The sequence below is a fragment of the Oryzias latipes genome, chromosome 21 (assembly GCF_053564925.1).
Source record: "Oryzias latipes strain Hd-rR chromosome 21, Olatipes_Hd-rR_3.1".
In the NCBI taxonomy this organism is placed as follows: domain Eukaryota; kingdom Metazoa; phylum Chordata; class Actinopteri; order Beloniformes; family Adrianichthyidae; genus Oryzias; species Oryzias latipes.
The window spans coordinates 33471163-33543251 of NC_136257.1; the positions used below are offsets into that span (position 1 = coordinate 33471163).

Consider the following 72089-nt stretch of genomic DNA (forward strand, 5'->3'; position numbering starts at 1 on the left):
TCAGGCGGGCTTGTTTTATCTGCGATCTTCCCGCGCGCCCATCATGGCAGCGACATGACGCCGTCTGCAGGGACTCTGATATGTAGGAAAGGTTATCTGAGCTGCATTCATGTTTTTGTATAACTTGCACTGGCAAGCAAAAAACAGGAAAGCCACCCTCCTCCAGCAAGAAAGAAAAGAAGAAAACTCATTTCAGCTTTCCTTTATAACCAATGCAAACATACCACACTTATATGCCTATAATTCCCTTTTCACCGAGCAAAACAAACCTCTGACACATTCTGGTCTCAAAGAAAAGAAAATCTCCCGGTGATTTAAAAAAAAATCGAAATCCTTAGGGGTACCCTTTCAGATATTCTCATGTTCAAAGTGCTGCACAGAGGAATATAAACTGAAAAATTACAATAATTGGAAGCCTGCACAAACTGTCAGATTAATGCTTCCTCACGATGGAATGCTTTCACTGCAGCCAGAGTGGAACAAGATAAATGCATGTTTAAATAGGATATTATTTCCCTCCAAAATCTGCTCTTAGCTTTTTGCAAGAGTTCAGGGTACTTTTCCATATAAATGTTATTTTTGGAAATTATTTTCTGCAATTTTTCAAGCCTCCGCTTCCAACAACGAGCCTTATCTGACAATTTATTGTTAAAAAAAGAAGAGCGAGGTTGGTGCCCGAGGCTGAGTAGAACAGACGAGCAACAGCTTCACATCACTCACCTTGATTCAAAAAGGACAAAAATAGCACTAAAAGCACCCACTCTCACTTTGTAACGGTTTCTTTTGTTTCCGAGCTCTTGTGCGGGGCTTCATGGTTGCCCTCGTCTCCTTTTTTTTTCTTTTGAACCGATTATACCAAGTGAACTAAAGCTGTTTTTCTAGGTTAAAAGTTTAACTAAATTCATCACATTGTTTGCATAATTTAAAAGTACTTTGTGGAAAGAAAAACATAAGGAAAAAAACAGCATCTGTGTTTCTAGTTCAGATTTTGTGAATTTCCTTCCTGATTGGGAAGGAAATTCACAAAATTGTTTAGCTTTTATTAGATATCTGAGCAGGTTTCCTGAGGTCCTGTTCTGTTTCACTCTGTTGTCTTATCATTTTCTAGTAATTACTCTCACCTGGGTTCAGTTACCAGATATGCATCTTGTTAATTACTTCCTCATGCATTTTTTTTAAGAAATTGTAGCTTTATTGAGAGGAACACAGCTTTCAGGTTTTTTATTTTATGTTTTTTTCTCAAATTGCTTTTACTCTGCTGACGATAATTCCATACAATATTGCCTTTAGATCCATGATGGTTCTAGCTTAACTACTATCTGTCCAATGGTCACATTTAGCATGCTATATAGGCCACTATATCGCCATTTTGTGGGTGTAGTGGCTGCGGGATTATGAGCCAGAGAGGCTCATAAGGCACCGGCCTTTATGTTTTCTATTGCACTTAATCAATGACACAGATGATATAACATGCAATCAAACAAAAGCAAAGAGTTGATAAAAAGCAAATATGAAAAGCGGTCACCAAAAAAATACCTGGACCTGTGCACCCTCTCTGTACCAAACCAAAAAACACTAACTACAATGGCTGACAGGTGCACCTAATGACGTCCCAACTTTAGAAGAGAATTTTAAATAAACATGATCATGGCGGCTACAGTAGGGGTGTCTGAATCTAGAATTCTAAAGGCTAATGTCCACTGGTCCGTCTGCGGTTCGTCTGCGATGCATCGCAGATGTTATCCATGTTATCTGCGATGCGTCTGCAGTCTGACTGCGGTCTGTCCGTGATCCGTCCGCGGTCCGTCTGCGGTACGTCTGTGGTCCATCTGAGGTGCATTTGCAGTGCGTCTGCGGTTCATCTGCGATTCGTCTGCAATGCATCTGCGATGCATCTGCGATGCATCTGCGGTCCGTCTGCGGTCTGTCTGTGGTCCGTCTGCGATGCGTCTGCGGTCCGTCTGCGATGCGTCCGCAGTCCGTCTGCGGTCTGTCCGTGGTCTGTCTGCGGTCCGTCTGCGGTGCGTTTGTGGTGCGTCTGTGGTCGATCTGCGGTGCGTTTGCAGTGCGTCTGCGGTTCATCTGCGATGCATCTGCGGACCGTCTGCGGTCTGTCCGTGGTCCATCTGCGGTCTGTCTGTGATCCCTCTGTGGTACGTCTGCGATGCGTCCGCGGTCTGTCTGCGGTACGTCTGCGATCCGTTTGTGGTCCGTCTGCGATGCGTCCGGGGTCGTCTGCGGTCTGTCCGTGGTCTGTATGCGTTCCGTCCGTGGTCCGTCTGCGGTCCGTCTGCGCTGCGTCAGTCGTCCATCTGCGTCGACACAAAAAGATATCACGTTCATTAATCAATCAGAGTGTTTACGTTTCCTCCCTCATGTTTGCATCTGACATTCTTACCTCCACACCGCAACACAAGCTTTACGCAGTTCTATTTCCAGTCCATTGACACATTCATTTTGCAGCAAAAAGCCAGAGAAACAGGAAACAGGTCATGGTTTCAAAATAAAAACTTCCTTTGTACTTTCAAAATAAAACAATGAAATTGTATTTTATATTTAAGGGGACGTACCCACGCGATAACGCACGTTAACACCGGCCTCCATTCCACCATGGACAATGAAAGTTTAATTTTGCCAGTACAAAAACCCAAAATATGAATTTTACAAGAAGATTTACAAGATTAATGTGTTTTTTACTTTGAAGACTGATTATGTCATATTTGCTGTTTAAAAAAATAAAATGTGAATATGTCTCTGAATTAGGTTAAAATGCAGGACACTGGAAGGTCCCGCACTAAATATTCTTTTAGAAGTTAGTGAGGGAATCCGGACACAACGATTGTCTTAAACAATCCAGACCTATGCTCGAATGCAGCTGTTTTAAGATTGTATACTGTTTGTGTGGATGGTGCACTATTTTCACCATCCACCAATGACAGAAGAAGCTTGCTAAATTCACAGATTACACCATAAATCCTTCTGTAATCTGTTGCCCGTTTGGTCTGTAATTAAAGCAGTCTGGCCTGATTGAACGAGCTGGAATGAACTGGATGATAACATTTGGAATAAATGAATGAAGTTTATTTAGATGTTGTTTTTCCTCTAGAGTACCACCATGAGCCAATCATGCTCTAATCGATTTGTAATTGATAAGACAGCTGAAATGGTCCCTTGCAATAATCTTTCGAATTTTTTCCTTGCAATTTTATGTTGTTTTTTTTTAACCGCTGATTGTGTTCTGTGTCTTGATTGGATATGGAAATGTTTTACCCAACCTTGGGTTCCTAGAAAGGCGCCTAACAAATACAATTTATTATTATTATTCTTATTTCAAGCAATCAAAATAAAAATACAACTAAAGAAGACAAAGAATAGAAATATTTATGAATTAACTTAGAATAATTAGCCATGAATTATTAAGAAAACATAAATAATTCATTTATAATTACTTTTAATCATAAATAGATATAATAGCTCATTTAATAGACCATACGACACACTGAAACCCTAAAAGTCCCACTTCGATCATCTTTTTTTAATGTGTGTTCCCGGTGGTCTTTTAATTATGATGACGCCGTTTTTAGCCAAAATCTAAAAACCTGTGTCGTTTTCTAGGACATAGAGCGGCAGGAGTTCATTAGAAATTCCCCTCTGAGTTGTGGGTGGGACTGTTGTTGTGGAAATAAGCCTCATCTGGGGGGGGTATTCCAGAAAGCATGTTTAAACTACCCTGACTTTAACCCTGAACTCTGGCGGAAATCCGCCTGAACTTGCTTACTCTGGGTGTGTCGGTTCCAAAAGACCGGATATGAGTTAGCGACTTGGTAACCCTGGGTTAATGCAAGTGCATAGCAAGTACATAAGGACATTCTCAATGGATCACCGGAGTCACCATGGAAACGCGTGGAGAACAAAAGAGAGCGCTATACTTCAGTGAGACGGAGTCGAAGATTTTAGACAGCGTATGAAGATTATACGTCCATCAATAAAGTAACACGGCTGCATCATCAGCAAAAGAAAGAGCTTCTTCTGCTTGGAGAAAAAGAACGGACAAAGTAAACGCACGAGTCTCTGATCTTATTTCTATTTTCATTGTGACGCATATATATATATATATATATATATATATATATATATATATATATATATATATATATATCAATTATCCTACTTAAATGAATTACTTCAATTGGTAAAAAGTAATTGAGTTAAATTTATTCAAATAAATTTCTTACATCTATCCAACTCAATAATTGTTTTTACAACTCAAATTTACATATTTATCTATTTAAATGTCATATTACTCCAATTCGATTAAAGTTTTTCCATCTTGATTTATTTTACTTCTTGAACTCTCATATGTCTAAGTTTGAGCCTGCAGATATTCTCATTTTTATAACAATAAAATTAATGATGCAGCGGGAATTGAGAAAACTTAAACATTTTTTAATGACTCTAGGGTAATTTGAAGCTCCACTAGGGCTGCCAAATATCGTCATCATCCTGTCCCTCCCTCTCACTCATGGTGCTGAAAGAATTAAACATAATAGGACTAAATAACTTGACAAAACACAAACTAAATAACACAAAACAGCTAAACAACTAAACACATTTGGTCAAAAAGCCACACTTAAACCCAAATCCATCCAGACAGGCAAAGGGAATGGTATCCCACAATCCCTTGCGGTGTCGATCTAACAGCAGCACCAAAGTGACACCTACTTAATTGAATTAATTTGAATGAAAATAAAACAAATGTCTGATAACTACGTGTTTTTTTTAAGCTGACTTAACTAAAAAATGGTTTATCTTAACTGAATCAAATAATTAAGTTAGATCAATGTAAAAAAGTTTATCTTTCCAACATCCATACGTGGTCTTATCACCCTCTCACGGTGGAAAAAGTATTATCTGAGCTTCTTCAGAGCATGAGTTGCTATGGCAACTTGACAAACCCTGAAACATACCTCCATTTCTGGAACCGAAAGCTGAGGTTATCAACTTCCTTAGCCTCAAACTCACCGTGGTAACTAGCACCAATGAGTTATATCACTAGAGGAGACACGCCCGTTTTAGAAGCCTGGCCGATGGTGGCGGAGTGCGACGCCATCTTGGTGAGGTCGACGACGCCCACATGACACTGATTTCTATTGCTTTTAGATGTGTCTAAGTAGCTTTTATATACTATATATATTTTTAAATTTATACATATATTTATACATATATGTAAATACATTATATTCATATATATAATATATATATAGATACATCATTTGTTGTTGTTAAAGAAGAGAAACAGTCAGCCTTAAAAGCTCAAACTTTAAAAAAAAAGGCATTGTTGCAGGGTTCTTACAAATAAAAAAATTATTACAAAGAATTTTTAAAAATAATTTCTAAACATTTAGAAGTTCTAGACCTCTTTGACATGTAATTTAAATTATTTAGAAAAACCCAACAATAAGTCAATAATATACAAATAATAATAAATCAATAGTGAATCAATACAAAAAATAAATAATAACAATAAATAAATAATAAGTCAATAAATAATAATAAAAACAAGTCTAATAATAATATTAATAATAATAGTAATAATAATAATAAATCAATAGTAAGTCAATGCAAACAATAAATAATAACAAACATAAATAATAAGTAAATAAACAATAAAAATTAAGTATAATAATAATAATAATAATAATAATAAAATAAATATTCAAAAGAAGTACAAAAGTAAAAAATAAATGTATCCTAAAAAAAACAACAACAAAAAAAACAATAGATTTATACTGATTCATGATAGTGATCAATTTGTGCAACACAGATGTTATGGTGTCAGGTTTCAAGCAAACAGTCTGGCCTCTTATCAAAATGTGTTTCCACAAAATGTTCTGAACATATTCAGACTGTATTGCTAGTTGGTACCACAGTGATCCATCTGGATTAGCTCTTTTTATTGCTAAGATCCACTTTTTCCTTAAGTCTGAATCCTTTGGAAACCTGCAAGAAAAGTTCAGTCACTGAGTCAGAAATGTATAAATCTATATTACTATAATAGCCTATTATGCTGTATACAGGTTCAGCAAAATAAAATGTACATTTATGTCGACAGCAAATTATCCGTACATCATGCAGCATGTTGATAACAGCCCTGCAGCATCATGTATGTCAACATGTGTACGATTAATGAAGCCCCTGCAGCATAAAAAGAAAAAAATTATAGTACTTACCTGTGAAACGATATACCTTCCTCCTTCATGGACTCATTTCTCTGATTTTGGCAGTTGAAACCCAAACAATGAACTGGTATTATGCAAAAAATGTGTTCATATGCATTCACTGCAGTAGTAAGTTGACCTCACCAAGATGGCGGCGCTCTCCTCCCATGAGGAATCACGTGATGTCTCCTCTAGTGATATAACTCATTGACTAGCACAACCTGCTTTCTGGAATACCCCCCTGATGTCCCATCATCCCTTTGTTTTACAGGCTCTCTCACTTACAGCCCCTCATAACTCCAACCTAACGTTAGCAGTGCAACAAAAATGGCAGCAACATCAGATCTATCCATCCGAACAGTTTAGATCCAGATTCCAGCTCAGACCAGGAAAACAAAGACGTTCATGGATCCATTTGTCTGCAGGTGGATGATCAGAAAAGAGTGAGGCAGGAAGAATTTGGCCCCCCCAGTTCAGTTGCTACATAACAACCCAGAGCTTTTTCAAACAGCATTTTTTTAAGCTGCTCCTGTTCCAAATGATTAAAGTAAAGAAACACTCAAACGCAATTTTAATCCTAAATTCTTTTATATATGCTACAAGATCATGTGAAAGACACAAAAAACACGATTTTTAATCTTAAGGCCCGTACACACCGGGACGAATATTCGCCAGGCGTTATTCGCCAGCGTTTCTCGCCACGTCTTTTGTGTTCACACCCAGGCGATTTTCGCTGACGATGAGCCGAGCAAACATGCAATTTCATTCCCTGACATTAGATGGCGCTTAATGTAAAACAGAAATACCCCTGTACACAAGGAGGCGCTGCGCAACTTTACGCTTCTTAAAGTCGCTTTTCCCTCAGAAGAAGAGAGCAAGTATTTACGCGCTTGTCAGAATAATACAAAGAAAACATGAATATTTCAAGCACCAGTAGCTCCAACTGGTACTTGGTTCAGGGATATTTTAGAATGTCCGTCATTATTTCTTCGCGGCAGTGTAGACGCTACTTGGCGTCTATCTTCTTCGCTGGTATGTGTGCTCAGCAAGGCAGTTTTGTGTTTGAGCGCCCCCAAGTTGTGTTTTACTGTAACTTCAGAAGTTCCAGAAACGTGTGCAAAAGCGCCATTCTCATTGGTCGAATAGATTTCGACGCGACGCGTCGGAAAAAAAAACGAACCCGAGGCGTTTTTTTTTTTTGACACTTTGACGCGTGGCGTTTTTTCGCGTCGGTGTGCACACTCTCATTGGTGCCCTTTGTTTAGCCACGAGGCGTTAAACGTCGGCGAAAATCGCCGGCGAAATTCGTCCCGGTGTGAACAGGCCTTTAGTGGGTCTGTTTTCACCCCTTGTAATGTTTACATTTTTGATCAATTGCTTGAAAGGCAGCAGAAGGAAGTGAATTGTTATAATCCCACCTCTATTATGTTTACCTGATTTATTATATTTGTATTAAATTATCATAATCCGGTTCTTACCTTCTGATTAGTCATCATATTCAGATGAAGTTTCATACACTTTAACCAAACTTCCTGGAGCAACAGGAACTTAAATGCAAACCTTTTGGCAAAGTAAACTGAAAATGTTTTATAAGAGAAACAATTAACTTAGCCATCTTTTAAACATGCAGAACAGATTCTTTGTTTTTCTTTACATGTTGCTTGTTCAGCACCACATTTTTTTCCAAATTCCAAAGTAATTTTTCAATTTAAATTTTCAGTAAAATGTTTCTCTTCTGGTTTTTTTCTAACTATCTTTGACTTTCAAACGTGACTCCCTCAGTAGGAAGTAACACATGACTCTTTTTTGCATTTTATCGAATATTATTTGCTCCCATCTCTCATGTCCTCTCCTGAGGGGTTGGGCAGCTACTTTGAATTCTTTCCTCCTTAAATCCACCTGAAGTTGATGGAAAGTCGCGTTGGCCTGCATTCGGATTCTGGCCTCAGAAATGGGTCACAGTAGGAATATTGAAAAGGGATTTGGATGAATTTAGAAAAAGAAAAAAAGTTGGTTGCAAATGTCTTAATTTCTGAGACATTTAGGAGATTCTGAAAATATGTATCATGAGGCAAGAGGCAAAAGCAAAGGCATAAAAAGGGAAGAATCTGCAAACCATTCCAGACTTGGTTCCATAAAACAGGTTTTGTCTTCAATGTGCCAAATGAAAATATGAAAAACCTCCATCCTTGGAAACATCTGCTTCATTCGGCTCCGCTGAGACGGTCTTTGTCAGGTAAGGACGATTATGAGCTGCTGAGAGCTCGACTCTCTGCAAGTGCAGGCGACAGGCGACGCAATCACTTGTTGTGACAGGGACAAGGAAGCTCCCTCTCCATGCAGGAAGCTGATTGATTGGGCAGTCAGGAAGAGGGAAGCGTCCTTCACAGCGAGCGCTGAAGGACACCGGGCCCAGGATTTTCCCACCCTCTGCTAAAAACTTTGTTTTGCTGAACTAATCTTCACTGTAGACACCAAAGAGCTGGAGTGGGAATACGTTCTGCTGGAAACGCTTCTGTCAAATGAGATGGATGTAAGTGGTCCAGATTTATAAAGTAGGGCCTCCTGCTTTGATGACACTTTTCTTATCCAGAGCTTTGGAGCTTTGAAGGGAGCTGCATAGTAAAAGCAATGCATAATTCACCACGAGGTGCATCAGCAAAATCATTTTGGATTTTCATCGCTTGTACAAAATCCAATTCTCTCTGCAAAACAGCTTTTATTTAATTTAAAGATATGAAACTAGCAACCATACTCTAAGAAACTTAATGGGTCATATTATAGGTCAACTCATGACCTAAAATATGACCAGGTTTTGTGTGTTGAGCTAAAGTTCTTGAAATAAAGTTCTACATTTTTAACAAGAACTACATTTGGATTTTGCTGTTTGGTGGTGTCTTTGTAGAAGTTTCTCTTTCTCTACCTCAGTACAATATTTTCTGAACACTCAGACTGTAACAGGTCAACCAGGCCACAGGGGGGCGCCACATCCTGGCATTCCCTTTGTAAAATGTATGTCTGCAGATTTTCTTAGAAGAAGTAGCACTTCTTGGTCTACAGTATGTCTGAATTCCCCCCGTAGCCCCTAACTACCAAAGAACTATACAGTGCAACACTAAGCAGTGCCCTGAATGGAATTCAGACACCACGCTCACTACTTTCTTCTTTTTTTTTGAAACAGCAGATATGACGTCATCGAATTCACAAAGTTAAAATGTAATTGATGTCAACGTTTTGAGGTGATTATTTATGAGACCATAATCTTCGGAAGATAAAAACGTTGATGGTTTAAAAAAAAATATTTAAATGAATTTTTTGGGCAAAAATTCTTTCGACGCAATGCATTGTGGTCCATATTCGCTGATCTAGTGACTTCTGGGAAATTTCTAGGGCTCTGGCAGAACTAGAAAATTTTGAGTGGACTACATAGTGAGTAGGGAAGGAATTTGGACACAACTTTGGACTTGTCATGATGCTAATGAGCGACATTTTTTGGCGGTGAAAGAATCCTCTCAATCACAAAAGGATATTCATCTCAGGTAGCAGTGGATGCAGTTTGTTTTAAACTGAGAGAAGAGCTACTGGGAAGGTTTTTATTTGTTTTCATGGAGGGAAGTTACTGTGGTTCTGAATTAGTGTTTTAACAAACCAGAATTCAACACATTCAAAACTGTCTGTCTTGTAAAAAAGAAACAGTGTAAACAAGGATCCGTCTTTGTGTGCGTGTGTGTGTGTATGTGGGTGTGTGTGATCATTTGTGTGTGTTTTTTTTTGTTTTCTTTAGGTGGAAAAAAGCTGCAAAGAAGCAGAAGGAATCAAAGTCAATGTTTTTATTTTGTTAACATAGACAGGACTGTTTTATGTTCACAAAACACTTTGAAACCTCACCTTCATCCATCCAACCATTGCTGGGATAGGCCCCAGCAAGCCAATGACCCGATGGATGGTTGGATGGATAGATGGATGGTTGGATGGATGAGTATTATAAGTTCTTTAACAGTACATTGTTAAATCTCAGTAATGTAGATATAATTTGATGAAAGTTAAAAAAATCAAACTGTGATGTTTTTGGTTCAAAAAAGTTCAATTGAAATTTTTTCCTGCCATTTCTTGTTCTAAAAGCCAGTTAGTTCTCAGTTTCTTTGCAGTCATTTGCTGAATGGTCTGACATCTATTCTTTTTTTTTAATCCAAACACAATTCAGTTGGAGCAAAAATTTCAATTTACAAAGACAAATGAGATGTTCAATAAGGAGAACATGTCTCACCTCAGTTCTCTGGGGATGAATATAGTGAGTAGATCCCAAACACAACCGTTCTGTACTACAGCCACAAAAGGAAATGCAATTATTCCTCAAGAGCAGGAAGGTTTTATGTCTGTAGACGTTTGCTTTCTTCTAGAATTTGTTTAACATTTGTTTACCAAAACAAAATAAAAATGCATCAACAAACGCTGACAGCTCCTCTAGATGTGACAAAGCAAAAATCAGGACACCCGCCGCCGAATGCAAATTAAGAGCAAGTTCTCTGTGATCTGAAGGGTTCATAAAATCCTACCACTTTTCTTTACTAATAGTTGCTGAAAGCTAAAAAAAGAAACATTAATGTGGCTCCAGAAAATGTTTGGAAATGGAAAGAGGAGGAAAAGAATCACGGTTTTGAGATGTAATCAGCAGTAAACCAGCAGATCTTCAGAATTTAGCATCAAAGCAAAATATTGAAAAAAGTTTTATCATCTGAGCTCCGGAAATAAGAAGTGGTTAATACCAGGAGCAGGAATGTGCTGCCTTAGCCTGTGAAGGCTATTTGGATCAGGAGCTTAAGCTTGACACCAGAGTGCCTCCACAATGCGTGGATCTGAAGTCTCTGGGATCTGCAGGGCCAAGCGCCGCCATAACAGAAATCCCTGCTACAAAGAGAGGAGGTGAAAAGGCAGTTCTCTAACCAGATGCCCCACTCAGCGCAGAGAGGATTAAAATGAACTACTGCTTATCAGGCAAGACTTGACTTTAAAGCTGCAGGTTCCCTCAAAAACACGGCGTGAAGGTCAGCCTCTCATTGGAGGCCTTTTGTATGCTAATGAGGATGCAGGGGGGTTTATGTGTCACTCCTCTGTTCTTCTGCTGGCTTTAATGTCAGAAAACAAAGAGTTACCCGGCTATCAATGCCTGCTTCTCCCAACCTTCTTGTAAAGTCAGTCTTGATTTCAAAGCAAACATTTCGGTGAAGACATGTTAGAATGAGGAGCGGTGTTACATATTTATGTGACACTGAGTTGTTAAGCGTTTGTTTCTCTTTTTAATGAGATTATACAACAAAAAAGTCTGAAAAACAAGAGCGTGCAGTGATTTTCAGTTTGGGAACTACACAAAATACAACCTACAGCCGAAAAAATGCCTCTGAAATATTCACCAAAAATTAGTGTGAATTCTGTTTTTAGAGTCTGCCTAGACTGTATGACACGTGAATACGAATCTTTTCTAGCTGCGCTTTCATCACACATATATGCAAAACTACCCAAATTCTGGAAATGTTGGAAAAAACACAATATTAATAATTACATATTTTCCATTAAATCATAACTATGGGAAGAAACACAAAACAAATCACGCTTTAATAAATCCTTCAAAAACTCTGCAACAGATTGGAACAATCCTTTGATTGACAGCAGATACATTCAGATTCCTGCCACGGCACTAGCGCTTATCATCATCTTCCCAGTTGCTGCAGAATGTGACACCGGCTGGTGACATCACGTCAGTTCAACTGAATTTATTTCCGGGCGGCTAGATCATGCGATCACTGAGCAACTCTGTCCAGAAAAAGGTCTTTTTAACACTGAAGATGATGAAAACTTAACTGAAGAAGTTAAAGGAAATACCGAACTTTACGCACAGAGACAGAGGAGCAGAGAGAGTGGACGGGACAAAAAAAAATGTAGATCTCATGTAGATTAACAGTATCTCATATTTTGCTGTCTGTATTGCCTGTTTCTGCTTCGTGGATGAACACACCACCCTCCTCTGCCTCAGTGAATAAGCAGGTCGTCAATCATGTAATAAATAAATGCTGGAGACCATCACGTCGCTTGAAAAGTATGAACACCATTTAGAAGGTCAACGCAGTTCTGGCAGTCACACGTAAATCCAGGCAACACAGGTGTGAACTAGACCGCGTGATTGTGGATGCCAAGACTGATCGCTTTGAAGTACAAACCGGCCTTAGCGTCGGAGGGGCTACGCATGAAGCCATTTAGGGAAATGGTGGTTGGTGATTTTACAGAGGAGCTGTGGATCCGACAATTCCACATGAAATGCTCAACTTTTGATGTTGGCGCCCGCTGTGCAGCGCCCCAGGCAGCCGGTTTCTACCAAGAAGTGAATTGCCATCGCCATCCGACTCATTTAATATGAAGAAAGTGCAAAGTTTGCAAAATGTGTCAATTAAAAAGGCACCTCCTCCAAGCGCAAACACGTTTTTCAGATAAATGCAAGTCTTTCCGAAATTTTCGTGTTTTCATTTGACAAATTTATTTTCAGAAATCCAATTTGCACAATTTCATAGTCAATGGAAACACAGACATGTTTTTTTAATTTGTTAAGGAAAATTAAAGACACAATATGTAACACCTTGAAAGATAACAATCACACATTGGAAGACTGCTACAAAAATGTTATCCACATTCTGATCCTTTGGTCAAAGTTGTTGCTGCAGCAAACCTAACTGGATGAGGATGGAAGATGTTTGAACCTTGCTACCAATCCCAAATCTCCGACTCTGTCCATGGCAGCTCTCACCCACAGAAGGAGTTTCATCAGACCGGTGTAGAGAGAATGGACTGACCTGAGAGCCGTCCAGTAGAACCAGGGTGGGCGTAATCCCGCCCACCTGTTAGAAGGCGGCTGAACTCCTGACAGTCTCTTCGTGTTGAGATCCAAAAAGAACAAATCTGATCCGAAACATAAGAACTTTTCATGTTTGACAATCAGAAGAGAGTTTCCTCTTCCTATTTATTATCACCTGTTTTATTTAAATGAGAACTTTTGTGGAAACATTCAAACCCTAAACTGACTTAATGAATTAAAACAACAAAATGGAACCAACAAAAACTTGATAAATGAAGAGAACACAAACATGGTTTGACTTTTTCTATCAAACCTACATGTGTTTGCACAGTTGCTGCATGGATCCAAGCAAATTATTGTTACTAAGCCAAAAGCAAATGAAGCCCCACTTAGTCATTTATGTAAAATGAGTTAATATCTAACAGGCAGCACCTCCTCTTCTGGCAGCATGCGGCTCACCTGAGAGTCTAACATTTGCAGAGGGAGGAGCAGGTAGAGGCTGATGCCACAGACTGTTAGGACTGACGAAAACCACAGAGAGAGCAGACGGAGAAGCAGGCCGGCTCCAAAACTCTTTTGTCGTGAAACAAGTGGATATCCTTTCCACAGAATTCACTAATGCTTCTCAGCTTTAATGTCAGATTTCTGAAAATCACCCTCTCAGCAGTCAGTCAGCTTTAGGTCTCCAATATTAGTTTTTCCATAAGCTCCAAACAGTTTCGTCTCTTCCTGTGACTGATGCAGAAAAATCATTTTACCCGTAACTGCCTCTGTTATGTCACAGCTGGGAACCAAAGCCATCATTATTCCAACAACAACCAGAAGCCCCACCGTACACGGGCACCTTAACCGCGAACAGCTTTTAAGGTGGAATCTTTTTCTTCCCTGGTCTATAGGTTTGATTGCCACCTGTAAGGATGTTCCAGGTGAACGCAGCCTTGAGGACTCATGGGAAGCTAAATATCTGCCGTCTTCAACCTGACCTGGAAAAGAACTTGATCTGAATGAGAAAATAAAGGAGTTCAAATTTGTGGACAGACGCACGTGATTGAATTAGTGTTGCAATATTCTCAGTGACAGAGTTTCTTGAAGGGAAATTGAAAAGCTCAGCGTTCATCCCCCATGTGTGACGTTCTTTAATGATCAACTAAAACTTAAAAGTTCCCATAAAAAAAGGCTCCTTGAAGCAAAGGTCTGTTGCAGCCTTTGAAACCAAAGTTATGATCTAAATAAAATGTTTCAAACGCTTCTTTTAAAGTCTTAACCAGTTTTATAAATATTTTCTCCATGTCTAAACATTTTAATTGGTTTAGAGACTTTTTTTTCCAATATTCAAAATATCCCTTTTTTGACTTAATGACAGATTTGAACTAAAGCCTTTGGTTGAAGATGAGCCAAATATGTTTCTTTATTGTTGACAAAGCTGCCTCAAATGTATATGTGAAGCCAAATGCATATGCAGAGGAGTCCACCCTCCCAGAAGGTGGAAGAAGGTTTATGTAAATCACTGAGCTCCTAAAGTCCCATCAGTTGTCAGGAACGTCAGTGTGTGAAATTATATCTCTGCATTTGAACCATCCTCTGGGGGACCGGAGAGTCATGGTAAAGCTACGGTCACATATTCTAAATGCCACAAGGTTTGCAAGGTTTTCAGCAAATGTATAGTTCCAGTTCCATTTTTACACAACGTGCAATGGCCGGGGAGGTTTTAAGAAAAAGGTCGCATTTTATGGCGACCGTAAGACTTTTTCTAAAAGTTGCCATTAGTCAGTGGCCGCGCAGGCACCTTTTGAGGTTGTCAGTGGCGGTCCAGTGACAGGCAGGCAGAATGAGTTGCTTTTTCTGGTAATGGGCAGCTGTTGGCCGGTGGAACTTTACATGGACGGCCGCCGCCCGGAGACATTCAACCCAGTCTCATCCTAAAATGTGTAGTAGCTACATTTGTCCACATGGAAATGCGTGAGAGTTTTACAAAAACGCCCCCTAAACTGTGAGGGGGATACGTTTCATTTTTCTATTCATTTTCTACGAGCCTTCTCAGGATCACGTGACTTTGGAGGTTTGGCCTGCCGTGAGCAAAAAACATGGCGGATGCACGTTCATTTTTTCGGTGGAATATCCCATAAAACAAGATATTTTGAGGACTAATTTTTATTTTGACAACATTTCTAGTGAGAAATATACCATTTTCTTTTAAAATATGCTTTCATTTAGGACATACAGTTTGTAGTTTGCTTGTTTCGTTCAACTTTTTCTCCCAAAAGCTCTCTGTTACGTTGGAGAAACACGTTAACTTTCATTCATATCTGCAGACGTGCGCGTGGGTCACGTGACTAATATGTTTCTCTTTTTTTCCGCAGAAAATTGTAAAATATGAGTGAATATGGACTGATTTTTTTTTGAAAACATTTCTAGCAGTATATATCCCCTTTATTTTCGTAATATTGCAGACATGAAGTTGTTAGTTTGTTACGTTCAACTTTTCCTCAAAGGATCTGAAAGCGTCTGATCTTTTCCATTCATATATGCGGGCTGACGTGGGTCACGTGACGTGCCTTTCTCTTTTTTTTCCTGTGGAAAATCTCGTAAAAAGGTACGTTGCGATTTATTAATTTCATTTATTTACATATCTAGGGACCCGTGTATAGGTTTTCTCTTTCCGTGTTGCTGTTGCGGCGATCAGGCTTTGATTGACATGTGACAACAAACCGGAAAAATGTTGAGTTCAGGGACGGACCAAAGAGTTCTTTAAATTGATTTTTCTGCATTTTAATTTATTTACACTACGAGTCTAATGGTGTGTGATTAAAAAAAACTATAAATATTATGATAAATGAGATGAAACAATTATTTTGATGGAGTTTATAAAATATTAGGATCTATTATATTCTTTTTTCTTTAACTGTCAATTTTTTTGACGTATCTCATATATTATAGTATTACAATGAAGTGCTCTAATTTATCTGTTAAAAAAGGTTTCATCACTGTTTCCTGTAGTAATTCTCAATAAAGTTTTAAATAGGATATATTAAATAGGATATATTATCTAAAGTAAACAGGCTTTTAAGCCTTCAATTTGCCCCAATTGACATGAAGTGCGCATTTCGAAAAGCCAGTGAACGCAGCGTCATACGGGCACCCCCACCCCAATCCACCGGAAACCCCCCCGGATGAACCCGCAGGAAGGCGCGCGGCTGAAGAACTCTTGGACAGCTGGAAGGTGGGCGATGCTTTGAACTTTTCTCTGTAGAAATGTAATGTTTAGATTTGGGAAACCAGAGATGGTTTTTAGTAAAAACGTGTTGGCTGTTTAGGATAAACGTTGAATGACGAGGCGTTTTTCCATCTTAAATTGAAAAGGCCGCAGGATCACGGTGAAGGCCTCTTCTGTATAGAGGACGGGGGCGGAAACGTCACGTGGTCTCCGCAGAGGTAAGTTTCCTTTTGGGTCATTTAGCCAGAAACGGGGGTCTGCAGCCCTTTAAACAGCTAAGAGCATTTAAATGTCTCACTGTCCAGAACTCAGTAGGACACACAAGGTGTCTCTTCAGCTTTTAGAAAATCAAACACTCATTTGCATTTATGTTATTTTGGAAACTTGATAACTACTGGGGTTTACAAAGGCTTTTTTTTACACATTGTAGATTTTATGTTGTTAGTACATCTCAGCCAGTATTTCTTTAAGGGCCTATATCATGCAATATCAACGTTTTAAAATTTTAAGTGTATTGTAATGTTAATTCCTCACAAAAACTTAATCCACAGCGGTATTTTGATCCATTCACGCATCTCTCAGCATTCCTCTGAAACCCTCTGAGCACCAGCCCCTCCCAAATCACAATAAGAGGGTCCTCACATTGTGACGTCATCATAAGTGAGGAGCAGCCTCTTCTAGGAAGAGCCTGTGCAGCTAAACCGCCTCCAGGCTAACAGACACGCCCACTTTCTCAATGGAGCTAGCGGTGATCAGCAAAATGCTTTCATTGCACAATATTCACATCCATCTTTGCAAAAGTTTGGATGGAAGAAACGCAGAAACGCTGCCGACGCCGACTCTAGGTTGATGTCATGAAATAGGCGACACCCACAAGAAACGAAAGGCGGAGCCTCAGAGATCAAGGAAATAGTTTATTCTAAATGGCTAGCATGGTATAGGCCCTCTAAATTGTGCGTATTGACCTCAAATTTATTTTTTGTGGTACGTTGTCAGGTTTAAAAAAATTCGTCATAAATGCTGGAATTTCTTAAAATATTGTGCATCACCGCTTGATAGATTATTGAAGCATTATGGGTACTGTAGTCAGGAGCCTGGCATAGTAATACTTTGCTTCAACTGTTGAGTAGATCACCAAGTTGAGTAAAGTTTGACTTATCTGACTGTTTTGTTTTGCGTGATGCGCTGTGTCGTCTGAAAAATAGGATATTTGTTTGAATTAAAAACATTTTTATTTTTTGTCAGAGAACCGCAAAGGAGGGGTCAAGGAGCCACTTGTGGCTGTGGAGCCTCAGGCTGTAGACCCCTGGTCTAAACAATTATGGCTGATTTGGCTGACCACATGTATTTATCCTAGCGTTGTCAACAAAGTTAAAGAGCCGCTCCAATGGAAGTCATGTTTTTAAGATCAAACATTTTTCTCATTATTGAGAACATTAACAAAAATATAAACAGATACACAATGATATAAGATTAAAACTGTTTCTGAGTATTTATTCAAATCTCGATGGATCAGGAGAAGATGAAACTCATTGTCTCAAAAAGCTCTTATTTGTGACGCTCTAACTGCCATGAATGGGCCAAAGTCTCTACTCCGCTCCAATTCTGATGCATCCACTTGCAGACAAAAACCAGTAGATCCATTAATGTCCTGAGTTCCCTTGTCTGAGCTGGTATCTGGCTCAAAAGTGTACACATGGATAGCTCCAATGTTGCTCATTGATTTTTTTTTTTGCTATGCTAATGTCGGCTAGGGCTTGTGAGGTGCTATAAGCTAGCGGGAGAGAGAATCAACAAACGGTTTATGGGAAATTAGCAGAGGCAAACATCTGCACCACAGCTCTGAGGTGAAATTCTTATGAGCTGCTGTGCTGCAGAAAAATGTCTTTAAAAACAAAATGATCGTAATTAAAAAAAACACTGGGAACGATTTTATAATAGCTAAAAATTCTGTTAGAATGTCTGATTCCTGATTCTTTTGTGTGTATGTATATACATAAAAGAACCTCATGTTTTTTTCCCTTTCCTCTCTCAGACTGGTCAGTTATTTGGAGACAACATGCACAAATAGTTCCTGGACTGATCTTCTGCTAACTTTTGAGGTGGAGAGGCTGTCAGGTTCATCTGTTTCAGGGTCCTGCATGCTCTCCCTCCATGTTTGCCGTAGCAGTGGATGGAACTTGCAAAATGTACTGTTTTGAGAGCCAACTGGGGTGTGTAAATTTTTTTTCCACCTACATTTTTGATGGTATAAATGTTTTTCTTATGTAAACTTTTCTGTTCTTTTAGGCTCAGTGGTTATTTTGAAGATGCGTTTCTGACCAAAAACACTGTGGAGACCTCCTTTGTGAACTGCATTCATGGGGAAATAGAAAATGTAAAGCTATTTTCATGTCTTCTTCCTCAAGAAAAGGAACACGCCTGCATATATGTTTTATTGTATTTTGTGTCATATCATCATGTTAATATACGACATTCATTTGTTTTGATAGAATCCTGGAGATGGGAGATGTGGAGCAGGAAAGTTTGTGGCAGCACCAGAGTCCTCCAAAAAGTCTTCTGGCAAAGTAAATGAGGAAGGATCGCAGTCTACCGTCGTGGAGTTTTGCTGAAAGGACTGAACATGTTCCATCCATCCATCCATCTTCTTCCATTCATTCAGAACCAGGTTGTGAGGGCAGCAGTCTAAGCAAAGATGCCCACACTTCCCTCTCCTCCAGCTCCTCTTGGGGGACCCCGGGGCCAGCTGAGAGACGTAGTCTCCCCAGCGTGTCCTGGGTCTCCCTTAGGGCCTCTGCCCAGTGAGACATGCATGGAAACCCCCCCCCCCCCCCCCCCCCCCCCCCCGGGAGGCGTCCTCCTCTGGATGTAGAGAGGAAGTGGCTCCACTCAGAGCTCTCCAGGTGAGCGAGCTTCCTGAACCTGTTCCGTTGAGATATTTTCATGAACCCCTTCTATTTGCAGAAACGGCTTTCTCCACAGACCGTGCAGTTCTTCTGCTCTGATGTAGTCTACGAGTTCTGATCGCATTTGGAGAAGGTTGTGGTTCTGTGTCCTGAGATGCAGGACCTGTTGAACATGTGTCCTTTTCAAGTTCACTCTTGGATGTGTGAGGTAATAATTATCAACGGCTTATTTCTCATTATTCCTGTTGGAGTTTTTTTTCTAATCCCTTATGTTTCAAAAGTTTGCAAACATACATTTTGGTTGAAATGATGAGGATCCGAGGATGAAATCAAGAAGGGACAACATCAGGGAAAGGGACTGAACCGACTGAACAGCTTCCTCTCTTCAGCAGACACATGTTCCGAGTACATATGTGTCAAATATTGGTAAATACTCATTGAAGATGCATCCTTTTTGTGTAATTTGTTTTCTCAGTTTACTACATTTTGATTCTTTCATTCTGCACAGACATCCTCGCCGTTCAGGCCGGTGGCTGGAACAAGCGGAAATCAGAAAAGCTGGAGCAGACGTGACCAGAATGATACCTCCAGGTAAAGACTGTGGTAATGTTGTAGATAAATGTTGGCTTGTTTCTTTCATGTTACTCTCATGCTGTTGATGTGGAATATCTCATGATTTTTTCAGTATTATTAATACATTAATCTCTTCCCACAAGGACCAATCAAAATGACCCAGAGAAAAACACTGAAGGGCTTTGTCTGAGCATCAGGAAAACAAGAATCAGCATATGGTAAAAATCATTTGTTACACTTTCTAAAGTTGTTGCATAACTGATCAAGCACGATGTGATGGATTGCAGGTTATGGTGCCATGGTGAAGAACTAAAGGCTCTATGATGTCATGCTGCTGACCAGACTGTGGTTGGTGAAGTCCAGCAGCACTGCGGGTCCTTGAAGTGTGGTTGAAGAGCTCTCCTCCAGCTTTTGGAAGGTTCTGCCCCGCAAAGCCAGGAGGTTTCTCTTTGTGATCTGCATGGATGTCCAGGGCTTGTGGCATTTATGTGTTTTCCTCTTCATTTCATTCTCAGGCAGCACAGAGGCCTTGATGGAGAGAGAACATGAGGGACTAATTGTCTGCTGAGGAGGAGACTTTCTGCAGTTCAAGCCCCAGCTCCACCCCTAAAAAAAGGCTTATATGAAGGAAAACCTCATTTCATTTTTGTACCAATAAATGACTTTTAATTGAAATGAGAGATTTTTTTCTGAACTGCACCAATGAAGGGTTTTTCAACCTAAATTTCAACAATTACATTGTTTTTTACCTCCGTTCAAGTTTCTACAACACTAGCTAAACATTTCAGTGCTCACACCTGTGCTGAAGACACTTCTCATTTTAACTCAAACGTTTGGCCTTTGATTTGTATGTCCAACACCTTAGAATGAAACACTGACCTATTAAACTCATATAATAAATGTGCTATGCATATCCAAATCCTTTGTCAGGGTACAGACTACATTTTAATTGTAGCAAGACTGAAGTAAAATGTAGCAAAATGACAATGAGTTATCTTAAATTAGGGGTAAATGACATGAGAAATTAAGAATATTAGAAGTGTGGAGTGATACGTGTATTTATCAGTATGTTAGCTGCAGGAAGGGTGCTGTCCTTGACACGTTCCTTTACTCAGACAGGATGACAGGTAGGGAAGGGGGTAGCCGATGATCTGCTCCAGTATCTTCAGCACAGAAGCTTCTGTTGCTCTTCTTCAGTTTGATCTGAGAGCCAGACCATGATGCAGTTGGACTGGCTGAGCGGTAGGTTGCCAGCAGCTTCAGACGTGCTGATGTGCCTTGTTGATAACGTCCTGGATGTTAGGAAACCAAGTTAGATCAGCTGAGATGGGGATGCCCAGGAAAGGGAAGCTGTGAACCCTCCTCTATGCCTACTAAAGTCCAAGATGACTTTCATGGTCTTTTATTTGCCGATCAGCCTTACACTATACAGTTTCCGCACTTGTCTACAAAGTTCACCTCAGTGACCTTTAATAAGTCTTTGTTATTGGCAAGTTAATTACTTATATCCAAGACATGGAGATGTGGGTCCAGTATGAGCAGGATTTGGGAAATGGCAGTTGCCAAGAACTCACATGAAGTTTCAAGGTTTTTGCCTTTATTTGGAGGAAAAAAAGTTTTTGTCCTTTGTTTGTTGTGCAGAATTGCAAACCTAGAAAGAAATCAAGTTGAAAGAATTTATATAAATGTATTTGCCCTTCTTTTGACCCTTCTACATCATGAATATTTGGTGGCTGTTGCTTGGCGACTGTGAGATCTCTCCATAGGATTGACATGGGCTGGGCCTCTCCATGACCTTGATATGATTGTTCTTCAGCCATTCCTTGGTTGCCTTGGCTGTAGGTTCTAGGTCACTAACCTGTTGGAAGACCCATTCATGACTGATTTGAAGGGTCCTGGCTTAAGGAGGGTAGGAAGTTCTCACTCAGGATTTTCCATTAATGGCTCCATCAACGTGGTGACGTAGCTCTGTGCAGAAAAATAGCCACAAAGCATAATGCTTCCACCTCCATGTTTGACAGTGGGGAAGCTGTTCTTGGGGTCATAGGTAGCAATTCTCTTCCTCCAAACCCAATGGTTGAGTTGATGCCAAAGAGCTCAGTTTTGAGCCAAACATTCCATTATGCAGAATAAACTCATAAAGCAAACCCTATTTTTCAGTGTGTGATTTTCATTTTTTCATAAATCTTAGGACAATTTAGATGATAAAAGTAACAAATAAATGAAAACAGTATAATACAGTAAATATGTAAATATTTGATGTGATGAACAATGCTTATCTGATTTAGACCCAACATGAAATATTTTTTGACACACACACATCAAGTTGTGTTATTTAATGCTCGTAATTTAGACACAAATGATAGAAATGTTAGGTTTATATGCCAAAGATATGCCATGTGAAAATTTTAGTGCAAATACGCATGCGTGCGCGCCGTGCACATAAAGCCACCCCACCCCCAAGTATCCGCGCGCCGGTCGGTGGGTGTTGGGCGTCAATAAAGGTAATCTGGTTGTCGCGCGTTCTGCATCTCTGCACGAGCTAAAGAAGTCTCAAAGGTAAGAAATGTGAACACACGAGGCATTAATGAAAATACTTTATGATCATCTAAAAGTATTTTCATCTGACAGATGAATGCCGCTGTTGTTATCACTGTAGAGCGGGGCTGAAAAATACGGCCTCCATCGAGAGACTGAACGTAACACGACTGCAGGTTACTATGATCATCATAGAAAAATGTATTAATTATTTGTTTCGACTGTATAGTTATTGTGGTGGAGCAGAGGAAGGGAGGTTTGTGAGAATCGGGGTTACATTAGCTAATGATTATGGCAGCGCTCGCGCCACCGCCGGTTTCCCGGCAAAAAAAAGGAACAGTAATTTACTGATATATTAAAGTGTTATGATTGACCTATTTAGGGTTTTTCTCCAAATTTACACAAAAAACGTTGTAACAACGATCATCTGGACTTGGTTTTGTAAATATTTTAAAACAGTCTCTGTCTCAGAGACCTGGACTGACTGACTCCTCCCCCTCACGTTCCAAACAGGAAGTACCCGCTGGCTCCAAGGAGCCAAAATCCTATAGACTTCTAAAGAGAAACAAACAGCTGTTAGTCAGTCATTCTATGGGTCAGATTAACCATTCTTGTTGTGATACCCTTTTAAACATGTTTTTGCTAATTCCAGTTATTTGTTTTACAAAACTGTTTCTTTATCACAAGTTATTCAAATTATAGACTGACCAACAGATGCCTCAGTAATAGCATGTGCCACCTTGAATGTTTGTTTGACAAATTCCACCAAGCTCACTTTCAGTGGAAGCAGTGTGGACTTTCAACAAGCTTACTCCTGATTGGCGACAGTAGTTGCCATAGAAATGTTGACTCAGATCAATCACTGTCAACTGGCTCCAACGTGGTGACGTCTTTATCACAGAGAAACGACGACAGAATTGAATTTGTTATGATGGATCTGGAAGTAAATGGGTGACGTCACACTCGCTCAGACCTTTTCTCTGATCCAGTCAAACTGCTTTTTTACCAGTTTTATTCCAGAAATCATTTTGGATAAGAGGAAAGACATCTTCAGCTCAAAACCAAATCTTCATGACCTTTTTTTTTTATAACTTTTCTTTTTAAAATTCAGAACTAATAACCTGCACATTCTTACAAAACTGTTAGACTTCAATTGCTACCTTAATTTAATTGTAAAACTAACAACCATTGTCATTGATATGGCAATATTTTCCCCAAATCTTATCAGAATGTGGAACTGGAGACATAAAAATTCTGCTTTTCCTATTTTCAGCTGAATCTGCCACGAGGCTCGACAACGTCTTCCATCAACTGCAAAGCGGTGATCGCTGTGGCCGCCAAAACATCCAAATGTCAGGCGGGCTACAAAGATTTCAGGCCAAAAGAGAAAGCCTCACATGTGATGAAGTGTCTGTATTGGTATGTATTTACCATCTGTGACTCAGAGTCATTAACCAATTGTCGATCTGTTCACAGTGTTGTATGATAATTTAAATTTTGACGATGACGATACAAAAATTGCTGCCAAACCTGCCAAAAAGTCCCGCCTCTTACCACACACATGTTGTGCCCCCTAAGGTGCCCTAAGTTCCCTGATCAAGCAGAAACGTGCTTTGACTGGATGAAGGCCTTGTATCAGGTATACTGGTAATAATAATTTTACATTCACCTCAGTCTGTTGTTGTTCCTCATTATTCATGGAAGCTTGATGACACCACATCTTCAATCTGCATGAACTCTAGTTTGATTAGAAACTTTCATTTGTGAACCGTCAGCAGATCTGGTCATGTCTCACCAAAACAACCACACTAATCATTTTATCATTTTCATCCATTAAGGTTGGAAAAACCAGCAGCCCTCCAGTGCTTCAGCCGTCCAACCATCAACCGTTTCAGACATCCATCCTCCCACCACTTCAGCCCCACAGCCGTCCACCAGTGTGCCAACTTCGGACATTTTACTATCCTGGTACAATCTTATTTTTCTGCACAGTTAGCAAAAATGATATGTTTTTTAGATATTCCTGTGTTTTTTATCCTCAACAAATGTTTCTCCAAAGAAATATGAAAATACAGAATAATTCATCTGGTGGTTATTTTTACTCTTTTCCTCAAATCTTTAATAAGAAAAAAATAATTCAGTTCAAGTTTACTTGTGCTTCTCTTTTTAATGGGCATTACAGTTGATATAAAACATATAACATGCAATTAAAATGTTTTGTAGTTAAAAACATTTTACACACTATTAAAAGATTCTATAAAATATTATTTAAATAAAAAAGGATTCCTTTCCAAGAAAATGTTGACTACCGTATATCTTACAATAGTAGCCCTGGCGTTTATTCCATCACAGACAGAACAGTGATGGTTAATGGGTTTATTTTGCAGCAAAATTTCATCAAGAAATGCAGACAAACACCAGCAGATGAACATTTCAGGATTTATTCAAATGATGAGAATATTGGATTGTGTTCTGATCAGCACTGGCTGTTGACGTTTCTTTTCTCCTTGAAGCATCAGCCTCCGTATCAAAAATCATGTTGGTTGTCATGAGGATCTCTTTCCTGGAGACACGCCCACCTTTCCGTCTTTGTGCAATAATTCATGTTCAAACCAGTTCTTCTAATTTGTCGCTTTTCTTTGCATTTCCACCAGTAAAAAGTAATACGACAAAATACTTGCAGAATTTGTAAAGATTTGGATTTTGTATTATTAATTTGCCTTTTTTAGTCTTTTATTATAAAATAACTATGCATTATTACTTTATTTTAACTAACACATTTATCTTAGTTTACAGTAGTTCTCCTAAACGTCTCTTAAACAAGTTTACACTTTTCATCTTTCAGAATGCAGCCGTGTGATTGGAGGAAAAGATTAATATGCAATGAGGACATTTAAAGAAAAAAGGAGCAGTTTTTATTTTACATTATTACTATTTTAAAGTAGAACTCTAATGTATATAAATGCTTTTTTATTAATTTGTTTGGCATATTTACTGTGTTAGAGTTCTGATGATTGTTTTGAGTGGTAAACGTTTTTATTTTATTTATGAAACCCAGATGGAGTTAATGGAGTGCTAGTCATGTTTTATGCTGTATATATTATTAATGAATTTATTTATTTATTTTGAAGTGCCTAATTGCAAGTAAAGAAGGCGGGGTTATGGTTAAAATACGTACGGACAATCCAGCAACGTGCCTCTTCAACATGAATTTCCATCAGTTTTTTTGCTTGGTCGCAAATAAATAAGTCCAAATAATAATCAGCCTAATTTGTTTTTTTGTTTATTTAAAATTATATTAATATTTTCTAATTTTCTTTGTCAATAAAAGGACAAAAGGGGTAGATGATGGATGCATGTCCAAGTTTTATTATTCATGTTCTACAAGTTGTTAGATATTGATTATTTGATGCTTTTGTGCTATGCGTTAAAAATCAATGTAATATTGTAATTATTCATAAATATTTGAATAATACTAATATTTCCTACAAAGGATAACTGACACTAATCAAATTAAAAACAGTCGTCCTGTAAGCACTGAGTGAACAAACTGTAGCCCATTGTCTATCACTGTTTGATTGAACCTTCTCTACTTTTCTTGCAGGGGGGGGTCATGGCCTCTACGCTGGATTCCAAAAAAGAGACAAAAAAAACCCCGCCCTCAACCCCCACTCTTAGTCAGACGTGTTTATTTTTTTATTTACAATAATAAATAATATACTATGTACATTTATTTTGTTTTACTTTTTTATACTTAGTTTCCTTATTTCCTATAATATTTATTAGTAGTTGTTGTTTGTTGATGTTAGTTCTTTTTAGACCCTTTTATGTTAAAATAGACGTAAATGATCCAGATGCTGATATTCTAATATATAGACAGATTTATGAATGAATTATTCTCAACAGAAGTTCAACACTATTGTGGTAGCAGTCTGACTGTTTTACTGTTTAGTTTTACTGCAATCTGTCGTGCCTCACCCACTGTCCATCCCATAAAAAGAACAATTCTACATCATTAACCTTTTATTATTTTTATTCATATGGCACATTCATAAATACAAAGTTAGAAATTATACCCCCCATTTTTCTATCTTTATCAATGAGTTCAAACAAAACATGAACACAATAAGAAACTCTGACCATAAGAAAGCATTTAAAACATTCAATCTGTGCGTCACTTTCAATGTTTTTGTGAAAAATTTCATAATAATCCTCTGGTTTGTTTCTTTCTTGTTGCTGTTGGGAATTGTTGTTTTGAATTGTTACAGTCAATAAAGTTTGTATAAAAAACAACTGCAATCTGTCATGCGACATGATACCTGCAAAACAAAAAGTTTGCATTAGTAATGGAAACATTAATTTCTGTAAAAAAAATAAAAATAAACACCTGTTTGTCGCTGGGCTTATTTTTAGAACTTAACCTTCCCGATAAACGTGGGACCAATCACAAAACCAGTTTAGAGCCAAACGTCTTTTTTTATTATTTACAGTGTATTTCTAAACTCAACTAGTTGATGTTGAAAAAATACGCTTGCATGGACGTTACGACAGAGTACATCGGTCCCTAGAAATGTTATTAAACCTAAATATTAAACCTCAGACGATCTTATTTTACGAGATTTTTCCACAGGAAAAAAAAGAAACTCGCGTCACATGACCCCGCGTCAGCCCACAGATATGATGGAAAAGATCAGACATTGTACACAGTATTTAGACTTGTAGTGTGAATACTTTAACATGTAAAAGAATATTGAATAAAAAAATCGCTAAGTAAATTTAGAGAACTTTCCAGTCTGTTCCTGAACAACATTCTTCCGGTTTGTTTAAATGTCCTTCAAAGTCGCAACAACACAGCATGAAACCTATACACGGGTCCGTAGAAATGTAAATAAAAATAATTAATAAATAGCAACGTACCTTTTCACGAGATCTTCTATATGAAAAAAGAGAAACTCACGTCACGTCACGTGACCCACGTCAGGCTGCATATATTTATGGACAAGATCAAACGCATTCAGATCCTTTGAGGAAAAGTTGAACGAAACAAACAAACTACGAACTGCATGTCTGCAATGAATGGATATTATGAAAATAAAGGGGATATATACTGCTAGAAATGTTTTCAAAAATAAATTAGTCCACAATCACTCCTATTTTATGGCATTTTCTGCGGAAAAAAAGAGAAACATATTAGTCACGTGACCCACGCGCACGTCTGCAGATATGAATGAAAGTTAACGTGTTTCTCCAACGTAACAGAGAGCCTTTGGGAGAAAAAGTTGAACGAAACAAGCAAACTACAAACTGTATGTCCTAAATGAAAGCATATTTTAAAAGAAAATGGTATATTTCTCACTAGAAATGTTGTCAAAATAAAAATTAGTCCTCAAAATATCTTGTTTTATGGGATATTCCACCGAAAAAATGAACGTGCATCCGCCATGTTTTTTGCTCACGGCAGGCCAAACCTCCAAAGTCACGTGATCCTGAGAAGGCTCGTAGAAAATGAATAGAAAAATGAAACGTATCCCCCTCACAGTTTAGGGGGCGTTTTTGTAAAACTCTCACGCATTTCCATGTGGACAAATGTAGCTACTACACATTTTAGGATGAGACTGGGTTGAGACATTTACACATCATCCAATCAGAGCTGCTGCCAGCCGGCGATCCGTCTCTCTCTGCTATGTGGCCACCCATCTGTCATCTGATTTCCTAATGACGTCATCCTTGCCTGACTGATGCTTGACGGCTGCCGTCTACATTCATGACCACGCCAATGACTGTCAAAAAATGTGGCGGCGGCAGCTAATCCTGAAGATTCTGCCAATGCCTCACCATCGCTCGTTGGCAGTTGTCAGGCAGGAATGCTTTGAGTCGTAGTTTTAGTCTTAGGTATGACTTGACCGTGGATTTGAACTCCCAACCCTCCAGTCTCAGGGCGGACACTCTACCACAAGACCAATGAGTTTCCACTTTGGCCTCTTTTGTTTTTAATTAATAACTGAATCCTGTAAAGGATAAGGTTGTCATTACTGTGTTGAAAAGTTCACAAACGTCTTATTGAAGCTTTTATGTTTGACTTATTTACTCCAGCTTGACGTGCTGATCATAAGACAAAGCAATGACTGAGGGGCCTGAATCCAGGGCGAAGTGTCAGAGTGGGAGAGGTCAGAATGACCTGTAGAGGAAAAAAACAGCTGATAAGCCTGGCGTCGCCATGGCGTCCGGTAACAGCGGCAGAAGAAGATGGATGAGAATTTGGGGCAGAGGTGGAAGTTAAGCTACAGGAGTAAGTATCAAACCAGAGGAGGCTGTCTTTCATGATGGATGTAATCTTATAACTGATTTTTTTAAAATACGAGCCAGAAGGAAATGCAGGCATTTTTTGAAACTTGTAAGTTTTTAAGTTTTGCTGCTTCTAAAGGTTTTAGTAGCACAAGTTGTAGTTTACTGAACAGATTCGGCATGTTTGCTTCATCCAGGTCAGCCCTGCTGCTTCCTGTCTCATCTGGGAATCTTGTGCAAACAAATAACTATCCCTTTTCTCCTTTACAAACTTTCTATTCAGAGATGTGCCCTCCAGCCTGAAAGGCAAAAGCTCACATAAGAACCTCCAGGTGAACAAGAACAGAAGAAACAAACAGCAGCCTTCAGCCATCATAGCCACCGGGCTCCAGAGTGCTGCAGCTCCTCGTCCTGTTCTTCTGCAAATTATCAAAGTCAATCTTTGACTTGTGATTTTAACGACAAATCATCTAATACCTGTAAGTGTTACCAGTTTTTAATGAATGTTAAACGGGGTGAGCGTGCCTGTTTTCTTTGGCGGCCCCAGAATTTGATGCTCAGTTCCTCTGAGGAGCTTTAGTATTCTGCTCACAAACACAACAGCCTGTAAGCGATGGACATTGGATTAAAGGATAGGATTGTGTTGCAGTTATAGCCACAGAACAAAATAAAACTTTTAGTTTCTATCAATAACAGGGTCCAGCTAATGATGTGGGAGTAATAAAGTACCAGTAAACACAGCGACAGTACAGTACGAAACATCTAAAGCAGAAAATGACCTGGAAAACAGCTTACCCCAGGTCACTTACCTGGCAGAGTTCTGTGTAAATAAATGTCTGCAGTCATTTTGTTAAAAAAAACAACAACAGCATAAGCGTTTAAAGAATGACGGCTCTTGATGAAGCTCCAGGTAGGGCAGCTCTCTGAAAGACGTCGTCCTGACAGAAAGTTGCTTTTTGTTCAGGCATTCTGTCAGGCCTTCAGCACCATCAGGGTCCTGCAGAACATTTCTTGCAGTAACATGTGGAGAGGAAATCCACTTACTGTTTTCTGTTTGTGACTAAATAGCAGATTAACCCTCGGGGATTAAATGACCCTGCAGTTGCTGCAGACTGTTTGAACGCGACGTCTGCAGAGACCCTCCTTCCCATACCTGCCGTGTTCCTTTAGCTTACATCTGACGTGCCAAATAGGGATTTTCTATGCAGGTTTTTTATTCCTTCATATTTTTATTGACAACTACAGTTAGATGATCCAAATACCATGTCAATTTTTCTGTTTTTTAATTTTTTTTACGAATGGATTTGTCTAGAAATGCATTTTTAAGAATAGACACAGATATTTTGGTATTTACATTATTATATTAGCTCAAACTGAGGAGAGTCACCTTCAGTTTGAGCCAAATTCACCAACCATCATTTCCCAAAATGGCTTCATCCGTAGCCCCTCCCTCGCTAAGGCCGGTCTTTCTCAAGCCCGTCTTTCTCAAGCCCGTGTCCCTAAGCCACTACATACATTTTGTGCATATTGCACGGATGAAAACTGGTCATAAGTGAACGTGGACAAAGTGAAAAAAGTTGTGGTCTTAATGTGAAATTTTCACAGATGGATCCCAAATGAACCACGTTAAAACCATGGAAGAAATATGAATAAACCACGCAAAGAACACGTAAACCTACTTGGAACACGAACCGTACACGATTATTTTACTGTTTATATGCAATTCATTAGTGATTTGTGCGTCAATTACATCATTAATACGTGATATGTGCAACGTATACACAATATAAAAGTTCTACATCGGTGGTACATGCAGGGAACAGGGTACAGTCATGGAAAGCCAGAAATAATTGTGTATAAACTACTTAAAACATGCATAAACTACATAATTCTGTAAGCTTAAAATGGAATTTACGTGAAGAACCATCGGGCGAAACCATCAACGCATCGATGAAAGCAAGAAACACTTCTGGAGTACGTATGTCACGCACCAAAATGCCATATGTGGAAAATGTGCAAAATGTACATAGTGGCTGTGTGACACCGCCCTGACTTAGAGCTGGTGCGAATCAGGGGAGTCCGGCTGTTTAATCAAAACAAAACACTGCGAGGGCGCGCTGCGGGCGCTGACCATGGTGCTGATGCGATGTGATATCTGTCCAGTACTTCCTCTGTGGTTTTAACGTGGTTCATTCATGATACATCTGTGAAAATTTCACGTAAACACAAGTTTTTTCACTTTTTCCATGTATGTTCACGTATGACCACCTTTCATCTGTGGACAATGCGCAAAATGTACGTAGCGGCTGTGTGACACGACCTTTAGAAATAGACAGATGCTTTTGAGAGTGTCCCTCAATTTGATAGTTCCATTATTATTTTTATTGCTTTATTGCTGCTCTAACTGAGTAGAAATATAATTATTTTGTACCTTAAGTTAAATATGCTGTACAGGCACATCCGAGTCACATTCACACTCATCACAAAACAGTCAGCAAGCTAAAGTATAAACAAATTAGTACAGTAACTATCAAAGATCACCATCAAAGCATAAAAATGATGATCTAGTTTAGTTTGTTCTTAGGTCTTAATAAAAGAGATTAAACCTGAATTAAAGTAGAAATCTTGTTCGAATTTACTCTGTTTTACTTCATTATATGATTTACCAACAGGGCTTTTACTATAAAGGCCAGTCAGAGAGGTGCAGCTTCACCAAGGCCAACGCCATATTTTCTGCTATAAAAGCAAGCGAGCTGGAACGAAACCAAAATTCATGGAGTTGCTCTTTTGGCCAAATTCCATCTTCCCACCAGGTTTCATGAAATTCATCTCAGCACTTTTTGCTTTCTTCTGCAGTGAACACATATTGGAGACATGGTCGTTTTAAGGTTTTTAAAGAGTAATAGTTTCATACATTTGATCAAGTATTCCTGCAGAATGGACTTGTTTCTATTCCCTCTTTTATCTGCATCTACTAAAAAAACATCAGTGTCGTTCTCTCTCAAAAATAAAGCTCCTGACTTCCATTTTTCACGGTGAAAAATCGTTAAAACTGTTGTTTTTTGGGGCAGTGGAGTGTTGTTTTTGCACATCCTTGCTCTTCTGTGAACCTCCTGCTCAGTTGGGTTTCAATGTAAAGCTTTGATTGTTGCATATGCATGCAAGTTCCTGCTTTTCCTCCTGATAACAGACGGACACAGTCTGACTTCAAATGAGTTCATTTCTAAATAAATAAGCAGATGAAGCCTCAATGGTACCTTGTTGCCATGAGGAGGGGAACCCAGTTTTTGATCCGTCACTCCATAAACGTCTCTAAACGATACAACACTTAAAAAAAAGAGACAAACAACATTCGTGACTTTTAGGAATCTGTTCAAAAACCCACTTTAGGAAACCTTTTCATAGTTATGGTCTTTCCATTTCACTCCAAAAGCATCTTTTCATGACTCTTTAACCTCCAATACAAACATTCACACCAATAGGTGAATGAAGCTCATATTTTGCTGGCTAATTGCTGTTTATTTGCTAATTGAATTTTTAAAACAAATTTTAAAAATCCCAGAGGCAGCAATGTCCCATTTTTGAAATGACAAGTGTTGCCTTGAGGCAACAATAATGGAGTCTTAATGACTTTGTCACAAGTTAATATCTTGTTTAGAGGCGTTCGAGCCCTCCTAGTTTTGTTTGATCCCCACAGGAAGAAAAAACACACATGCTACATTCCAATAGTCAAATTGGCTTTTCGTGGACGAAGAGTTGCGTGACACATTTCAGAATGACTTTAAACCTCATTTGGGACCAAGGTCTTTCTAAAATGAGGGACCAAATTAGTCGTCCTCTAGAGCCCTGCCATAAAGTCGGATTTTGGAATGTGGGAGGAAACAGGTGTTGCAGGAAAAACCCCACACACACATGAACGAGGAAATGAGGTGTCCACACGAAGGGGCGTGAAACCCCGGAGGTTTCTTCTTTTTTTCCGGGGACCGGTGTTTTTAGGGGTTTTTCCTCACCTCAAAGGAGGGTCTAAGGGCTGGGATGCCCAGTTTAGTTTGGTCTCTTTAGTTAATTCAGTTTAGAATTTTCCTTTTGAATTCTATGTATTTATGATGCTTTTGATTTTATGTTTACCTTTAAATTACCGGTACGAAGCCCTTTCAGACGACTGTTGTTGTGAATTTGGGGCTATATAAATAAAATGGAATTGAATTGAACATGCAAACTCCACACAGAAACATCCCAGCTGGGATTAGAACCAGGACCTTCTTGTTGGGGAGATAGTGCTGACCACTACTCCCCCCAATTTTCTTATTAGGAAGTGGACTACAATGCTACAAGAGGTCAATGAAGAAACTTCAAAAATACTCCATATCATTGCCCTTCTACCACCATGCCTGGCAGTTTAGCAGATATTCCCTTCTTGAGCTAACCCCATCCATTATTTTGATGACTGGAAATTTGAATGCTGCATGGCACTTCAACACAATGCTGTCAGGATTCAGCCCACCTGGGGATAAAGGTGGAAAGATTTCATGTAATCCATCGACACCAGTGAGGTTCACAAATCATTGAAGAAAAAAGGTTCAGTGCACTGTCTAGTGGGTCTAGATGACCCAACTCCCAATGGTAACCCTTGTGCTATCCTAGGCACTTCAACATTGGGAGTTGGGTCGTAGAAGTAGGATAGCACAACACGTGTGGTCTACTCTTGTTACCAGATAGTGGTCCGTTACCTTCTGTTCTCCAGAGAACCTGTTTTGCCTGTTTTCTGCCTTGTCTTGACCCACGCTTATGACTTTCAGACCTCTGCCTCGGACCTGTCTGACCACTCTGCCTCGGACCTGTCTGACCACTCTGCCTCAGACCCACACCTTCGTCTTTGGTATTTGATCTCTGCCTGCCACTCCTGGACTTCTGTGTCTTTGCCGGTGATACCGTTTCTGCTCCGTCTGTCTGATCCTGAACTTTTGTTTTGGATTACAAGGATAAGCGTTGAGTTTCTCTCCACTATTTTGTTTTGGATTTAATCTGTCCTCTGACTGTGTCTAACCAGAAGACTCTCTGACGCCTCTACCGTGTGGATGACTTTGTGACTATTCAGGTAAACTGCTCCACACTCTCCGTCCTGAGGATTACCATTGCAACAACACATCATCAGTGGGGTAAAACTAACCTGTCTCATGACGTTGCTTTTCGCGATCCCCTTTTTCTTAGCCAAATCTGACACATTCCTCACATTACCTGGCAACATCTTTGCCATATCTTGACTGTGTTTTGCATTTATCCAAACAGTCTCTGACCAGTACTTTTTCAATTGCTGACAAAATTTGTGGTTGGCGATACGATTCATAGTCAATAAGGAATCTATTTGAACAATTCGACTCACCCATCTAAAATGGTTCCAAGACATCTTAAGCCAAAACTTCAACCAGTGCGACTCAGAGATAAATGTGTGTTGTCCGCTGGGTTGTACTTGGTTGTTTTTACATTATAGTAAAGTAAACTTGCTGTGCTTCAATCCAAATGGTATTTTCCAAAATCAATAAAATTGCTTTACTTCATTTTGAAACTATTTTATAATGTGTGGATCGATTCGATTAACAACGTCCCTCGTAGAGATTGATCTGGTTGGATCGTACGAATAGAAATTGATTCATTAACTAAGTCAATTAATCGTTACACCCTTAGTACTCAGTTAATGTCCAGTCAGCATTCAGCTTCTTTCCAGTAAGATTAGTTTCACCTCAATCAGACCTGACGGGACATATAAGAGCTTGCTGAGAATCTTTTTTCTTCTTCTAGTTCATCCATGAAACAGCTGGTAATTTAAACTGGCTCCATCTGTTTAATTCTTGTTCCTATGTTCTTTTAAGTTTGAAAGAATTATTTGTTTTTCAGATAAAAGTTCAGCCAGAGCGGCTTTTCATTCCTTCATTCTTGAAGCCACAAAAGACTTAAATTCTTAATGTCGGTTTTTTTTTCACTCTAGTGACTTTCTATCCCCTGAGATTATAAGTCACTGACAAATTCAAAACCCCAGAACTGGTTGCACAGAGAACAGTTTCTATTCCCTTTCAAGTCTCCTCCGCAGAAGAGGAGATCATGAGGAAAGGATTTGCCCTATCCTTGGATTGTACCTGCTCTAAATGATGGATTTAGAGGGAAAAAAATGCAAGAAAAATTCTAATCTCTTTGACGGAGGGCGTGACGAGCGAACAGACAAAAAAGAAACCATGCACATAGAAAATTGGATTTTCTGGAGAGCCTTGTCTTACAAAAAAATGACCAGTCAGAGGATGTTAGTGAGGCAGACTGGCTTTCATTAGCCTTCTCATTTGGCATCACTGAACCATGAAGATGGTTAAGTGATATTATGTTAACCTCCTGTTTTACATCTACAGTCGAGATTAAATGTAATTAGGTGGCTTTTGTAGTTCCCACACAGTCTTCCGGATAATTAATGACTGGCTGAAGCCTTTTAAAGACTGGCTGCTCCATTGTTCTGACCAGTCCTGCCGTCTGCCATTTCCACAATAAATGACCCTCACACACAAGCTAGTTTTCCGGGGCATTGACTGCCACCCTGGCCACTTCACAAGGGAAAGCGCGGCTTCTGTTTTACCAGTTTATGTGATCCTTTCTCTATTTTTAGCATTCGTTGTTTGAAAGGACGTGATGGAGCTCCACTGTGGCGGCCAAAAAAATCATCACAAACTTTCAGAAAAAGAAGAAAAAAAACGTTGAAGCCCGCAGCCTGACCTTTAAGATGTAATTGACGAATCTGTTTTTGATTCTGGTGGCCTTTTTCCCCAGAAACATTGACTTTGGCAGCAAGAACTATTTTTAAATCTCACGGTAGTTTTGATCATAAAGTCTTCACACAGATATACAAACATGCAGAGCCTGCAAAGACAAAGAATTCCAACATGTGACAACACATCACAAAAACTGCTATCTTTAATATTCATGCAACAGAAAACGGCCGTTTGGTTGCTGCCGATTTAGACGGTTTCCATATCCAGACACATTTGTTTTGTTTAAATGTATAAACCCTTGTGCTATCTTAGATGACCCCCCCCTTCCATTGAGGTGTTCTCCCTACCATGACAAAGGTGGATAAAGGTGGAAAGATTTCATGTAATCCATGGACACCAGTGAAGATCACAAATCATTGAAGAAAAAAGGTTCAGAGCACTGTCTAGTGGGTCTAGATGACCCAACTCCCAATGTTAAAGTGCCTAGGATGGCAGAAGGGTTACGGAAGAAAAATGTGGTTGCATTTTTCAAAATACCTCCGATAATTTATGTTAGCTCATGCTAAAATGCAAAAAGGTCAATGAAACAAGTCATTTTTTATGATTTCAAATATTAAAAGAGGTCTGAATGTCATGTTTAAGTCATCTGGAGCCCAAAAGGGTCAATTTACACATGATGACTCTAACAAACAAGAAGGGACTCGAGTTTTCAATTTATAATATTTGGTAAGATCGGCTTTTCTTCAAAAATAAAAAAAAATCCTTTTTTATTTATTGTAAAATCACAGCCACCAAGATAGGCACTGAGAATGATTACAGTAACTTCATCTAAGTCTGAAGATTAATAACCCCTCTTGTTAAAGTAAAATATGTCCAACACAAGAGGCCCTCAGCTCTCATCTGCCTGCCTAGCTGTTGGACAGGACAAGTTAAAAAAAAAACAAAAAAAAAAACAACTTCATCTAATTAAATTTCATTTTGTAAATAAACAGCACTTCAGCCTTTTTGCTTGAACATTCGTCCACAGTTCACAAAATCTGAAACTTTTAATATCAACCCCTCTCAATAAAAGTTTCTAATGACCCCACTTGAGAGTCACCGGGGAGTTCTACCTTCCCAGTGCATCCAGTCTGGTTTTATTGGGTTGAAAGTGGGTCATTCAATCAAGCAGCACAGGAACATCACATCTTGTATTGTCAGCATTTTTCACGTCAGTGTTTTCTTACTGAAAGATTGAACTGAGACAATCATATCATGGTGATAATAGTGTGTAAGCAAATGATAATTACATAACCCTAACAAAGATCTTTGATTATCTCCCCACAATCAAGTTCACACATGTATTTGCAATTATTCAATCACCTGTTGATTTGTTAACTCCTCTCATCTTCTTTTGTGAAATCAGTTTCATTATACCTTTTCTTGAATATTTGGATATTCGAACATTTTTTGAGCTCATTACTGAACCCGTTCCAGAGTTTAGTGCCACACAGCGACACATAGAAGCTTTTCTTTGTGGTTCTTATCAGTTTGATCTTGATGTTCCTACATTCCCTCAGTTTGTTCCTCCTTCATTTTCTAAGAACTGTTTCTGGATATTGAATGGTAACGATTTCACACTGACTCTGTATAGAAGCTGTTGGTGTAAAATTCCACAAGGTCAAACAGTTTTAAAAGTCTAGATTGATCAAATAATTTCTTTGTATGATGAAGATATCCGGCTTTATGTACAATTCTGACGGCTGGTTTTTGAAGTAAAAAGATACGATGTAGTGAACTCCTCTAATTATTCGCCCAAATGTTTATGCAGTAGGGGAAATATGATAATATTATAAGATTGAAAAGGATTCAGAAAAATGTAGAGCTAAGCATAGCAGATTTACTCCTACATGTTGTCGGTCCTTTAGTCTCCGTGCTTCGATGGAGAGTCCTACACTGAACTTAGACCACAGAAGGACCATGTTGTCTCAGGAGATTGAAGGGAATCATGGATGAGTGTGTCCAAATGAAAAGCTTCACGTTCGCTTGACGCCACACAGATTACTCTGAAGTTCAAAGACCATTCTGATGAATGAAAATTCTGTTTTTGGTGTTTTTAACATGTTCTTGTAGCATTTTTCTGATGATAAAGGAGATATATATTAAAAAAATTTAGCTCAAAATTACATTTCTAAGTATTTCTTTATTCTAATCATTATAAATCAGGAGCAGTCGAAAAAGATGCTGTTGGAAAAAGATTAGATTTGTTATGTAGAAAATGCTTTAGGGGCCACAAGGGCAGCTTTGTTATACCGCTTGTCCTCCACTGGTCCTTCCTCCCTTCTCTAGAAAGACAACACCATTGAAAACCTGATAATGTCTGCAGAAAGCCACAACCTGCACCCTGCACGTGATTGTTGAGGCTCTGGAGTGGACACGATTGGCTCTTCCTGTAATCCCCGCTGGAGAGATGTGCTCCAAAAGGGAAAGGACGGCAGATTAAGGGGATGGGAGCTGAGGGAAGGGGACGCCCGCCTGCATTGTCCGGCTAATTAAGTGTTATTATCCTGCACAACAGGCGGTACCTGAGAAATAATTGGCTACAACGACAACTAAATGTTCCCATCTGGAGGTGAAGCCAGAAGCATCGCTAAAGGTCACGTGCTATTATGATCTGTGCTGATCTTATTAATGCGCCGCTCTGAAGAAGACCCGACTAAATGAATCAGTAAAATATGCGTAATAAATCAAAAACATTTCCTATCTTTGACTTGGTCTTTCTTTTTGGTAAAAGAAATTTCTAAGTGATTTGTGACATTACAAGGAGCAAGTTTCTTTCTGTCTATTTTTGTCCATTTACTTCGTGCAAATGGTCTCTTTTGTGATGCTAATTTAAAATACAGTGGAGCAAAAAGTATTTAGTCAGCCACCAATTGTGCAAGCTCTCCCACTTAAAAACATGAAAGAGGCCTATAATTTTAATCATATTTAATCTCAACCATGAGAGACAAAGTGAGAAAAAAGTATCCAGAAAATAACATAGTCTGATTTTTAAAGAATTTATTTGTAAATTATGGTGGAAAATAAGTATTTGGTCAATAACAAAAGTACAACTCAGTACTTTGTTTTATACCCTTTGTTGGCAATGCCAGCAGTCAAACGATTTCTGTAAGTCTTCACAAGGTTTTCACAAACTATTGCTGGTATTTAGAGAAGTGATGTTTTGGTGCATTCCTCCATGCAGATCTCCTCCAGAGCAGTGATGTTTTGGCCCATTCCTCCATGCATATCTCCTCTAGAGCAGTGATGTTTTGGTGCATTCCTCTATGCAGATCTCCTCCAGAGCAGTGATGTTTTGGCCCATTCCTCCATGCATATCTCCTCTAGAGCAGTGATGTTTTGGTCCATTCCTCTATGCAGATCTCCTCCAGAGCAGTGATGTTTTGGCCCATTCCTCCATGCATATCTCCTCTAGAGCAGTGATGTTTTGGTCCATTCCTCTATGCAGATCTCCTCCAGAGCAGTGATGTTTTGGCCCATTCCTCCATGCATATCTCCTCTAGAGCAGTGATGTTTTGGTGCATTCCTCCATGCATATCTCCTCTAGAGCAGTGATGTTTTGGTGCATTCCTCTATGCAGATCTCCTCCAGAGCAGTGATGTTTTGGTGCATTCCTCCATGCAGATCTCCTCCAGAGCAGTGATGTTTTGGCCCATTCCTCCATGCATATCTCCTCTAGAGCAGTGATGTTTTGGTCCATTCCTCTATGCAGATCTCCTCCAGAGCAGTGATGTTTTGGCCCATTCCTCCATGCATATCTCCTCTAGAGCAGTGATGTTTTGGTGCATTCCTCCATGCAGATCTCCTCCAGAGCAGTGATGTTTTGGCCCATTCCTCCATGCAGATCTCCTCCAGAGCAGTGATGTTTTGGCCCATTCCTCCATGCAGATCTCCTCCAGAGCAGTGATGTTTTGGCCCATTCCTCCATGCAGATCTCCTCCAGAGCAGTGATGTTTTGGTGCATTCCTCCATGCAGATCTCCTCCAGAGCAGTCATGTTTTGGTGCATTCCTCCATGCAGATCTCCTCTAGAGCAGTGATGTTTTGGTGCATTCCTCTATGCAGATCTCCTCTAGAGCAGTGATGTTTTGGTGCATTCCTCCATGCAGATCTCCTCCAGAGCAGTGATGTTTTGGTGCATTCCTCCATGCAGATCTCCTCCAGAGCAGTGATGTTTTGGTGCATTCCTCCATGCAGATCTCCTCTAGAGCAGTGATGTTTTGGTGCATTCCTCCATGCAGATCTCCTCTAGAGCAGTGATGTTTTGGTGCATTCCTCCATGCAGATCTCCTCCAGAGCAGTCATGTTTTGGTGCATTCCTCCATGCAGATCTCCTCTAGAGCAGTGATGTTTTGGTGCATTCCTCTATGCAGATCTCCTCTAGAGCAGTGATGTTTTGGTGCATTCCTCCATGCAGATCTCCTCTAGAGCAGTGATGTTTTGGTGCATTCCTCCATGCAGATCTCCTCTAGAGCAGTGATGTTTTGGTGCATTCCTCCATGCAGATCTCCTCCAGAGCAGTCATGTTTTGGTGCATTCCTCCATGCAGATCTCCTCTAGAGCAGTGATGTTTTGGTGCATTCCTCTATGCAGATCTCCTCTAGAGCAGTGATGTTTTGGTGCATTCCTCTATGCAGATCTCCTCTAGAGCAGTGATGTTTTGGTGCATTCCTCCATGCATATCTCCTCTAGAGCAGTCATGTTTTGGTGCATTCCTCTATGCAGATCTCCTCTAGAGCAGTGATGTTTTGGTGCATTCCTCCATGCAGATCTCCTCTAGAGCAGTGATGTTTTGGTGCATTCCTCCATGCAGATCTCCTCCAGAGCAGTGATGTTTTGGCCCATTCCTCCATGCATATCTCCTCTAGAGCAGTCATGTTTTGGTGCATTCCTCTATGCAGATCTCCTCCAGAGCAGTGATGTTTTGGCCCATTCCTCCATGCATATCTCCTCTAGAGCAGTGATGTTTTGGCCCATTCCTCCATGCAGATCTCCTCTAGAGCAGTGTTTCTTAAACTTTTTCAGACCAAGGACCACTTAACCCATAATACAAACACTCACGGACCACCTAATTCTGAACTGCTCCCAAAACAACAGCTTTACCAATATCAAAGTCTCTACTCACTCACTGTCTTTTTTGCCATCTTAATGGGAAGTGCTGCTTTTTCTGGGCCATGAGTGAAGCAATGTCTGGCTCCAAACTGGAGAGTTTCAGTCTCATATCTTAGTCCACACTGATTCGGTTTTGCTGCTTTTTTTTCAGGCCAACAAGTGTGGAAAATCCAACTTCACAGGAAACGGCATCAACAGTTTCAGAGCAGAGTCAGCCAGCTCGGGATGCTCAGGTTGGATGTGGAGCCAAAAGTCAGTCAAACCTTTCTCCCTGAAAGTTGTCTTCAGTGTCCCATCTGATGCAATGTCCACAAGGCTGTCAACCTCTGTTGGTGAAAGCTTGGAAGTGAATTGCTCAATGTGCGTTTTGTCTCCAAATGGATTTCTGATCCAATTAAAGCTTGCATCTAATTCTGGGAAATATATTCCTCGCTGTGAGTGTAGGTCTTGCAGATGTTGTTTGAAGGATGCAACTGTGCTCCCATCTACATCCTCTCCAGCAGCAAGGAGAAAATCAGCGAGTGTTGTTAAACTGTCGAATTATCTGCGATTGAGACGGCCATACCACAATTCCATCTTGAGGCGTGTAGCTTTCATTTTGTCCTGGACATTGAAGATGGTGACAGTCTTCCCTTGCAGTGCCACATTCAAAGTATTGAGAGTGCTGAAAATATCAGCCAAGTATGGCAACTTTGCAAGCCACTGGAAATCATGCATTCTGTCGTACAGTTCATCACTATGGTGCGGGAATAACATTACCTCATCTCGCAGTTCAAACAGACGGGTGAGGACTTTTCCACGCGACAACCAGCGAACTTCAGTGTTTTGTGTGTTCACTTCCCATTTCTTCACACACAGCTTTAAAAAGACGCGAGTTGAGTGATTTTGCTTTGATCTTGTTAACTATTTTCACACTCTCATCCAGTACTGATTTTAGGCAGTGTGGCATTTTTTTCACAGCCAGTTGTTCACGGTGGATGCAACAGTGTGTTGCTGCTGCAGATGACGCTACTGCGCGAACGCGCGCTACGAGGCCTTTCTGTTTTCCAGTCATTGAGGTTGCACCGTCGGTGCAAATCCCGACACATCTTGACCAGTCCAAGTTATTCTTCACAATGAAATCATTGAGTGAATGAAAAATTACTTCTCCTGTTGTGTTGGTTGGTAAGGAACAACAAAAGAGAAACTCATCATGCAATCCAGCGGCATAAATGTATCTCACAAAACACAACAGATGTGCTTCATTCCCCAGGTCAATAGATTCATCCAACTGTAGTGAGAAAAACTGACTTTGGCGTAAACGTGTCACCAACTGATGTTCGACACTTTCAGCCATAGCTTTTATGCGCCGCTGGACGGTGTCATTGGAGAGAGGAATCCTGTTAATTTCGTCGCCGGCTTTTCCCCCAAACAATGTTAGCCATCACCTTTGCAGCTGGTTTAACTAAATTATCACAGATTGAATGAGGTTTTCCTGCTTTAGCAATCAAGAGGGATACCTTGTATGACGCCTCTGTAGCCTTTGCATATTCTCCAAGTGCAAAAAACTGGGAGGTCTCTTTCATCATATGTTTCTTCAGTTCATCGCGTTTTCAATAGGTTTCCCCTGGTACTCCTTGTGCTTAGTTTCCAGATGCCTCTTTAGTTTTGCAGGTTTCATAGTATTAGCTAACGTTTCATAGCACAAAACACAGTGTGGTTTGGGATCCTCCTCCTCTCCAGTCCAAAAAAATCCCAAACTGTATGTAGTTGCGGTGATATTTTCATTTCACCTTAGCGGTGGATTTTTCACGCTGATGGCGATTTTCCAACCCAGTCTCATCCTAAAATGTGTAGTAGCTACATTTGTCCACATGGAAATGCGTGAGAGTTTTACAAAAACGCCCCCTAAACTGTGAGGGGGATACGTTTCATTTTTCTATTCATTTTCTGCGAGCCTTCTCAGGATCACGTGACTTTGGAGGTTTGGCCTGCCGTGAGCAAAAAACATGGCGGATGCACGTTCATTTTTTCGGTGGAATATCCCATAAAACAAGATATTTTGAGGACTAATTTTTATTTTGACAACATTTCTAGTGAGAAATATACCATTTTCTTTTAAAATATGCTTTCATTTAGGACATACAGTTTGTAGTTTGCTTGTTTCGTTCAACTTTTTCTCCCAAAAGCTCTCTGTTACGTTGGAGAAACACGTTAACTTTCATTCATATCTGCAGACGTGCGCGTGGGTCACGTGACTAATATGTTTCTCTTTTTTTCCGCAGAAAATGCCATAAAATAGGAGTGATTGTGGACTAATTTATTTTTGAAAACATTTCTAGCAGTATATATCCCCTTTATTTTCATAATATCCATTCATTGCAGACATGCAGTTCGTAGTTTGTTTGTTTCGTTCAACTTTTCCTCAAAGGATCTGAATGCGTTTGATCTTGTCCATAAATATATGCAGCCTGACGTGGGTCACGTGACGTGACGTGAGTTTCTCTTTTTTCATATAGAAGATCTCGTGAAAAGGTACGTTGCTATTTATTAATTATTTTTATTTACATTTCTACGGACCCGTGTATAGGTTTCATGCTGTGTTGTTGCGACTTTGAAGGACATTTAAACAAACCGGAAGAATGTTGTTCAGGAACAGACTGGAAAGTTCTCTAAATTTACTTAGCGATTTTTTTATTCAATATTCTTTTACATGTTAAAGTATTCACACTACAAGTCTAAATGCTGTGTACAATGTCTGATCTTTTCCATCATATCTGTGGGCTGACGCGGGGTCATGTGACGCGAGTTTCTTTTTTTTCCTGTGGAAAAATCTCGTAAAATAAGATCGTCTGAGGTTTAATATTTAGGTTTAATAACATTTCTAGGGACCGATGTACTCTGTCGTAACGTCCATGCAAGCGTATTTTTTCAACATCAACTAGTTGAGTTTAGAAATACACTGTAAATAATAAAAAAAGACGTTTGGCTCTAAACTGGTTTTGTGATTGGTCCCACGTTTATCGGGAAGGTTAAGTTCTAAAAATAAGCCCAGCGACAAACAGGTGTTTATTTTTATTTTTTTTACAGAAATTAATGTTTCCATTACTAATGCAAACTTTTTGTTTTGCAGGTATCATGTCGCATGACAGATTGCAGTTGTTTTTTATACAAACTTTATTGACTGTAACAATTCAAAACAACAATTCCCAACAGCAACAAGAAAGAAACAAACCAGAGGATTATTATGAAATTTTTCACAAAAACATTGAAAGTGACGCACAGATTGAATGTTTTAAATGCTTTCTTATGGTCAGAGTTTCTTATTGTGTTCATGTTTTGTTTGAACTCATTGATAAAGATAGAAAAATGGGGGGTATAATTTCTAACTTTGTATTTATGAATGTGCCATATGAATAAAAATAATAAAAGGTTAATGATGTAGAATTGTTCTTTTTATGGGATGGACAGTGGGTGAGGCACGACAGATTGCAGTAAAACTAAACAGTAAAACAGTCAGACTGCTACCACAATAGTGTTGAACTTCTGTTGAGAATAATTCATTCATAAATCTGTCTATATATTAGAATATCAGCATCTGGATCATTTACGTCTATTTTAACATAAAAGGGTCTAAAAAGAACTAACATCAACAAACAACAACTACTAATAAATATTATAGGAAATAAGGAAACTAAGTATAAAAAAGTAAAACAAAATAAATGTACATAGTATATTATTTATTATTGTAAATAAAAAAATAAACACGTCTGACTAAGAGTGGGGGTTGAGGGCGGGGTTTTTTTTGTCTCTTTTTTGGAATCCAGCGTAGAGGCCATGACCCCCCCCTGCAAGAAAAGTAGAGAAGGTTCAATCAAACAGTGATAGACAATGGGCTACAGTTTGTTCACTCAGTGCTTACAGGACGACTGTTTTTAATTTGATTAGTGTCAGTTATCCTTTGTAGGAAATATTAGTATTATTCAAATATTTATGAATAATTACAATATTACATTGATTTTTAACGCATAGCACAAAAGCATCAAATAATCAATATCTAACAACTTGTAGAACATGAATAATAAAACTTGGACATGCATCCATCATCTACCCCTTTTGTCCTTTTATTGACAAAGAAAATTAGAAAATATTAATATAATTTTAAATAAACAAAAAAACAAATTAGGCTGATTATTATTTGGACTTATTTATTTGCGACCAAGCAAAAAAACTGATGGAAATTCATGTTGAAGAGGCACGTTGCTGGATTGTCCGTACGTATTTTAACCATAACCCCGCCTTCTTTACTTGCAATTAGGCACTTCAAAATAAATAAATAAATTCATTAATAATATATACAGCATAAAACATGACTAGCACTCCATTAACTCCATCTGGGTTTCATAAATAAAATAAAAACGTTTACCACTCAAAACAATCATCAGAACTCTAACACAGTAAATATGCCAAACAAATTAATAAAAAAGCATTTATATACATTAGAGTTCTACTTTAAAATAGTAATAATGTAAAATAAAAACTGCTCCTTTTTTCTTTAAATGTCCTCATTGCATATTAATCTTTTCCTCCAATCACACGGCTGCATTCTGAAAGATGAAAAGTGTAAACTTGTTTAAGAGACGTTTAGGAGAACTACTGTAAACTAAGATAAATGTGTTAGTTAAAATAAAGTAATAATGCATAGTTATTTTATAATAAAAGACTAAAAAAGGCAAATTAATAATACAAAATCCAAATCTTTACAAATTCTGCAAGTATTTTGTCGTATTACTTTTTACTGGTGGAAATGCAAAGAAAAGCGACAAATTAGAAGAACTGGTTTGAACATGAATTATTGCACAAAGACGGAAAGGTGGGCGTGTCTCCAGGAAAGAGATCCTCATGACAACCAAGATGATTTTTGATACGGAGGCTGATGCTTCAAGGAGAAAAGAAACGTCAACAGCCAGTGCTGATCAGAACACAATCCAATATTCTCATCATTTGAATAAATCCTGAAATGTTCATCTGCTGGTGTTTGTCTGCATTTCTTGATGAAATTTTGCTGCAAAATAAACCCATTAACCATCACTGTTCTGTCTGTGATGGAATAAACGCCAGGGCTACTATTGTAAGATATACGGTAGTCAACATTTTCTTGGAAAGGAATCCTTTTTTATTTAAATAATATTTTATAGAATCTTTTAATAGTGTGTAAAATGTTTTTAACTACAAAACATTTTAATTGCATGTTATATGTTTTATATCAACTGTAATGCCCATTAAAAAGAGAAGCACAAGTAAACTTGAACTGAATTATTTTTTTCTTATTAAAGATTTGAGGAAAAGAGTAAAAATAACCACCAGATGAATTATTCTGTATTTTCATATTTCTTTGGAGAAACATTTGTTGAGGATAAAAAACACAGGAATATCTAAAAAACATATCATTTTTGCTAACTGTGCAGAAAAATAAGATTGTACCAGGATAGTAAAATGTCCGAAGTTGGCACACTGGTGGACGGCTGTGGGGCTGAAGTGGTGGGAGGATGGATGTCTGAAACGGTTGATGGTTGGACGGCTGAAGCACTGGAGGGCTGCTGGTTTTTCCAACCTTAATGGATGAAAATGATAAAATGATTAGTGTGGTTGTTTTGGTGAGACATGACCAGATCTGCTGACGGTTCACAAATGAAAGTTTCTAATCAAACTAGAGTTCATGCAGATTGAAGATGTGGTGTCATCAAGCTTCCATGAATAATGAGGAACAACAACAGACTGAGGTGAATGTAAAATTATTATTACCAGTATACCTGATACAAGGCCTTCATCCAGTCAAAGCACGTTTCTGCTTGATCAGGGAACTTAGGGCACCTTAGGGGGCACAACATGTGTGTGGTAAGAGGCGGGACTTTTTGGCAGGTTTGGCAGCAATTTTTGTATCGTCATCGTCAAAATTTAAATTATCATACAACACTGTGAACAGATCGACAATTGGTTAATGACTCTGAGTCACAGATGGTAAATACATACCAATACAGACACTTCATCACATGTGAGGCTTTCTCTTTTGGCCTGAAATCTTTGTAGCCCGCCTGACATTTGGATGTTTTGGCGGCCACAGCGATCACCGCTTTGCAGTTGATGGAAGACGTTGTCGAGCCTCGTGGCAGATTCAGCTGAAAATAGGAAAAGCAGAATTTTTATGTCTCCAGTTCCACATTCTGATAAGATTTGGGGAAAATATTGCCATATCAATGACAATGGTTGTTAGTTTTACAATTAAATTAAGGTAGCAATTGAAGTCTAACAGTTTTGTAAGAATGTGCAGGTTATTAGTTCTGAATTTTAAAAAGAAAAGTTATAAAAAAAAAAGGTCATGAAGATTTGGTTTTGAGCTGAAGATGTCTTTCCTCTTATCCAAAATGATTTCTGGAATAAAACTGGTAAAAAAGCAGTTTGACTGGATCAGAGAAAAGGTCTGAGCGAGTGTGACGTCACCCATTTACTTCCAGATCCATCATAACAAATTCAATTCTGTCGTCGTTTCTCTGTGATAAAGACGTCACCACGTTGGAGCCAGTTGACAGTGATTGATCTGAGTCAACATTTCTATGGCAACTACTGTCGCCAATCAGGAGTAAGCTTGTTGAAAGTCCACACTGCTTCCACTGAAAGTGAGCTTGGTGGAATTTGTCAAACAAACATTCAAGGTGGCACATGCTATTACTGAGGCATCTGTTGGTCAGTCTATAATTTGAATAACTTGTGATAAAGAAACAGTTTTGTAAAACAAATAACTGGAATTAGCAAAAACATGTTTAAAAGGGTATCACAACAAGAATGGTTAATCTGACCCATAGAATGACTGACTAACAGCTGTTTGTTTCTCTTTAGAAGTCTATAGGATTTTGGCTCCTTGGAGCCAGCGGGTACTTCCTGTTTGGAACGTGAGGGGGAGGAGTCAGTCAGTCCAGGTCTCTGAGACAGAGACTGTTTTAAAATATTTACAAAACCGAGTCCAGATGATCGTTGTTACAACGTTTTTTGTGTAAATTTGGAGAAAAACCCTAAATAGGTCAATCATAACACTTTAATATATCAGTAAATTACTGTTCCTTTTTTTTGCCGGGAAACCGGCGGTGGCGCGAGCGCTGCCATAATCATTAGCTAATGTAACCCCGATTCTCACAAACCTCCCTTCCTCTGCTCCACCACAATAACTATACAGTCGAAACAAATAATTAATACATTTTTCTATGATGATCATAGTAACCTGCAGTCGTGTTACGTTCAGTCTCTCGATGGAGGCCGTATTTTTCAGCCCCGCTCTACAGTGATAACAACAGCGGCATTCATCTGTCAGATGAAAATACTTTTAGATGATCATAAAGTATTTTCATTAATGCCTCGTGTGTTCACATTTCTTACCTTTGAGACTTCTTTAGCTCGTGCAGAGATGCAGAACGCGCGACAACCAGATTACCTTTATTGACGCCCAACACCCACCGACCGGCGCGCGGATACTTGGGGGTGGGGTGGCTTTATGTGCACGGCGCGCACGCATGCGTATTTGCACTAAAATTTTCACATGGCATATCTTTGGCATATAAACCTAACATTTCTATCATTTGTGTCTAAATTACGAGCATTAAATAACACAACTTGATGTGTGTGTGTCAAAAAATATTTCATGTTGGGTCTAAATCAGATAAGCATTGTTCATCACATCAAATATTTACATATTTACTGTATTATACTGTTTTCATTTATTTGTTACTTTTATCATCTAAATTGTCCTAAGATTTATGAAAAAATGAAAATCACACACTGAAAAATAGGGTTTGCTTTATCAGTTTATTCTGCATAATGGAATGTTTGGCTCAAAACTGAGCTCTTTGGCATCAACTCAACCATTGGGTTTGGAGGAAGAGAATTGCTACCTATGACCCCAAGAACAGCTTCCCCACTGTCAAACATGGAGGTGGAAGCATTATGCTTTGTGGCTATTTTTCTGCACAGAGCTACGTCACCACGTTGATGGAGCCATTAATGGAAAATCCTGAGTGAGAACTTCCTACCCTCCTTAAGCCAGGACCCTTCAAATCAGTCATGAATGGGTCTTCCAACAGGTTAGTGACCTAGAACCTACAGCCAAGGCAACCAAGGAATGGCTGAAGAACAATCATATCAAGGTCATGGAGAGGCCCAGCCCATGTCAATCCTATGGAGAGATCTCACAGTCGCCAAGCAACAGCCACCAAATATTCATGATGTAGAAGGGTCAAAAGAAGGGCAAATACATTTATATAAATTCTTTCAACTTGATTTCTTTCTAGGTTTGCAATTCTGCACAACAAACAAAGGACAAAAACTTTTTTTCCTCCAAATAAAGGCAAAAACCTTGAAACTTCATGTGAGTTCTTGGCAACTGCCATTTCCCAAATCCTGCTCATACTGGACCCACATCTCCATGTCTTGGATATAAGTAATTAACTTGCCAATAACAAAGACTTATTAAAGGTCACTGAGGTGAACTTTGTAGACAAGTGCGGAAACTGTATAGTGTAAGGCTGATCGGCAAATAAAAGACCATGAAAGTCATCTTGGACTTTAGTAGGCATAGAGGAGGGTTCACAGCTTCCCTTTCCTGGGCATCCCCATCTCAGCTGATCTAACTTGGTTTCCTAACATCCAGGACGTTATCAACAAGGCACATCAGCACGTCTGAAGCTGCTGGCAACCTACCGCTCAGCCAGTCCAACTGCATCATGGTCTGGCTCTCAGATCAAACTGAAGAAGAGCAACAGAAGCTTCTGTGCTGAAGATACTGGAGCAGATCATCGGCTACCCCCTTCCCTACCTGTCATCCTGTCTGAGTAAAGGAACGTGTCAAGGACAGCACCCTTCCTGCAGCTAACATACTGATAAATACACGTATCACTCCACACTTCTAATATTCTTAATTTCTCATGTCATTTACCCCTAATTTAAGATAACTCATTGTCATTTTGCTACATTTTACTTCAGTCTTGCTACAATTAAAATGTAGTCTGTACCCTGACAAAGGATTTGGATATGCATAGCACATTTATTATATGAGTTTAATAGGTCAGTGTTTCATTCTAAGGTGTTGGACATACAAATCAAAGGCCAAACGTTTGAGTTAAAATGAGAAGTGTCTTCAGCACAGGTGTGAGCACTGAAATGTTTAGCTAGTGTTGTAGAAACTTGAACGGAGGTAAAAAACAATGTAATTGTTGAAATTTAGGTTGAAAAACCCTTCATTGGTGCAGTTCAGAAAAAAATCTCTCATTTCAATTAAAAGTCATTTATTGGTACAAAAATGAAATGAGGTTTTCCTTCATATAAGCCTTTTTTTAGGGGTGGAGCTGGGGCTTGAACTGCAGAAAGTCTCCTCCTCAGCAGACAATTAGTCCCTCATGTTCTCTCTCCATCAAGGCCTCTGTGCTGCCTGAGAATGAAATGAAGAGGAAAACACATAAATGCCACAAGCCCTGGACATCCATGCAGATCACAAAGAGAAACCTCCTGGCTTTGCGGGGCAGAACCTTCCAAAAGCTGGAGGAGAGCTCTTCAACCACACTTCAAGGACCCGCAGTGCTGCTGGACTTCACCAACCACAGTCTGGTCAGCAGCATGACATCATAGAGCCTTTAGTTCTTCACCATGGCACCATAACCTGCAATCCATCACATCGTGCTTGATCAGTTATGCAACAACTTTAGAAAGTGTAACAAATGATTTTTACCATATGCTGATTCTTGTTTTCCTGATGCTCAGACAAAGCCCTTCAGTGTTTTTCTCTGGGTCATTTTGATTGGTCCTTGTGGGAAGAGATTAATGTATTAATAATACTGAAAAAATCATGAGATATTCCACATCAACAGCATGAGAGTAACATGAAAGAAACAAGCCAACATTTATCTACAACATTACCACAGTCTTTACCTGGAGGTATCATTCTGGTCACGTCTGCTCCAGCTTTTCTGATTTCCGCTTGTTCCAGCCACCGGCCTGAACGGCGAGGATGTCTGTGCAGAATGAAAGAATCAAAATGTAGTAAACTGAGAAAACAAATTACACAAAAAGGATGCATCTTCAATGAGTATTTACCAATATTTGACACATATGTACTCGGAACATGTGTCTGCTGAAGAGAGGAAGCTGTTCAGTCGGTTCAGTCCCTTTCCCTGATGTTGTCCCTTCTTGATTTCATCCTCGGATCCTCATCATTTCAACCAAAATGTATGTTTGCAAACTTTTGAAACATAAGGGATTAGAAAAAAAACTCCAACAGGAATAATGAGAAATAAGCCGTTGATAATTATTACCTCACACATCCAAGAGTGAACTTGAAAAGGACACATGTTCAACAGGTCCTGCATCTCAGGACACAGAACCACAACCTTCTCCAAATGCGATCAGAACTCGTAGACTACATCAGAGCAGAAGAACTGCACGGTCTGTGGAGAAAGCCGTTTCTGCAAATAGAAGGGGTTCATGAAAATATCTCAACGGAACAGGTTCAGGAAGCTCGCTCACCTGGAGAGCTCTGAGTGGAGCCACTTCCTCTCTACATCCAGAGGAGGACGCCTCCCGGGGGGGGGGGGGGGGGGGGGGGGGGTTTCCATGCATGTCTCACTGGGCAGAGGCCCTAAGGGAGACCCAGGACACGCTGGGGAGACTACGTCTCTCAGCTGGCCCCGGGGTCCCCCAAGAGGAGCTGGAGGAGAGGGAAGTGTGGGCATCTTTGCTTAGACTGCTGCCCTCACAACCTGGTTCTGAATGAATGGAAGAAGATGGATGGATGGATGGAACATGTTCAGTCCTTTCAGCAAAACTCCACGACGGTAGACTGCGATCCTTCCTCATTTACTTTGCCAGAAGACTTTTTGGAGGACTCTGGTGCTGCCACAAACTTTCCTGCTCCACATCTCCCATCTCCAGGATTCTATCAAAACAAATGAATGTCGTATATTAACATGATGATATGACACAAAATACAATAAAACATATATGCAGGCGTGTTCCTTTTCTTGAGGAAGAAGACATGAAAATAGCTTTACATTTTCTATTTCCCCATGAATGCAGTTCACAAAGGAGGTCTCCACAGTGTTTTTGGTCAGAAACGCATCTTCAAAATAACCACTGAGCCTAAAAGAACAGAAAAGTTTACATAAGAAAAACATTTATACCATCAAAAATGTAGGTGGAAAAAAAATTTACACACCCCAGTTGGCTCTCAAAACAGTACATTTTGCAAGTTCCATCCACTGCTACGGCAAACATGGAGGGAGAGCATGCAGGACCCTGAAACAGATGAACCTGACAGCCTCTCCACCTCAAAGTTAGCAGAAGATCAGTCCAGGAACTATTTGTGCATGTTGTCTCCAAATAACTGACCAGTCTGAGAGAGGAAAGGGAAAAAAACATGAGGTTCTTTTATGTATATACATACACACAAAAGAATCAGGAATCAGACATTCTAACAGAATTTTTAGCTATTATAAAATCGTTCCCAGTGTTTTTTTTAATTACGATCATTTTGTTTTTAAAGACATTTTTCTGCAGCACAGCAGCTCATAAGAATTTCACCTCAGAGCTGTGGTGCAGATGTTTGCCTCTGCTAATTTCCCATAAACCGTTTGTTGATTCTCTCTCCCGCTAGCTTATAGCACCTCACAAGCCCTAGCCGACATTAGCATAGCAAAAAAAAAAATCAATGAGCAACATTGGAGCTATCCATGTGTACACTTTTGAGCCAGATACCAGCTCAGACAAGGGAACTCAGGACATTAATGGATCTACTGGTTTTTGTCTGCAAGTGGATGCATCAGAATTGGAGCGGAGTAGAGACTTTGGCCCATTCATGGCAGTTAGAGCGTCACAAATAAGAGCTTTTTGAGACAATGAGTTTCATCTTCTCCTGATCCATCGAGATTTGAATAAATACTCAGAAACAGTTTTAATCTTATATCATTGTGTATCTGTTTATATTTTTGTTAATGTTCTCAATAATGAGAAAAATGTTTGATCTTAAAAACATGACTTCCATTGGAGCGGCTCTTTAACTTTGTTGACAACGCTAGGATAAATACATGTGGTCAGCCAAATCAGCCATAATTGTTTAGACCAGGGGTCTACAGCCTGAGGCTCCACAGCCACAAGTGGCTCCTTGACCCCTCCTTTGCGGTTCTCTGACAAAAAATAAAAATGTTTTTAATTCAAACAAATATCCTATTTTTCAGACGACACAGCGCATCACGCAAAACAAAACAGTCAGATAAGTCAAACTTTACTCAACTTGGTGATCTACTCAACAGTTGAAGCAAAGTATTACTATGCCAGGCTCCTGACTACAGTACCCATAATGCTTCAATAATCTATCAAGCGGTGATGCACAATATTTTAAGAAATTCCAGCATTTATGACGAATTTTTTTAAACCTGACAACGTACCACAAAAAATAAATTTGAGGTCAATACGCACAATTTAGAGGGCCTATACCATGCTAGCCATTTAGAATAAACTATTTCCTTGATCTCTGAGGCTCCGCCTTTCGTTTCTTGTGGGTGTCGCCTATTTCATGACATCAACCTAGAGTCGGCGTCGGCAGCGTTTCTGCGTTTCTTCCATCCAAACTTTTGCAAAGATGGATGTGAATATTGTGCAATGAAAGCATTTTGCTGATCACCGCTAGCTCCATTGAGAAAGTGGGCGTGTCTGTTAGCCTGGAGGCGGTTTAGCTGCACAGGCTCTTCCTAGAAGAGGCTGCTCCTCACTTATGATGACGTCACAATGTGAGGACCCTCTTATTGTGATTTGGGAGGGGCTGGTGCTCAGAGGGTTTCAGAGGAATGCTGAGAGATGCGTGAATGGATCAAAATACCGCTGTGGATTAAGTTTTTGTGAGGAATTAACATTACAATACACTTAAAATTTTAAAACGTTGATATTGCATGATATAGGCCCTTAAAGAAATACTGGCTGAGATGTACTAACAACATAAAATCTACAATGTGTAAAAAAAAGCCTTTGTAAACCCCAGTAGTTATCAAGTTTCCAAAATAACATAAATGCAAATGAGTGTTTGATTTTCTAAAAGCTGAAGAGACACCTTGTGTGTCCTACTGAGTTCTGGACAGTGAGACATTTAAATGCTCTTAGCTGTTTAAAGGGCTGCAGACCCCCGTTTCTGGCTAAATGACCCAAAAGGAAACTTACCTCTGCGGAGACCACGTGACGTTTCCGCCCCCGTCCTCTATACAGAAGAGGCCTTCACCGTGATCCTGCGGCCTTTTCAATTTAAGATGGAAAAACGCCTCGTCATTCAACGTTTATCCTAAACAGCCAACACGTTTTTACTAAAAACCATCTCTGGTTTCCCAAATCTAAACATTACATTTCTACAGAGAAAAGTTCAAAGCATCGCCCACCTTCCAGCTGTCCAAGAGTTCTTCAGCCGCGCGCCTTCCTGCGGGTTCATCCGGGGGGGTTTCCGGTGGATTGGGGTGGGGGTGCCCGTATGACGCTGCGTTCACTGGCTTTTCGAAATGCGCACTTCATGTCAATTGGGGCAAATTGAAGGCTTAAAAGCCTGTTTACTTTAGATAATATATCCTATTTAATATATCCTATTTAAAACTTTATTGAGAATTACTACAGGAAACAGTGATGAAACCTTTTTTAACAGATAAATTAGAGCACTTCATTGTAATACTATAATATATGAGATACGTCAAAAAAATTGACAGTTAAAGAAAAAAGAATATAATAGATCCTAATATTTTATAAACTCCATCAAAATAATTGTTTCATCTCATTTATCATAATATTTATAGTTTTTTTTAATCACACACCATTAGACTCGTAGTGTAAATAAATTAAAATGCAGAAAAATCAATTTAAAGAACTCTTTGGTCCGTCCCTGAACTCAACATTTTTCCGGTTTGTTGTCACATGTCAATCAAAGCCTGATCGCCGCAACAGCAACACGGAAAGAGAAAACCTATACACGGGTCCCTAGATATGTAAATAAATGAAATTAATAAATCGCAACGTACCTTTTTACGAGATTTTCCACAGGAAAAAAAAGAGAAAGGCACGTCACGTGACCCACGTCAGCCCGCATATATGAATGGAAAAGATCAGACGCTTTCAGATCCTTTGAGGAAAAGTTGAACGTAACAAACTAACAACTTCATGTCTGCAATATTACGAAAATAAAGGGGATATATACTGCTAGAAATGTTTTCAAAAAAAAATCAGTCCATATTCACTCATATTTTACAATTTTCTGCGGAAAAAAAGAGAAACATATTAGTCACGTGACCCACGCGCACGTCTGCAGATATGAATGAAAGTTAACGTGTTTCTCCAACGTAACAGAGAGCTTTTGGGAGAAAAAGTTGAACGAAACAAGCAAACTACAAACTGTATGTCCTAAATGAAAGCATATTTTAAAAGAAAATGGTATATTTCTCACTAGAAATGTTGTCAAAATAAAAATTAGTCCTCAAAATATCTTGTTTTATGGGATATTCCACCGAAAAAATGAACGTGCATCCGCCATGTTTTTTGCTCACGGCAGGCCAAACCTCCAAAGTCACGTGATCCTGAGAAGGCTCGTAGAAAATGAATAGAAAAATGAAACGTATCCCCCTCACAGTTTAGGGGGCGTTTTTGTAAAACTCTCACGCATTTCCATGTGGACAAATGTAGCTACTACACATTTTAGGATGAGACTGGGTTGCGATTTTCACAGCTTTGCGGCGGGGGGGCTCATTTGATGACTTCGCTATGACGTTAGCGACATCTTCCTGGGACTACGTAGCGTTGTTAACGGAACTACTCGAATTTCCATCAACTCGTAGCACCTTTACAGTTGTGTCAGATGTTTCATCTGAGTTTCTTTTAAGCGACCCTGTCCTAAGCCACTGATCCATATTTTAAGTTGACGTTCAACTCCATTGCAGACTAACTTTCCCGTTTGCCGCCGTACCGCCTCATGGACCACTAGGGGGCGCTCACGGACCACCAGTGGTCCACGGACCACTCTTTGAGAAAGGCTGTTCTAAAGCAGTGATGTTTTGGTCCATTCCTCCATGCAGATCTCCTCTAGAGCAGTCATGTTTTGGGGCTGCCGCTGGGCAACACAGACTTTAAACTCCCTCCAAAGATTTTCTATGGGGTTGAGATCTTTATTTTTTTTTTTTTTTTTTTTTTTTTTCTACTTGTCCTGTCCAACAGCTAGGCAGACAGATGAGAGCTGAGGGCCTCTTGGGTTGGACATATTTTACTTTAACAAGAGGGGTTATTAATCTTCAGACAAACCAAAGGTATGTCTGAATAAACCCCTTTTGTAATTGAGGCCAAACTTTATTAATTTCAAACATGTCTGAAAATCTTTGGTGTTGGACCGGACGGAAAAGGAAAGAGGGGAAGAAGAAAGAGGGACGTTAGAGAGAGGGGGGGTAGGGGGTGATAATAGGAGGGGAAGGGGGATAAGACCATGAAGCAGCATAAAGCAACAAGTTTACTGGTTGTTAATCATTATGGTAAGGTTCAAATGTAAAAAAAAAACAAAAAAACAAAAAAGGGCGGAGCCTGTCCACACACACACTCAAATGTTATAAACACACCTGTTAGTTGCAAAAATGTCCACCTGTCGACATGTACACAAAACAGATAGTGTTCACACGCATACTTATGCCTTAAAACCAACTAGTGTGAAATATTTCAGTCATTCAGTCTGTTGAGCTGACACCTGTGCTCAGGTGAGTGTTTATGTTCTTCTAAAATGGATGGTGGAACGTGAAAAGAAGGAGGGAGAGTGCCCAGCCATCCCCACCCCAAGACCCCCACCGCACCAGCAGCGGCAGCCGGATTCCCCCCAACACCACACGGGAACCGGCAGGGAACAACCGCCGCCCGGGCGACCAAGCCCGCCACCCAGGCCAGGGCCAGCAGGGCCGCCGCAAGGCCCCCAGAGCCAGAGAGCAGGGAGGCACGGAGGGAAAGAGGGCGCCGCCCCAGCCCAACCAGGAGAGCAGCCCCCCCGCCGCGCCGGGAGAACCCAACGCAGGGCCCCACCGGAGAAGGACGCCCACAGCCCCAGACGAGCACCCCACCACCACCCAGGAGTTCCGGGCATCCCCCCGCCCCAACCCCAGGTACGGGCCAGGACCCCCCAAGGGAGACCCACTCCGCACTCCAGGCAGCCATCCGCCCGGCCAACGGTTGGTCCAGGGAGGAGCGAGGCAGGGGCCCGCCGCCCCCGCCCAGGAGGGGGGAACCCCGGGGAAAAAAGAGGGCCCACAAGGGGTGTTGTAAATATGGCCCGACCAGGCTCGGCCACAGTTGGAAATTTGGCGGGGCCCAGCACTCAGGAGCAAGGACCAGAACCCACCCCCCAGGGACACGAACACCCCCGGCTCAGATGTAATGTGAACCCCCCCACCGCGCGGAGAGAGCACCGCCGGGCCCAGGAAGCCAGCACCCCGGGGACACAGCCGCCGTTGCAAAGGGGCCCGTACCCCCCACCAGGGAAGAGGCAGGGGACAGATGGTCCTAGGTCCCACCTTCCTTGCAAAATGTGTGTGCGTGTATGTGTGTTTGAGAGAGTGTGTGTGTGCATGTGTGTGTGTTTATGTTGGGATGTATATATTGAGGGGGGAGGGGTGTGTGTACTAAGGGGGGTGCGGTTAAAATTGGCGGGTAGGGCACTAAGGGGACGTCTCCTGATTACTCACAGCGACGTCCCCTCACCCTCCCCACCAAGGGGCCCTAAATGTCTAAGGTGCGGTTAAAATTGGCGGGTAGGGTGCTAGGAGGACATCCGCTGCTTGCTGGCAGTGATGTCCAAGCACCCCCCCTACCAAGGGCCCTACATGTCTAAGGTGCAAATAAAACCGAAAGAGGGGGGGCCCACTCCATACGGCAACCACAGGAGGGGGGTCACTGCCTAGTAAACCCCCCCCCCCCCAAGGCTCATCGCAGGCTAAGCCCCCCACCCCCTCACCCTATTATGAGGTTATATGAGGAAGGGGGTAAGTTGGGGACAGATGATAGACTGTCCCCCGGTGGTCAAACAGCCGTCCCCGCCCCCCCCCCCAGCAAGGGGGCCAGGCCCACCCAGCCCCGGGGCCCCACCCCCGGAGGCGCAGACACCCCAGGCCCAGCACCACCACCCCCACACAGAGAGAGGGGAGCCAGAAAGCGCCGGCCCCCCCCCGGAGCAAGCCCAGGCCCCCACCCCCAAACGCCGGCCCTAGAAGAGCTCTGGTCAGGCCTCGACGGGACCGAGGCAGCCAACCGGCCGGGGAAACCGCCGATGGCCTCAGCGGAGACCCCGACCCGTCAACCCCCCCTGCCCCGTACCAATAGTGGCCCCCCCCCTCCCCCAGAATGCCCCCCCACAGGACAGGGCCGACAAGACCCCCACCCCACCCCACCCCCAGACCCCGCAGCCGAAGCGGATGACACCCAGAGCGACCGGGGGCCCCAAGAGGGTTGTCCCGTCCCGCCCCAGAGCCAGGGAAGGGCCGATCCCAGCCCCAGGTGTAGACGGGAAGCCCATCCAGCGCCGCTGGGCCCCCCCCCCCGAGCAGCGCCCCCCGCCAACCCCCCCCAGCACAGGCAAAGGGACCACCCCCCCAAGCCAAGCCAGACCACCACCCCACCCCCCCCCACCACGCACCCCCACACCCAAGCCCAGAGGACCACGCAGCGCCCCAGGCCGCCCCACCCAGGCGCCGGACCCGACCCCCCGACCAACGGAGCCCCCACCACCCCCGGCCAGGCACCGGAGGCCCCGACCCCCACCCCGGCCCACGGCAGAAGGGCAAGGAGCAGCGACGACCATGCCCCCCCCACCCCCTAAGTCACGGAGTTAGCTATGGGAGACCAGAGAGACCGAATTCTTTCAAAGTTACTTGAACTTTGGGCTGACATTTTTTCCAAGCTGATATGATCAAGCAGCAGATTTCTGTGTTGACTTATATTTATATTTTTTTTGCTTTTCCAATTTATTAAAATAGTTTTTTTAGCAATGCAAAGAGTTATGAAAATGATAGAGCCTAATCCTCCTTCTACATCGATGGCACTCATGTCACCAAGCACACAAAGTGACGGTGAAGCTGTGATTGAAACCTTAAGCCAGACTGATAGATCGGCACATACCTGCTGCCAGAGAGCCTGGACAGGCGTGCAGAACCATAGTGCATGCATGTAATTGTCGGGTAGATTACTGTCACAGTGCTGACAAATGTCTGAGTTACTGAGACCCATCTTGAACATCCTCTGTCCAGTGTAGTAAATTCTGTGAAGAGTTTTGAAATGGATTAGCTGCAGATTTGGATTTTTTGTCATTTTAAAGGTGTTTAGACAAAGTTCTGACCAGAAGCTTTCATCTGTGCTGATGCTCAAATCCGCATCCCATTTTGTTGTCGGAAGTGAAATATTGTTATCTAAATTACATAAAAGTTTGTATATTTTGGAGAGAGTTTTATTCATTGAGAAATTGATCAGAGTGGTAACTACATCTGGTAGCTTTAAATCGTTGTCTCTGTATTTAAACTTTTTAGTAATAATTGATTTAAGTTGCTGATATTCCAAGAAGTTATATATTCCATGTTTGTCTTGAAGTTCCTGGGGAGTTATGAATCTTCTATCAATAATTATGTGCTCTAGTTGTTTTATGCCCCCTGCTTGCCAAGCTGGGAAGTGGATAATTTTTTTGTTTATGAGGATGTCTGGGTTGTTCCAGATGGGTGTCATTTTGCACGGTTGAATTGATGATTTTGATATTTTGAGAAATTCCCACCAGGCTGTTAAAGTGGCATTTATATTAATACTTTTGAAACAATCCTGTTTTTTAACTATTTGACTAATAAATGGAAGATCTGACAGGTTGATCTTTCCACATAACGCCTGTTCCAAGTCTAACCATGAGTTGGTTTCTGGATTATTTTTTAACCATTTTAAGATGTATTGTAATCTATTTGCAAGAAAGTAATTGTGGAAGTTAGGTAATTCTAATCCTCCACAGCTTTTTGCAGATTTTAAAGTTTTTAGACTAATTCTTGCAGGTTTATTGTTCCATAGAAAGCTTGATATGGATGAGTCTAATGTTTTGAACCATTTTAATGGCGGTTGTGTGGGAATCATTGAGAAGAGATAATTAACTTTGGGTAAGATTTTCATTTTAACCGTGGCTACCTTGCCCATAAGGGACAAAGGCAGGTTGGTCCAGCGTGTTAGGTCGTCCTGTATGTTTTTCAGTAATGGGGTGTAGTTTAGCAGCACCAGTTCTGATATTTTGGGGGAAAAATAAATACCTAGATATTTTATATTGCCTGATTTAACTGGTATTGTGAGTCCTTGCTCCGCATTACTGTTCAGTGGTAATAAAACAGATTTATTCCAATTAATGGAATAGTCTGATATAGAAGAGAATTCATTAATGATTGTTGCCGTTTCATTTACAGAATGTATATTACTTAAAAACAGTAATATGTCATCTGCATAGAGACTAATTTTATGATGGCTGTGTTTGGTTTTAATTCCTTTAATACTCTCATTCTGTCTTATTGCTGCAGCTAGAGGCTCGATAAATATTGCAAAAAGCGAGGGGGAGAGTGGGCAACCCTGTCTAGTTCCTCTTCCAAGAAAAAACCTGTTGGAAGTCTGTTTATTAGTTCTAACTGATGCATTGGGGTTGTGATATAATATTTTGATCCAATTGATGAATGATTCTCCAAACCCAAACTTATGGAGGGCAGCAATGAGGAACTTCCAATTTACTCTATCAAAGGCTTTTTCAGCATCCAGTGATAGTATAGTCATTTCCTGGTTTTTGATGGTGGCAAAGTCTATTATGTTAACGAGTCTGCGGACATTGTCATCCGAGTGTCTGCCTTTGATGAATCCAGTTTGATCAAAGTCAATTATGTGAGGAGTGACTTTTTCTATTCTCTGTGCTAGTGCTTTGCAGATAATTTTTACATCTGCATTAATTAAAGAAATGGGGCGATAGCTTGAAGGACTCGTGGGGTCTTTGTCTGGTTTTAGAAGAAGGATAATGTTGGCAGAGTTCATGTTAGGTGGTAGAGATTGGCTTTCATTGATAAATTTTACCGTTTTATAAAACGTTGGTGCCAGTTGTTCCCAGAATTCCTTATAAAACTCTGCAGGAAAGCCGTCAGGCCCTGGTGCTTTACCATTAGGCATAAGTAACAGAGCTTCATGAAGCTCAGACAACGAGAACGGAGAGTCTAAATTTGTGATTTGATCTTCGTTTAACTTGGGCAGGTTTATATTGTTGAGAAATGAGTTGATGCTTTGTTCTGATGGATTGATCTGTGGAGTGTATAAGTTTTGATAAAAGTCTTTAAACGCATTATTAATTTTTACCGGGTCATGGGTGACATTCCCTGTTTGGTCCATAATCGAAGTGATTGTTGATTTTTCTTTATTAATTTTAAGCTGATTAGCTAGAAATTTGCCAGATTTATTTGAGTTTTCATATCTTTCCAGTCGAAGCCTTTGTATCTGGAATTGTGTTTGTTTATTGATGATGTCATTTAACTGCAGTTTTAAATTTTTCAGGTCGCCCAGTATGTGTTCCTGTGCAGAAGCAGCATAAGCAGTCTCCAGAGTTTTTATTTTATTTCCTAATTCTAATAAATCTGCTTTCTCCTTGCGTTTTTTATGCGTTGAATAAGAGATGATTTTCCCTCTCATGACTGCTTTTGCTGCTTCCCAAAGAATACTTGGTGATATTTCAGAAGTATCGTTGAATTCTAAGAAGGTTGCCCACTCTTTTTTAAAGAATTCAATAAATTCCTGGTCTTTTAACAGAGACGTATTAAACCTCCAGGTTGAACCCGAGGGTCTGGGTACTTCCCTTGAAATAGTAACAGAAACTGGTGCATGGTCACTGATAATAATTGGATGAATGTTGGAACTTTTAATTTCTTTCAAAAGGGAGTTACTGACTAATAAATAATCTAAACGAGATTGTGAATGGTGAACTGGAGAAAAAAAGGTGAACCCCTTAGTGCTTGGATGACATGAGCGCCAAGCGTCGCAGAGACCCAGATCATTCATGTACTGCTTTAGAATACTTGCAGACTGCCATGTACGCTGGTTTGCTGCTGTGCTGAGTCTGTCAAGTTCAGGGTCCAAAACAAGGTTGACGTCTCCTCCTATAATGATTGTGGAGTCAGAGTGAACTGAGAGTGAGGTGAAGAATCTGTGAAAGAAGGAAGAGTCGTCAACATTCGGGCCATAGATGCTGGCGATGCAAAAGTCTTTATTCTGAATGGATATATTAATGATTACAAATCTGCCTTCTGGGTCAGTAAATGTATCCTTATGAGTAAATGTAACATTTTTATTAATCAAAACTGCAACCCCTCTTTGTTTGGAGTTGAAACTGGCAGAATACATAGCTGGATACTGGGAACAGCACAGGAGTTGACCAGCTGATAAAGATAAATGGGTCTCCTGCAGCAGAGCTATATCTGCTTTAAGATCATTCAGGTGATTTAACACTTTCAATCTCTTTGGCCCAGAACCAAGTCCACGCACATTCCAGCTAACGATGTTAAGACTGCTCATAGCTGTTCTAACCGGGAGAGTGCAAGGCTAAATAGTGCGTGTGCCCGTCCGTGTGCGCGTGCCCGCTGTGCGTACCTGCTACACTGACAAGCGCTATGCGTTGTGGGTGAACGTGTCTTGGCTATGAGCTGCATGTTACGTGCGTCCTGTGTGAGCCTAAGTGAGGTTTTTGCAGTTTATCAACGTGTGTGTGCGGGATCGCGTGTGCATGCTCTTATGCGCGCTAGTATGCGCGCGCGCCCGTTCCGTGCATAAATAAATACTCACCATGGTTGCGTTGACTTTACCTGATTCACATATGAGGACATGGGAAGGGGGGGGGACAAGAGAAAAGAGAGAGGGAAAGAGAAAGAACAAAAAACAAAAACAACGAAACAACAACAGAAACATGAATGTGAGAGAAAGAAAAAACACTTTTCCTGAGAGGTGTGGATTATTGATGATCCGATTATTTCCTAGTTAAATAAGTTTGCGGGTTTCTTCTGGGCAGCGCAGATGTCAGTGCGCCTCTGAAAGCCTTCAGCACAGCCAGGGTGTTACCTCTGGGTCCCGGAACAGCTTGCCATTCACAAAAAGTTTATCAACAGCAACCACCGCGCGTGCTCCAGCAGACAGGTGCTTCCTCCTCAGCGGGAAGAGGATTTTCCGACGGCGGAGGATCTCGCCTGGAAACTGATCATTCACGCTATAATGTGTGTCTTTCAGCTCGCGCCCTCTGCTTTTTACATGCATCTTTTGTTTATAATGTTCAAATTTAGCAACAATAGGACGGGGACGCTGATTGTCCGGCCTTTTTCCTCCGAGCCGGTGAACCCTGTGGAAGGAGATCTTCTGGACTTCTTCCTTGGGGAGTTTCAGGTGGACCTCTATAAAGGACTTAACAATGTTCTCCGGGACTTCCCCTGCCTCTTCTGGAATCCCTGCGAACACTAGATTGTCCCTCATGCTCCTCGCCTGAAGATCCAGGAGGGTTTCCTTGATGGATCGGTTTTCCTCAGAGAGACGGGCGGTGTCGTGGCCCAAGCTGTTGGCTGAACTCCAGAGACTCTCGCAGACCTTGGAATTCCTTATGGAGGATCTCCAGCAGATTTAAACGGCAATCAAGGCTGGAGAGCCTTTTATCAATTGAATCCAGGATATCACTCATGTTGCTGCCTGGGGAGGAGGCAGCCCCCGGGGAGTCTTCGGGACGGTTGCGTTTGGTGGACGGAGTGGCGGTGTTGGATTCCTTCATGAGGCAGGTATTAGCACATAACACAGTGTGGTTTGGGATCCTCCTCCTCTCCAGTCCAAAAAAATCCCAAACTGTATGTAGTTGCGGTGATATTTTCATTTCACCTTAGCGGTGGATTTTTCACGCTGATGGCGATTTTTACAGCTTTGCGGCGGGGGGGCTCATTTGATGACTTCGCTATGACGTTAGCGACATCTTCCTGGGACTACGTAGCGTTGTTAACGGAACTACTCGAATTTCCATCAACTCGTAGCACCTTTACAGTTGTGTCAGATGTTTCATCTGAGTTTCTTTTAAGCGACCCTGTCCTAAGCCACTGATCCATATTTTAAGTTGACGTTCAACTCCATTGCAGACTAACTTTCCCGTTTGCCGCCGTACCGCCTCATGGACCACTAGGGGGCGCTCACGGACCACCAGTGGTCCACGGACCACTCTTTGAGAAAGGCTGTTCTAAAGCAGTGATGTTTTGGTCCATTCCTCCATGCAGATCTCCTCTAGAGCAGTCATGTTTTGGGGCTGCCGCTGGGCAACACAGACTTTAAACTCCCTCCAAAGATTTTCTATGGGGTTGAGATCTAAAGACGGGCTAGGCCACTCCAGGACCTTCGAAATACTTCTTATGAAGCCACTCCTTTGTTACCAGGGCAACGTGTGTTTGGGATGGTTGTCATGCTGAAAGACCCAGCCACGTTTCATCTTCATTGCTGATGGAAGTGTTTCACTCAAAACCTGAGCATGCATGGCACCATTCATTCTTTCCTTTACACTGATCAGTTGTGCTGGTCCCTTTGCTGAAAAACAGCCCCAAAGCATGATGCTTCCACCCCCATGCTTTACAGTAGGTGTGGTGTTCTTTGGATGCAACTCAGCATTCTCTCTCCTCCAAATACGACGAGTAGAGTTCTTTCCTAAAAGTTCTATTTTGGTTTCATCTGACCATAGGACATTCTCCCAATCCTCTTCTGGATCATCCAGATGCTCTCTGGCAGACTTTAGACGAGCCTGCACATGTACTGGCTTTAGCAGGGGGACACGTCTGGCGCTGCAGGGTTTTAGCCCCTGGTTGTGTAGTGTGTTACTGATTGCAGCCTATGTTACTTTGATCCCAGCTCTTTGCAGGTCATTTACTAATTCCCCCGTGTGGTTCTGGGATTTTTGCTCACCGTTCTTGTGATATTTTTGTGCGTCAATTATAATTTTTTTTACTTTGAAATGTGTGCCGAGATATAAAAGTTAGAACTACGTGGAAAGCTACAAATTTGCGAATGTATCTCGCAAAAATCACACACAATTGCCTAAGATTTACGTAAAAATTCCATATAAACTAAGTAAAATACGCATAAACTGCATAGTTCTCAACCGGCGAAACATTTTGAACAGCCCAAAATCAAATTCATGTAGAGACCCGTCGGCCGAAACCCTCCACGGACATCTGCACACACCGACGAAGGACCAACGCAAGAAACACTTATGAATGACGTATATCACGCATGTATCACGACAGACCGACGTTTTACATGTGGGAAATGTGCAAAATGTACGTAGCGGCTGTGTGACACGGCCTTGAGTAGAATCCTCAAGATCCACTGTTTGGAAACCACCAGCAACAAAAAAGCACAGGAAAAACAAACCGGGGGAAGACGAGAGCAGAAGGACAAGATGGGGTTGGATCAGCCAAACCTGAGGAAACCAACATCCAGCCTCCTCCATTAGACCTGAAATCCCCACAGAAAGAGAAAGCGGGAAGACCAAAGACAACGGGGAGGAGAGACCTGGAGGCAGGCCCGTCACTCCTGGAGGAGGTGGAAAGGATCGTCAGAAGACAATGGCGGGGTGTTGCTGGAGTGAGCCCTGGACCGGTCACCAGTCCATCACAGGGCGACACACAAACAAGCACTCCACCCAGACAATTTACAGCTTGGAAGCAGAAAGAAGGGAAGATTCATCACAGTCATAAGCATCCATTGTCCCAAAAGGTTTATTGAAATGTCTTCCTAAAAATCCCCAAAAGAGGAAATAAAGAACTTACCAGCAGCATGTTTATGTTAAAAACATGAAATGTTGTCTAAAGAAAGTAAATAACGTAGAAAAAGGACAGATGGAGATAAAATCTTCATGAATGACAAAAAGTGACTGGCTGTTTGTCCGCGCTCTGAGCATGTGTAATATGAGCTAATCAGCCACCGGGAGCACAGCGTGTTCTTATCACACGCCTCTCTGAAGGACCACGGACACACTTTAATACGAACCATTATTGCTTTCTTTATCTTTGCTGCACAAAACCAAATACAAATGGATGCGCATGCATGGCCCGACGGAACAATGGGTCAGACAGCTGAGCGTCACACTGGGAGCATCCAGGTTTCTCATAAGAAGGAGGAGGGTGTTATTCAGACTGATCTTCTCCTGAGCAGGATCGGAAGTGAAAAAAAAAACAGTAAAATTTCCCCTCCACCAAGCTCCTTGTCGCCCATTTTTCACTGGATGCTAATGAGCAGGTGCCCCTCGGGTTCGCCGCCTGCAGATATTGATCGGCCGTGAACGATCAGGGCAGAGATGATGCAGCAGAATCACATGATTTACTCAGGCGGTGATACATGGCGTCTCTGTGGGGATCATCTGTCACAGCGCAGCTTCATCTTCCAGATGTTGAGACAGTCTCTTTGTGTTCTTCAGTTTCAGTTCTGCACTTCCTCTGGAAATGGAGAGGAAAAATCTTCAGATTTTACTTGAAATATCTCTAAAGTCCTTCCATCCTTAGGGCCCAAAGACTTCTTCTTCAGGTCTTCCTGCAGCGCTGCAGACAGTGAACAGTTTCAGGGATAAGCGGGAATAAAGACTTGAGCGTGTGACCTTCATCAGCGTGTATGCACACCCTTTCCTTGCTGTTTAAAGCACGCTCAGTACTTTAAAGTCTTACATCAGCAGATGAAATGTAAACTCATTTAAAAATGACCTTTCTGTTTTTGCCCCCCCCCCCCCCCCACACACACATCTACTCACAGGCAGAGATGCACAGCATTTATTGATCATGCGTTATGATGGTAATACTCGGTGATGCAGGGGGAGACGGATATTTTCCAGACATGCATGACTGGAGAGTGCAAGCTTGAATTATCACTTGGTCCATGTGTTCCTTCCAGCAGATAAACACCAGTATTTGTCTTTATTGTTTATTCATCAGTCGAAAAAAATGCAAACAACGAAGGGCGGCAGAAGAAAAAAAAACAGAATGAAAGCTGGATGTAGTTTGTGAGAGAGGACGAAGGAGAAGAGTCCTGGTGGTAAATGCGTTCAGGCCTCAGTGAGCCGTCAGCTCCGGCTGTCCAGCACAGGTGGCAGGAGATCTCTCACTGTTGTTGTGCGAAGCTGCAGGGCAGGCGGACTTCCTTCGGAGCCCAGGATAGGTCGGACACGTGACGCAGAGAGACGTCGCTGATGGAGCTGATGGGGCGCGAAAGGAGGTCAGCGGTACATCTTAGTCTACAAGAGTCTTCTCCCATCTGTCCTCCACTGTCTGCAGGAGGGAAGTATTACGAGTCAGCATCAAACCAGGGATAATGCTCAGCATTAAAACTGAACTGAAATACAAAAAATGTACAGCTACTTTCAGTTCAGGTCAGAGAAAAAAGGCCGGGTCCCAAAACTGTTTCAATTAGGAGAGGTCTACGGAGTGTGAATAAAATAAAGATTGGTTTGTCATGCAAAAAATGTGCCTGAAATAAGATCATAGTCTTTGTTGGTCAGGCTCTGGACCGATGACGTCCTGCATTCTAGATGAACTCTGACCATGAAAAAACTCCAGACCACCACGCTGACGGTGGTGGAGGGCCAGTCCAGGACAAAGCATTGTTCCAGGTGACGGACAGCCGGCAAAAACTGTCTAGAATGTAGAGATAAACACCCATGAATTTAAGAGCAAAAGTATGGCTGTGATTGGCTGAGAAGAAAAGGTGAAATGGCTCAACTCAAGAAACTCCGCTGTGACGTCACTAATAAATAATATAAATAATAAATATTCACAGCTGTATTTATCGGTGATGTCAGTGCTTTCATCAATAGTGACAGAAAATGCAGTAAATGACTGGATTCCTTCATTTGGCGTCCAAGTCTCCTCAGAGATGTTGGATCTGATCGTCCTCCCTGACAGACTCATGCAAAAAGGCAAAGGTCGACTGCTTTTTGGGGAACAAGACTTCTGCAGCCTTCAGCATTTTTCCATAAGTTCACCATCGGAAAATGGTTTGGATGTTTGTTCCAACTTGTTACCAATCAGGTGTCTGTCACTGCTCCATCAGTGACGTCACGGCTGCAGTAAATGTTCTTCAGTCCAGCTAATAGTTGCTAAATCTTCTCTTTTCTTAACTCCAAATGGTGAAACTTTTCTTTATGGTGAGTCTCATAGTGGTGCTGAATGTTAAATTCTTTGAGCACCTGTTGGTGACATAACAAGCATGCAGGGTTTCAGCTCAGAGAACCAATTTATTTTTATTTCCTATTTTTAGTGAATGAATAATTCATTTCATTGTACGTGTGACAATGACAATAAAGATCTGTCTGTCTTTCTGTCTGTGCCAAAACAGAACTTTTAAGCCTTAAATCTAATACAATTATGGTATTTTTTACTATATTATCATATTAAAAGTGAAAGTAGATTATGTCTAAATATTTTATATGAGAGAAAAACGTGTTTGTATACTTTTAGTTTTCAGTTTTTACATTAATTTCGTTTTTACCTTTTTCTGTCTCAAATGAATCTTTTGAAGATTGAACCACAACAGAAAACAAAAGTGCTAGAAAAACAATTTAAGAGTAAAATCAAATAAAAACAAAACAGGAGTACATTGTGTGTGGGAGGTTCTCTGCCTCCTGTGCATGTTTATCTGCGTTTACAGTTTTTTTATACATTTAAATGTTTTAAAAAGAGAAGACTTTGTCCTATTTTGGTTTCATGGTCTGAAAAATTCCCCAGAAACAAAAACATATTTTTTGTGACAGGAGCTGCAGTGTCACATTCAGATCCTTCAGGATGAATAGATCATCAGCTGTTTGACATTTTCTGTTTTTCAGCACACAAATGTCAATGAGGGTTTGAGCCGTGGATTGCAGCGCTGCACAAACGTGCGTCTGAGCTGGAGGGCTCTGCAGAAATCACTGAACCCTGCTCTTTGCACTCATGTGCAAAACATGTCAATTCCTCAGTCCACTGCACAAGCTTCCCGGGTTTCCTTCTCCCTTTGGGCAGCGAGTTCTTACGCATGCACAAAACGAGCCATACGGTCCTTCAGACGACAGTTAATAATGAGAGCTCTCATCAAGCTTGTGACCTCTGCCTTTCATCTGCCGTTTGAGCACGGCAGCAGGATTTCTGCTCCGCTGAACGAAGCGGCCGACCCACGCCATGTCTCAGCAGAAACGCCGGAGAACGTCACCCGTCACACCGTCTCACTTCAAATTTCCAGAAAGAAGAGAAGCCCAGCTCCTTCCTCTGTGGCGGAGCACCATGAAGACGAAACAAGAACCTTCCAAGCTTCTGCTTTGTTGGTTCTTTGTCTAAACCAGGGATGTCTAAACCTTAGGCAGAGTTGAAAATGCGTGAAGGCCAGAATTCTTTGAAGCCTTTTAATAACATTACATGCAAATGAATGAAAATGAATTGCAATTGGATACATAACAAAAATGTATCTTTTTTATAGTCTTTTTTACCCAAAAACACTGTGAATTTCATATCTGAAGACTGAAATTATGGGTTGAATTCTATAATGCCTTCAACCATTTTTTTCCTGTTTTCCTGTTTCTCTTTTTTCATTCTAGTATCTTTTGCCATTCTTTTCCGCTTAACTCCTTCAACAATTTTTCCTCTATTTTGACTATTCAACGATTCAAATGTTCAGCTCATTCATCTTTTTCCAGCTGTGACTTTTGGTCCTTGAACTTTCCAGAAATTCCAGGATTTCTGCCTCCATTGAAATAAATGTGGAATCCTTGGAGCAGAAGCTCGCTGGTTCGATACCCGGCTCTGGCATTTTTCGCAAACATAACTTTTTTTGTTATTGTGCTGTTTTCACTTTATTTATGGTCAACTTTGATCATTTATTTGTTTATTTTTGCCAATTATTACCCTTCGAGTTTCATTTTCATCCAACAATATCCTTCCGGTTCCGGGGTTAAGGCAGGACGCGTGGTCGCGGCTCTCTGCGGATACTATCTTCAAATTACTTAAGAAGTTGATTTTCTCCAAAAAGAGAGCTGACCATGCCCCCGAAGAAACCCCAGGAATATGAAGAGCTCAAAAAATCTCTTGACATTATTCAAGAAACGCTGAAAAGTTTTATGGATCAAGTGTCGGCTAAACTAACGCCACTCTGGGAGATGATGGAAGAGTTCCGAAGATTTCGGGCTCAAAACGAGCAGGGAGAAAACCGGGTCGAGATTCTGGAGAAAAGACTGGACGATGTGGAACAGCAAGTAAGGATGAATAATGTCATTCTCACTGGAGTACCAATCAAGCCTCGAGCGAAGCTGAATTCAGCTGGAGCTAGCGCTGCTAATGCTAGCGCTAGCGTAGCTAGCAGTGCTAATACGGAGATCGACGCGTCGCTGGAGCAGCAAATACATTCATTTCTCACATCTAAAGGGATTTCCCTGGATCTCAATACCATCGAGACCTGCCACCTGCTCCCCAGGAGAAAGGAGACGGATAAACCAGCGATCCTCATCAGGTTTGTGAATCACAAACACAAGCTAGCTCTGATGAATCAACGCAAAAACCTGAAAGGTTCGGCTGCTTATCTGAACGACCATCTGACCAGGAGGAATGCTGAAATCTCAAAACATGCACGGCTTCTCAGGAAGCGTAAGCAGATTGAGAACACTTGGGTTAAAGGCTGCAGGATTTATGTCAAACCGCTCGGTCCAGAGGACCGCACCAAGGTTATGGTTGTGAACACCATGAAGGACTTTGAGAAGTGTTTGATCACGGTCGTCTGAAACAACGTGGAGTAATAAATCAAAGAGCCAAATAATTTCAAGAAATATGACACCTGGAATCTTCACTTTCTCCATAAGTCTGACGTCACCTGAATAACAGCAGAGAGTTCTGACCTGCAGACAATTTGACCTCAACTTTCACCGCAGCTGATATCAGCTGAAGAAGGATATGGACCTGAATCTAATGTCTGCAGACATAATATCGAAGAGAACTATTAACTGTTTTGAACCCAGAAGATCAGCTGTTATCAGTAAAAGAAGAAATACCAACCTTGGACAATCGACAGATTGTGGACCCTTTTAATTTTTTTCCTTACAGCATTACCTTATTATAAAAAAAAAAAAAAAAAAAAATTAAAAAAGTAAAACAAATGATTAATCACTTATTGAAAATTGTTAAATTGATTGACTTTTGATGATATTACTTCACTAGCTCCTAAAATTGATAAAATGATTCAAAAATCTTTCCTAATGTAGCATAATTTTGCACATGTTTTTAACTTTTGATACTTGATGAAATTTTGCTATGATAACTCCTGAAACAGTGTTGTGTCTATTTTACTGGTATAGTATTAAGTTTTAAAGCATATGAATGACTTTTAAAAGTAACATAATTTGCATATATTTCAGATGCTGCATTTGCCATGTTGATTTCTAAAGTTATTTTTGACGTAGTACTTAAGTAATTTCATCTTTGGCACGTGCTTTATTGATACCTTATGATTCTTAATTCTGTCTGATAAAACCTAGGAACCGGATATTGATAAATCATGTAATAAAATGGTTATAGTATAACGGGGTGGGATTATATAAGTTCGCTTCTTTCCACTCCCTTTCAAGCAATTTTTATTAATTATGTCTAATTATCCTAAGTTTGATTAGTTACTGTATGAATGTATAACTGATGATTATATTGCTTTTGTGTGTATTACTCCTATTTGATTGCTTGAAATAAAACATTTCAAATTCAAATTCAAATTCAAAAAATATAGCATTCAAACCTGCATTTTCTTCTGGTTAAGAATTGATTTTCTGACAGGAGCCTGTGGGCTGCTGGAAGGTTGAATGTGGGCCAAATTTGGCCTGGACATTCCTGGTCTGAACGGTTTCATGGGAAATAAACTAATGTGGACCAAGTATTAAAAATGTTGTCAAAAGCTTTGGTGACGCTCCTCAATGACTGACAGCAGAGTCACAGAGAAAATTAAGGCTGATTGTTTCTGCTGAACGATTGAACATCTGAAAAAGCCGCTTTTGACAACCTTCTAAATTCAAGTAAAACAGACACTTTTTGGACCTTTTCCTGGCTGTTAATTCTCTGAGGTTTTGACACAAGGTGGTCAGTCCTTCTCCAACTGCAAAAACTGAATCTTAAAACATTTCATTTGGAAAATTTAAGCAAATTTATTACGATTAAAAAATGTTTGCTGTTTGTTAAGGAATTTATAAGCTTCACCTTTTTTTCCATTTGTTAGTCACCAGACTCTTGTCTCTACTTTAAATAAACATTTAGAGAAATGTAACTATTTTGTTAATATTATGAAACTGAGTGAAAGGGTTCTGCAGACTGGAACTTTGACAGTGAGACTTATTGCTGGTTTTGGTTTTGTTTTCAGTTGGTGAGCAACAGTTTTATTGAGTGGGTTTTTACAGTAAGAGGCTGTAAAAGTACTTTAATTATTGAAAAGTTTTTTTTTTTAAACAGAGTTATAAAAAAGATCTGGAGTGAACTGGAAGCATGAATGCAGAATGCAGGAA

General features: G+C 40.6%; 6 long non-coding RNA genes across 19 annotated transcripts; 2 read left to right on the top strand and 4 right to left on the bottom strand.

Moving 5' to 3' along the window:
- The first annotated feature begins 14962 nt into the window (after window positions 1-14962).
- On the top strand, window positions 14963-36286 carry LOC144988633 (uncharacterized). 9 transcript variants are annotated; one of them, XR_013652587.1, is made up of 11 exons: window positions 14963-15655; window positions 16175-16282; window positions 16423-16494; window positions 18312-18489; window positions 18566-18653; window positions 18769-18843; window positions 18939-19390; window positions 19464-19608; window positions 19691-19773; window positions 19899-19973; window positions 20043-20430. It is a non-coding gene; the product is annotated as an uncharacterized LOC144988633 (long non-coding RNA). The 9 variants fall into 9 exon arrangements; XR_013652583.1 differs by having other exon boundaries at window positions 14966-16282; window positions 18769-19179; window positions 19241-19390; window positions 20043-20173; window positions 20271-20430; XR_013652585.1 differs by having other exon boundaries at window positions 14965-16282.
- Window positions 22204-26586, top strand: LOC144988634 (uncharacterized). Of its 3 annotated transcripts, XR_013652589.1 has the most exons (6): window positions 22204-22314; window positions 22387-22469; window positions 23567-23712; window positions 23872-23932; window positions 24132-24261; window positions 25898-26586. It is a non-coding gene; the product is annotated as an uncharacterized LOC144988634 (long non-coding RNA). The 3 variants fall into 3 exon arrangements; XR_013652588.1 differs by lacking the exon at window positions 23872-23932 and having other exon boundaries at window positions 22208-22314; XR_013652590.1 differs by lacking the exons at window positions 22387-22469; window positions 23872-23932 and having other exon boundaries at window positions 22216-22314.
- LOC144988635 (uncharacterized) lies at window positions 26299-28845 on the bottom strand. The gene is made up of 2 exons (XR_013652591.1): window positions 27211-28845; window positions 26299-26612 (listed from the first exon to the last, which is right to left on the bottom strand). It is a non-coding gene; the product is annotated as an uncharacterized LOC144988635 (long non-coding RNA).
- A 7896-nt stretch (window positions 36287-44182) lies between the features above and the next one.
- Window positions 44183-47997, bottom strand: LOC144988638 (uncharacterized). 3 transcript variants are annotated; one of them, XR_013652595.1, is made up of 6 exons: window positions 47891-47997; window positions 47736-47818; window positions 46493-46638; window positions 46273-46333; window positions 45944-46073; window positions 44183-44307 (listed from the first exon to the last, which is right to left on the bottom strand). It is a non-coding gene; the product is annotated as an uncharacterized LOC144988638 (long non-coding RNA). The 3 variants fall into 3 exon arrangements; XR_013652597.1 differs by lacking the exon at window positions 47736-47818 and having other exon boundaries at window positions 47891-47994; XR_013652596.1 differs by lacking the exons at window positions 44183-44307; window positions 46273-46333 and having other exon boundaries at window positions 45943-46073.
- A 1777-nt stretch (window positions 47998-49774) lies between these two features.
- LOC144988637 (uncharacterized) lies at window positions 49775-51003 on the bottom strand. The gene is made up of 6 exons (XR_013652594.1): window positions 50815-51003; window positions 50597-50741; window positions 50432-50514; window positions 50232-50306; window positions 50032-50162; window positions 49775-49934 (listed from the first exon to the last, which is right to left on the bottom strand). It is a non-coding gene; the product is annotated as an uncharacterized LOC144988637 (long non-coding RNA).
- A 22-nt stretch (window positions 51004-51025) lies between these two features.
- Window positions 51026-55071, bottom strand: LOC144988636 (uncharacterized). Of its 2 annotated transcripts, XR_013652593.1 has the most exons (7): window positions 54547-55071; window positions 53920-54027; window positions 53708-53779; window positions 51714-51890; window positions 51550-51637; window positions 51360-51434; window positions 51026-51264 (listed from the first exon to the last, which is right to left on the bottom strand). It is a non-coding gene; the product is annotated as an uncharacterized LOC144988636 (long non-coding RNA). The 2 variants fall into 2 exon arrangements; XR_013652592.1 differs by lacking the exon at window positions 51026-51264 and having other exon boundaries at window positions 51269-51434; window positions 54547-54682.
- Between the last annotated feature and the right edge of the window lie 17018 nt (window positions 55072-72089).